The sequence below is a fragment of the Diplotaxodon limnothrissa genome, linkage group LG13 (genome assembly GCF_057381915.1).
Source record: "Diplotaxodon limnothrissa isolate DT_005_m linkage group LG13, D_limnothrissa_male_GT1.1, whole genome shotgun sequence".
Classification (NCBI taxonomy): domain Eukaryota; kingdom Metazoa; phylum Chordata; class Actinopteri; order Cichliformes; family Cichlidae; genus Diplotaxodon; species Diplotaxodon limnothrissa.
Window position 1 is genome coordinate 19,456,239 of NC_140608.1, and position 72,089 is coordinate 19,528,327.

General features: G+C 41.2%; 2 protein-coding genes and 1 pseudogene across 2 annotated transcripts; 1 reads left to right on the forward strand and 2 right to left on the reverse strand.

Moving 5' to 3' along the window:
* Positions 1-1,098: 1,098 nt before the first annotated feature.
* On the reverse strand, positions 1,099-5,958 carry btbd3b (BTB (POZ) domain containing 3b). The gene is made up of 4 exons (XM_085369446.1): positions 5,648-5,958; positions 4,642-4,732; positions 2,804-2,922; positions 1,099-2,131 (listed from the first exon to the last, which is right to left on the reverse strand). Exons 1-4 carry the CDS (start codon positions 5,956-5,958, stop codon positions 1,099-1,101), a joined length of 1,554 nt encoding a protein of 517 aa, XP_085225572.1.
* Positions 5,959-17,142: 11,184 nt separating this feature from the next.
* LOC146620184 (uncharacterized) lies at positions 17,143-18,656 on the forward strand (annotated as a pseudogene).
* A 23,428-nt stretch (positions 18,657-42,084) lies between these two features.
* Positions 42,085-54,438, reverse strand: LOC146620185 (uncharacterized). Its single transcript, XM_085369673.1, has 14 exons — positions 54,415-54,438; positions 54,088-54,217; positions 53,916-53,965; positions 51,743-51,848; positions 51,212-51,370; positions 51,003-51,120; positions 50,837-50,898; positions 50,554-50,679; positions 50,362-50,474; positions 50,105-50,266; positions 49,812-50,008; positions 49,451-49,580; positions 46,457-46,650; positions 42,085-42,319 (listed from the first exon to the last, which is right to left on the reverse strand). The coding sequence occupies exons 1-14, from the start codon at positions 54,436-54,438 to the stop codon at positions 42,085-42,087; spliced, it is 1,806 nt and encodes a 601-aa protein (XP_085225799.1).
* Between the last annotated feature and the right edge of the window lie 17,651 nt (positions 54,439-72,089).

A 72,089-nucleotide genomic window follows, 5' to 3' on the forward strand; every position in this document is an offset into this window, starting at 1 on the left:
AATACTGATACTGTACGATCACATTGGGAGGGAGTGCTCAGCAGTTCAGAGTGCGCAGGGTTTTTAAGGGAAGTAAAAGTCCATAAACGGCTTCTAACACAGAATCAATGTTGATCTTTTTCACTGTAAACAAAACCAAGGCGCCAGAACAATTAGTAGTACACATCAGATGAAATGGAGCCGCTTTGCCCATGCTGTAAGTACTCCAGTGCAGACAGGTTTAGATAGAAAATCAAAGAAATCCCTTGGTCTACCATGTAGTAGTGAGTAGCCAGAAGTCCTAATGTTAACTGTAAAGATAATGGAACCTCAGTGGAGTGGGTGTAGGTGTAGAGCAACATGCTACAGAGGGGTTGTGTGGCTTATATCTAGTGCTCCCTAATCTAAGACCCCTTAAGCCCTCATTAAGTGCCCTGTTACTACAGTCAAAGAATCAATCAAGAGTCAGATTGAAACTTCTCAAATGGTTCGTACATACAACAGGAATCAGTAGTGCGTTTTTTTTTGTTGTTGTTGTTTTTTTTTTGATGGAATCGTGACTTGAAATTTGGTGTTGGTTTTGAATGTCACACAGCCACTTTCACTTCCTTTGTGATGCCGATGATGTCGTGACATGAAATGTTCATCATACAATGTAGAATGTGAAGTATTGCTGCTCTATATGTGCCTTCTATGCAAGCATAGAAATAATAAACATACTGTGGCGTATTCATTATATATGATTTCTTTGTGGGCAGCACTGGCCACAGTTGTGGAATTATATATACATTTCAGAATGTACAATATATTACTATCTACAGGCACATTTAGTGCAAGATGTCTGCTTTTTTGTTGTTTTTTGGGAGGTTAAGACCAGTTCATTGGTGTATTTGTGTAAATCCACATCTTGAAACATATACAATATATGGTCCTACTCAAGTGGACCACTTGCTAAATTCCAAAACACATAAGACCCTTTCACAGGTCTGAGATCTGATTTTTTTTTTCCTGCACAATAGTGACAAAAATAAATAACAGAAGGTGACACTATGCACAAAGTGATACATTTCCATTTTCAAAAGTGCACTGAGAATCAGCCAGAAGGTTAACCAGGTCTCGTCAAGCATAGAAGATAAGTTCTGGGATCTGCCCTCCTTGCACCCCAGTGCCGTTAGTGCTGTCTGACGAGCACTGGAATTGAAATGTTACTTTCCCGCACTGTACTTCTGTCATTCCTTCCTGTCCAAAGTAGCTCAACTCATTCCCGTCGAGGACCACGCTGGCGGTGTAGAAGGTATCTGGCTCAATCTGGACCGGATACTCAAACCACACCGGGAAAGTGTTGCTGGAACCGTCAGAGAAGTATTTGCTGAGGTTTTGTCCAAGCAGTACTCCTTGACGTTTCAGCTCAATCTTGGCGCTGTACTCTGCTGAGCCACAGCTAGATCCATACAGTCCAAACCCAGCAATGAAAACTCTTTTATCCACTGCAAACTGTATACTGTCACAGCGGCCCCGATAGCGCCACTGATTGCTTCGGTAGGCACAGGACTGGAATCTGTGGCAACGCTGGGGGGTGAGGCCCTTCCTAGGCTGACTGACAAACTGCATCTCTGGCTTCTTGGCAGCTGTATACCATAGGAAGATGTCATTGGTCTCATTAAGCGTCAGCACGCCCGACTGGGCTGCTCCATTGGCGAAATCATCCAGAGCCATCGTAGGGATACGTATCAGGTACATGGCCTTGCCCAAAACCTTACGCTTGTTGTCAGTCGATGAGGTGAGCTCTTGTCTCTGACACTCGGCCTCTGCCCAGCTAAGTGCAGCCTCAAATACCACTATCTCTTTAGCGTTGAGTGTTTCCCGCTGTAGGATACTCTCCAGGGTTTGGGCATCAATGTCGCAGAAGCCCTCTGAACGTAACGCCAGCTCGGCCTGGGCATCAATCACTTCCCAGCAGCGCTGCGTCAGCTCTGGCTCCTCGAACAGGCAGCTCTGAGAGAGCAACACGCAGGCGTTCTTGGCACTCAGGCTGGTCTCCAGGAAGTTGACACAGGCACGTGCCAGGTGAGGGACAATGTACTTCTTGGCAGCATAAAGAGTGGCCAACACTGTGTCAGCACTCAGGTCAATTTCATCACAGTAAATGTACCTGTTGACATAAAATAGGAATTTCTCAGCAAACACCGGAGAAATGACAAGAAAACGGCACGGTGTAAATGTGTTTTCTATGATCGTTAATTTAGATGACATGATTCAAACAATAATGCATTTGAGGTTTATTTTTCGTTTCTTATGACTGAAAGTGATTGACATTGAAGTGCTGTAAGCAAAACTTTCCTGTATCTGTTCAAAAATATTTAAGAGAGGAACGAAACGAGATTCTTGCCAGATAAAAAAAAATCGCAGCGCAAACTTATCAAACTGGCCAACATAATAGTATTCCTCCTACGTCTGTGTCTACCACCTATCACAGTTTGCCTGCAAGGACAGAGAAACAAAACTCAGAAATAAAAGTGATGAAAGGAAGGCAACGAGGAGGTAGAAAAAATATCCTGGGATTCAACAGGAAAATTTGAAAGTATAATGAAATGAACAAGTACAACAGACAGATATAGATTCTGTCCCTGAGATATATAAAGAACACTTCATCTCATTTGTCTGTCAAGGCTTACTTAACAGTTTTATCTGAGATTTGCCAGAGAAATAGATACAGATCAGTCTTATCAAATTATTCTTTTTTTTAACCCATGCACCCCTTGTTCAACTAAAGCACTACGAGGTCAACGGGCCCAGTCGAAGGAAGAATTTAGAGAATCCTTACTTCAGCATTGCCAGAAATGCTGCCGGTTCCACATCTGGTATGTGGATTTCATCCTTGTTCTCAGCAAGTTCACCGTAAAACATGGCATGAAACACCGAGCTGCCCACAGCCAACACATACTGTTGAAAGAAGCAAAGAAAACAGAGTGACGGATGGGAAAAACCAAAATGAAAACAGTTTATCTGTGACGTCAGTGTAATTCATGTGACATGTACTAACATCTGGAAAATGGAGGAAGATTATTTGAAGTGGGGAATCTCAGTGCATTCACGTAACAACACAAATCCCTTTGTGCGTTGGCAAAATCGCACCTGTTGATTTTCTCAGCGCTGCTTAGACAATTACTGTGTCCCCTCAGGGCACGGATGCAATTTTCTAATGAAGAAGACTTGTATTTGCTTGTGACGCTACTGAACCGAGTGCAGCAGAAGTTCAATTTCTGAAACTAATGAGTCATCTAAATGTATGATGAAATCACATGCAACTCAATATGACTGTGTGACTAATAGTTTATTAGACAATGCTATGAATTCTGTTATTAAACCTGAGTTTAAGGTCTCTGTGTTCATGCCTGTGTTGTGCATACGTGTGTGTGTGCGCGGCACAAGTGTGTGTAGGTGGATATGTGGGTGGTATAAAGAACACAGAATTTCTCCAAAGTGAACTGCATGCGCACTAGTCGAAAATAAACCTTGCAAATCTAAGGGTTTTTGGAAACAATGCCGTTGTTTTTGTGGCTGTTGTCATACTCTGAAATTCATGCTTATTTTCATTAAGCAAGGTCAGCTGAAAGACAGATGCTCTTTGATGTGCGTTTAGAGACAAGAATCCATACGCTGCATATTGGAATAATATTATTCTCACCTTGCGGCTCTTTATTTTTTTAAAGATATCGACATAAATGACTGTTTCTACTTCCACCCTCCATCCCACTATGATAGAGCTGTTAACAAAAAGCAGATCATGAGGCATATTCAATCTCCTGCCTACTGGACACGATAAAGATTGTTGCACTGAGTGTCATATCTCGTTGCCATAATGCCTCAGCATAAAGCACAGTCGAGTCAGTGTCCTTCCATAACTGCGCTCTAAAGTGTACAAAGTGCATTGCAGCTACCATTCATGGATTACACATTTTGGTCCCATGTAAAGAACATTAAAAATGACCCGTGCAGAGCCATTCGGAGCCTGTTGATGTGGAAATTTGTGCGCTTACAAATTCATGCGACTGTTCTAATCACAATCAAACAGCAGAAATGACTTTTAAATGATTTATGCGCTAATCATAAAAAAATAATGAGGTCAGATGGTGGACTAAACAGTCCAACAGCTGTATTTACACTAGAAATTGCATTGTCGCGTCAAACCTAAAGGATACTCGGTTAAAGACAAAAGTTTGTGCAGGGTGCGAGGCGCACACATGGACGTGCCTCACTCTGCGTCTGATCATTGTTACGGTGTGCTGTTGGGGGTGTTTGATTAAAAGTTGAGTAATTGCAGAGCATTTTCATGAAAAGCTGAGCTAAAGCGGAGACAAAGACGCTCCATCCTGCGCGAAACGACCGCTGAAGAGGATAGCCCTTCCTCCTTCGCTCACTCTGTGCCTCCATCCTTCAGCCTCATTTACATAAATAATTGAGGACTGTCTCGAAAAGACACATGGTGCGGAAGTGATGGTGGAGCACAAAAGGAATCAGTTTCATTATAGCTGGCAAAGAGGAAAGATGTTTTTTTTCAAGCTTCTATGATATGAGCAACAATGGGCCAGCCTGCGTGGCTGCTTGTTTGTTCATTTTCCAGCCTTTTAGTGCAACTTCACTTGATGCTAAAATTCTTACTCTGTGTCCCGGAAGTCGCTGGGTCCTTCCAGGCTGACCCACAACAAAGTGAACATCTGCCATCAGCTCATTGTTGAACATCACAGAATTTCTACAAAGGGAAAGAAAAAAAAAAGGAGGGAGCGGGAGGAGGGTACAAACAGAAAATTAGGTGATTTTAAGGCACATTAAGGATTTTCTTTCTGTTTAATTTAACCTTTTACCAAATAGGGATTGTAGCTTTTAGCAGAAATTAAACCAAATATCATACATCACATTTACTCTGATCTTTCCTGTTATTCTAAACACTCTAAACACAAGTTTTATGAGTGTGCAAAGTGTGCCAGGTGCTTAAATTAAAATTTAAGTCTCGCACAGAGCAATGAAAGCTCATCATTTTTATCCTTATGTTCTTTTATTCATTCTTTCCACATAAAGACAGAGGGAGAAGATGATGAAGTCAGTGGAAAATCCCCACCGTGAAAGAATGGGACCAACAATAAAGCTGCGTTCATATATTATTGAGCAGTGGAACATGTCACAGGGGTGGGTAAACAGCCCCATGATGTTCTGGAGAGACAACAAAGCCGGGTCAGAAAACACACATTTTGTGCTGGACTGCTGGGATCCTTTACTGATAGGCCAAGGCAAATATTTTGCTTTTAGTACAGATCGGCCCTCCGCCTGTTGTGCATTAAAAAAACGCACTCGCTGTGACTGTCCGCCCTCTGTTGTGTCAGAGCGGCAAAGTCTGCAGGAGGCAAAGAGGGTGTAAACAGAGTTCCCCTGTCAGATGGAGGGCAGGGCAGAGATATCACCCACCCCTGCTCAAACCTACATGCACTCACAAACACAGGCACCACCCGTCACGCCTACTACTTTAGTAGAAGTGTTTTGTTGTACATTTTTAATCGTAAGACGGGTGCAATTCAGTAAACCAATTAGACTTTATGGGACATTCTCAAATTTAATCGTCCAATTCATCTTTTTGATCTAAATGTTAATAAAACTTGCAGATTTTCCTTACCTCTCTCTTATAGTGGAGTAGAGTCCCTGCCAGTTACAGTTCTGAATTGTGTTGTTGTTGTTGAGGTTCTGCTGCTGGTACTGTTGCACTGTGGTGGTGGATGCCGGCTTTTTGGTGGGGAAAATATCCGCTGCCATCTTCTTCTTTTTCTTGCTCCTAAGTGTGATTATCTCATAACAGACTGGGGGCAGCTTGGAGCTGCCACTCGCATTCCCTTTCTTGGAGCTTTTACTTGACTTGCTTTTCACTGACTCAGGAAGCATTAAGAAGAAAGTCAGACATTTCATGTTCCTTCCCTTGGCATCGACCATGAGTGTGTTCAACTGCCGAGCAGTGAGTGTGCATGCAGAGAAAACATTCACCGGGAGCAGGCAGGTGCGATGGGGGAGCGAGGACAGCGGAGACTTGAGCTGCACTCAGCAGCGCAGCAGTCAAAGATCCTGTGCGAGGTTTGTATGACCTTTAGGGAACTAATAGAATAACTCCCTTCTCTCCTCTAAAGAGGCAGGTTCACACTGGTGATTGAAAGGCACTTTTCCTGTGTGAAGTTTGATCTGCTGACGGAGAGGCTCTTGTGGGTCCCATCCCTGTTAGTCCAGAGTGATGAGATCAGCTCTCTAAATCACTTCTTTTTCTCTCCTCTGCTCGCCTCTCTCACTCACTGCTTCGCTGAGGGTTGGCCTGACAGCTCCAGATTTAGTATAGCTGCAGTGGTCCTCAACAACGCTGTTTAATCAGTTCCTTTCATTTCGCGCTCTTACTCCTTCTGTGCTTTCCCTCCCCTCTCTGCTCTCTTTTCATGTGTTGATCTACTCGTTTTTCTCCAACACGGCCTCTTTCCCCTTCCTCTCCTCCATGGAGCAAGAGTCCTCTGCAGGATGCTGTAGCCGTGGATGCCGTGTTGCTCCGCTCTGCTCAGCCTCTCATTCTGCTGACTACAGAGGTTGAATGAGAGAGTGCAGAGAGAGAGGAGGAGGAAGAGGAGGCGGAGGAGACCCCCCCACTACCACCACCACTCCCCACCCTCTCTCAGCACAGTACATGGCTCTCTCCGGAGCTCAGCCAATGGCAACACACAGCATTCATGATTGGCTAATGCAGCCTATAGCAGCACATACTTGAATATGCAATAGTGAATGTCAATTAAACTCAATTAAAGTGACAGCCATGCCCCATAAGAATGATATATTTATCTCCGGCTTTACTGTCTGTGGTTCCTTTACATGAAGCAGCAGCATTGAGTCCAGTAAATGGAGACTATGTTATAATGCAAAAGAACAATGTAAAGTTACAGGGGCTTTTTAAGGGCAGGATTTGTCTAATTCTTGAGTGGTCTGACAATCACTCGTTATTTAAATGAGGTTTCCGTACATTTACACAAACAGTTGAATTTGAACTTCATTTTTCACCTGGGCTGCTTTGATGAGACTTCTTACCTCTGCAAAACCTTAGTAGACTTCAATCAGTAAAAGATTTACAGCATGCCCATTCATGCCAAAAACCTAGTTATACTCAGGATATTTTTGTTTGTAGAATTTGATCTTGTAACATGTTACAATGTGTAAATATCCCCAAAGCATTTAATATTTCAGTTTTAATTAATAGCTTTTTTTTCTTTGCTTTTTAGTAAGAACAAAGATCTTTTCTTAGAGCCTTTTTTGTTTTGAAGTACTCAAAAGGCAAATATGTGCTTGCACTTAGGCTTCCTTGTTAGGTCATCTCTTCAGGAGAGTACATGAATCTCTGAACTCTCTACACAGTGTACAACATGATGCATATTTTCCCCTCTGCTCTTTTACGCTAGTTAGACCTGAGCACAGTGGGGATTCTGTTTAAACTGAAGGGAGGATTTAGCCGCTTGGCGGCGGTGGTGGTTTAAAATATTTCGCTGACATTCAGTATTATACAAAAGTCTTAAGCCAACCATCATTTCTTCATGTTTTGCTTCCAAGGAGCCAGACTTTCTTATATTTAAGTGGTTTTGAGCAGTAGTTCTCCAGGCTTTCCGAATGTCTTTCTTATGATTTTCTTTGGATGTTGGTTGGTTGTTCACTTTTTTTCAGTCCACTCCTGGTACTTGACCATTTTCAAAGAAATCTTTCTTTTGTTTGTTTAACCACTTAATACTGACCTATGAATCATTCAAGCATAAAAAAAGCACCTAACTCAAATGATGAACTAGTGCTGTGTCTAAGCAGAACAGACAACTTAGAAAGGATCCTATTCTAAATTGCACCTTTAGGGACTTATTTCCAGCAGCCTGTCACAAAAACACATAACTTCTTCTCATTTCTTTGGTTGAATCCATGAAAAATGCCAAAGACAACACAGTTTAAAAGAAATAAAAGATTGTTTTTGCAACAAAAAAGAGAACTATTAGCAGAAAACTTGGCATATCTTGGCACAGTGTGAAATGTGTTCTTAGAAAATCTGACAAAACTGGACTAGTGGAGAACAAAAGAAGAAATGGTAGTCCTAAAAACAACATCTATAGAGCCTGAAAATCATGTCCTTCCAGTAAAGACCTGACACAGGACATGAGACATCCAATGGAGCATCATCAGAAATTATTTCATTGAAAGGGTAGCTGTCAAGAAGCCATCTTCAAAGAATAGTAAACAGTAGATGAATTAAAATGCATGACTCATATTTTTCCCTGCTTTTTTTGGTTTTGTTTAGTTAATCCTGAGCACAGTAGGGATTCTGTTTAAACGTCTGGGACGATTCAGTAGTTTGCCGGTGGTTTAAATGGCCTTGCAGACATATATTGTGTAGCGATCCGGCGTTTAATTTCCTTTATTTCATAGCATGTTGCTGTTGCCACTCCTGCTACTGTGTACACGTACATTTATAACAGTACTATTTTAGGCAGCGCTATCACAGCTATTAAATGCTGTTCATTGGTGTAAAATAACATATTATATTTGTAAGAGTGAGAATAAAACTGACAAAAAGAACAAGATAAGGTGAATAGATTTAATAGAGAAAGTCTTCCCTGAACCACTGTCACTGTATTGATTTTTCCATAAACCTTAATTAACTGTCTTAGTGTTTGTTGCGCTGAGGAGCATTAGCCCACTAAGTCCCCTCTACAGTGCACCCTGTAGAACACAGAAAATTTGCTATGGTAACATGGAGCCAGCATTACAGGGCAACATACTCTCAAATTGCAGGCCACTAGAGATGTTACCCTGGTAACCACTTCCACAAGCAACAGCAGGACAGAAATGTAACATGCAGACCAACAATAGGGACAGTAAATGAAAAGGTCTAATGTATCTGTGCATCTTTTGATTTAAATATTTCACAGCAATCCAGTGTCACCACTAAACGCTACATTAAAGCTGTGTAGTGTTTTTAGGAGGCAATATGGATAACCGGTGACAGAATACACATGTTAAAACTGACAGTTTTGTGATTTATCTGGCATCGTGGTGAAGCAGCCGTACAGTACACGATAAATAGAGTGTCACTATATATCACCTTAAATGGCTTCCTGCATTCTTTAATTACATTTTCCCTCCATTCATCAGCAGAAAATGTAATCTTGTTATTCACACATTCAGGCTGGGAGTGAGAGGAGGAAATAATGATGGTGTTTGTCACAGCGTCAACATCACCTTTTTGTCTCACACTTTCTAATCACACAGTCAGCCTTTTTCACAGAAAAGGAAAACATTAACGTAGAGCAGCAATCAGCATTGTGGACAAAAATTTATAGCAGTTCTTGAATCACCGACGATTAAATGTTGATGATTTTACTCAAGAATAGGCTGACACTACAAGTCATATTTTAATCTTTAATAATTAAAAATAATTACTGATAGAGCCAGTGCCAAACGTGTTATTCTTGCGTGTTTTTGAGGTAGTAGTATGAAAGCAGTGCACTTAAAGTATTAAATCGTCTTATTTTCTTCATGCAGGTATGCGGTTTAAACATTTCCCTCATATTTTCAAGGCCCCGCGTTGCTCCAACCTCGGGTTTATCAACTTCAAAAGGCGAAGTTAATAAGCAGCAGAAGTCCAGCTGTGCCTTTGTTGATTGCTTCTTGATGACCGTACTCAATGCAACACCTTTATCTTCAAAGTAGGTATACCAGGACACCTTCATCTTCTAAGAAGTAACCGGTGCAGCCGGTGTGCAATGCATACAAGCCAGAAAAGCTGGACAAAGTAGAAACGGATACGGCAGTTGTTAGGAAGATACCTAAGTATTTGAAAGTTGCTCTTTAGCTTATTTAAATTTCCAAAAAGTTTCCTATACAGAACAAATAAACGAGAAGTGATGTGCAGGGCTACATTTTCAGAATGTAGCCAGACAACTGCATGCACTTATGCAAGAGACCAGAGTTGTAAGTTTTCGGTGTTAAAATATTAGTGAACATGAGTGATATTAATGGAGTTTTGTGGGAGGATCTAAGTATAATTTCTTCAAAACTCACTGAGTACTAGGGTCATTAATTATGTTGCGGAAGTGGCTGCTTGCCATTTGTGAGCTGGAGCACAGAGATGCTGTTCCGAGTAGTGGCAAAACTCTTCTGCAGAGAGACATCTGCTGAGAGGCTTGGCTGAGCACAGTGGAGGAAAGAGGAGGCTGCGAAATGAACTGTGATGCACGCCTGGCACACGAATGCAGGGACAGGATCCAACAACTCGTCCAGTGCCTCCCCCCACATTCCCAGTAGCCTTCCCCCTTCTGCTGCCACTGTTAAAGCAGGCAAGGGCACCTGACAGGTGGAATTGGGGGGGGGGGGATGATGGCGTCTGCCCAGAGATGGGGCTTAAGGCTCCTGAAAAATAGAGCTGCTAGTCGGCGGCGTCCAGGAGTGAGCAGGCAGTCAAACACAACACAGTTTGTGTGCGTGTGTGCGTGCAAATTAAAACGCAACGTGATGCGTGTTTATGAAATTAAAACGTGTCATTTATCGATACCCTCTTTCTAATACTGCACTCTCCAGTTTTCCCTGCTTCTTCACATCGAGCATCAGAGGATTAATTTTGCCTGTCATTCCAGATTTAGTCTCTGTTGCATAATCAGCTTGTCAGAATTAGTTTTAACAATGGCACATAAAAGATTTCTTTAGAAAAACCAATCAACGTCGATTATCAAAGGGAATTTTTAACAACGTCCTGTCTAACAAATAGCCTAACACACCAGAGAAGACAACAAGACCATAGATGAGATGATAGCCTCTCCTTTGGCTCACAATCAATATGTCACAGGCAGAAGATGTATGGGGGTAATTTTACTCGCCTAGAAAGCACAGAAATACACAGAAACTGTTGGTGGGCTGGAGGAGCCAAAAGACTCTTGGATCACATGCACAGGAACAGCTGTTTTAGCATGGATACATTCCCCCACACATTTCCACTATCTGTCTTTTTCTATATGTATCTGCCTATCCTTATGCATCTGTCCCGGAGCTATGCGATTGTGTGTCTGTGCATGTCTATTCGTGTTTATGTGCACGCGCTGCTACTGCTGAGTGCGTGGACACAGTAATGACAGTGTAGAGAAGACCTTATAACCCTGGCCCACCACATGCTCACACGCTGACTCCCACACACTTTCCACCATTGCTCACTCATAACCCTCTCGCTGCTGTCACATAAAACCCAGTAGCCATAATTTTCATTGTGATTAAATGTTTTGCATGTGATGTGAGATGGTCTTCGCAGATGTATTACGTATTGTGCCCTTCGGGTAATTTGGCAGTGTAGCTCAATCTCGGCACTTTTTATTTGTTGTCTAGACCATTGACCTTGCAACTTATTGTCGGAAACTGTTACTGGCTTGTGTGTGTAAACCAGCTTATTGGCGCTGCATGTATTAAATTGGTAATTAAGCTGAAAGATCTTGACATTTGTGTTAGCAACTGGGAAACCTTGAAAGACCTTGATAGATGGTGTTTGGTGTGTGCGCGAGCTATGCTGCAGGATGGGTTTTATTACTATCTGATGTTGTATCCACCTGATTTCTCTACTGTTTTACTGTACTTGAAGTTTATTTGAATTAGCTGTTTTTCGTGACTCAGTTTTCACTCATAATAAAAGACATGTACATTTGTTTTTAAAGTTTCAGTTGTGGCCAGAAGTTAAGATAAACTAATCATGGGCATGAATGTCCTAGTAATTTCAATCTTTTAATTATTTCTTTGAACAGGGTGGAAAGATTGTACAGCATAGGTCTTTAATGACAATTTGATGAAGAAATGTGGTTCTCTTTTGGATTTTATCCAACCCACACAAAGTCAAAATATATATACATACAGGATCAAATATATCCATGCACCCCCACTAATATTTGGTCAAATAGGTAGGAAGTTGTGCATCGACTGGACCCTTTTGGTAGCCATAAACAAGCTCCTGGCACAATTCTGGTTGGATATTTTTCTACGCGTCTTTGCAGAATTAGACTGCTTTAGCTATTCCAAAACCAGTTTTGGTGTGTGTTTGGGATCAAACATCCAGTTGTGTCCAAGTTTCAACTATCTGGCTGTTGATCTGATGTGAAATTTAATTATTTGAAGGTAGTCCCCCTTCTTCATTATCCCATCCACTTTGTGCAGTGTACCCTACCACTTCCAGCTAAACAGCCCTAGTGCATGATGCTATATACGCATAATTGACAGCTGATATAGTGTTCTTCGGTTTGAAAGCCTGACTTTTATCAAACATACACTGTAAAAAAGGGCAGTGAAATTGACATAAAAACCATGTAAAACCCCTACAGAAATGTATAGTAAACCCCAAAACACAACTTTCCTGTTTCGATCACAGTGAATTATTGTAAACCTTTAAACAGAATGTTCCTGTTATATTTACAACATGAATGTGTGATTATAATCAAATTTATTGGTTAAAACTACAAATACTGTGAATAAAAACAGTGAAACACCGTAATACTCATAACCAAACAATCATGTTAATTTGACATGCAAATACTGTAAAAATCACAGTTTTAGTCAGTTTTTCTTAAAAACACATGACCTATAAGTCACTTTACAACTGCATGGATGTACTGGGCCTACTTTTAACATGATTCATGAAATGATGCAAAGTCATGGATAGGACTAATAAAAATGTTTTCACAGAAGATGTCATTGTGAACCTGAGAGGTTGCCTCTCCATTTATAGGCTATATAAAAATATACAATTAAAATTGTTTACATCATGTTTTTTTCTTAAATCATTCGGGCTATTTGCAGCCTATTGTAGGGTAACCAATAAGAAATTATTATTTAACGACTAAGTAATGCTTCTGTCATAATGCTTGTATTCTTTATGTTTCTTTTAATTGCAATGTGATACTTAGACTAGAATACTTTTTTGGGTTAGGTCAGCAATGTCTCATTATTACAGGCTAAACAAACTTACAGTGCCTCCCATAGGATCTCTATGGTGCCTCATCTCCACAGAGCTGTAAGCTACTTCAGGCCACTCACGTTGCACTGAGCGCGCCTAATTTTGAATGTGCATCTGAAGCTCGTCTCTGATTGGATAATGACGTGAGGGCGGGAGGAGAAGAGCGCCTAGTTCACGAACTTAGCTAACGAGCCAGCACTAGAGAAGAAAACGTCGAACTTTCAGCAACTACGTTGTTAGGACAAATTGCAAACATACGATTTCAAGTGTTTTTTGAGGATCTGTGTTTGTTCGTCAGAAAGTCTGCACGGTAAGTTCAATATCTTGGCGACGTTTTTTCGAGATAAAAGCACCAGTTGATATTTAGACCAATGCTCATAACCTAGCGCTAGCATGCTAGTTCAGCTGAAAAGCACAGGCAAACTTTTGAAATACTAAAAATGATCATCTGCGTCTTTTGTAAAAAGGTATTGGTCACATTAAGAGGCTATGTAGTACATTGCAGAGTGCATAAGAATGAGCCTTGTTGTATTTTTAAATGTGTTGGCGCCAATTGCAGCCAAACATTCACCACGTACTCTGCTTTCAAGGGGCATTTTTATCGTGTGCACAATGCACCTGCACTTCAAGCTACTCCTAAAGCTCTTGTTGCAGATTTAAAATGTGCGGTTTCATTATGTGCCCGCCATTTTCAAACAGTGAAAGAGCTAGTGTCTCACTTAAACGATCATATTGCAGAGGGCAGGTCTGTGTCATGTCCAGTAAGTGGTTGTAAGCATATGTTTACAAAAAAGTCATCATTTACTTCTCACATGTGTAGGAAGCATAAAGCTTGTTCTCCAGATGGTATTGATGACATGTACAAGGAATCTCGTCCTCAGCCCCCAAATGACAGTACAGAATATTCAGAAAACACACATGAAACCATGGCATCTGCTAGTTCAGCCAGGGATATGCCAGAGAAGGATAGTCATTCTTATCTCAGAAACATGTGTCTCTTTTACCTTAAACTGCAAGGACAGCTGCTAATTCCTGCCTCTACTATACAGAGTATTGCTGAGGAAATGCAGAATGTGCACGAATTGGGTCAAGCCTACACAATTAATAAGGTAAGTTGTTTACTAAAAAATGAAATGAACCTATCAGATGAAGCAGTCACTAAAATCTGTGACTGCATTAAAGAGTCAGATTTGTTCTCTGCTTGCCATCAGGGACAACTAGGAACAACACACACCAGAAATCAAACATTCAAAAAAATGTTTAAATACACAGAACCCAAGAAAGTGCCATTGGGAATGGATGAAAACATGACAGAAAAATGTGCTTACTACATACCAGTTGGAGAAACCCTGAAGAGCTTTTTAGAGTCACAGTTATGGAGGAATACACAGTCACAACAGTTTGGGGGTCCTGATGTAGAAATTTTTAAGGATTTATATGATGGCAAAATTTTCAAATGTCACCAGTTCTTTAATGAAAACCCTGAAAGCCTCAAACTGATTTTGTACCAAGATTCATTTGAGGTAGTGAATCCCCTGGGTTCTGCTAAAAAGACGCACAAACTTCTTGCAGTCTATCTGTCATTAGCAAATTTACCCATTCATTTGCGTTCAAATACAGATAACATGTTTTTAGTCTTGTTGTGTGTTGAGAATGACTTCAAGCGTTTTGGAATAGCCAAAGTTTTCTCAGAGTTGTTGGCAGATCTGAAATCTTTGGAGACAGATGGAATAGATGTAGATGGAGAAACTGTAAAAGGGGGTCTTTACTGTATTGCTGGGGACAACTTGGGTTCTCATTGCATAGGAGGATTTACAGAAAACTTCAGCTGCTCTCAATATTTTTGCAGGTACTGTGAAGTAACACGAAGTGAGTTTTATGCTGATCCGAATGCCTGTGGTCCTCCACGCACTCCAGAGACATATGACGCGGCTGTTGCTGATCTCCAGTCTGAAACTATCCAAGACGTCAGAGGAATAAAGGTAAACTCCATCTTCAATACCCTTCAGTCTTTTCACGTATCCCAGCCTGGTCTCCCACCTTGTCTAGGTCATGACCTCTTTGAAGGAGTTGTGTCATATGATCTAGCACTGTACCTGAAGAACATTATAAAAAATAAAAAATGGTTCACATACTCCCTTTTAAACAGACGCATTAAACAGTTTAAATATAAAGGATCCGAAGTACTTACAAAGCCATGTACTGTCAAACCTGACGGATCCAAATTATCAGGGCAAGCCGTTCAAAACTGGAACCTTTTGAGATTGCTGCCAGTTTTGATTGGTGACAAAGTACAAAACCATGAGGATGAAGTATGGCAGTTAGCTCTCCAGTTGAAAGACATTGTGGATCTTATTTGTGCTCAGAGCATTTCCTTGTCCCAGATAGCATTCGCTGACATTTTGATCCAAGAATATTTGGAGATGAGAGAGATGTTGTTTCCTGGAATTAAACTAAAACCCAAGCACCACTATTTGCGCCATTATTCAGCACTGTTGTTGAAATTTGGTCCATTGATGAGGTTATGGACACTTAGGTTTGAATGTAAACACAGTTACTTCAAAAGATGTGCCAGACACTTGAAAAGCTTCAAAAATATTTGTCAAACTTTGTCAACACGTCATCAGATGTATCAGGCTTATCTTTTAGCAGGGCAAGAATGCCGTGAACTGCTGCAAGTCAAGGAGAGCTGTGCGTTTTATCCCAATCTCTACAGTGACACTATTCAGCATGCGGTCAGGGAGTTAGCTTTTTCAGAAAGCAATACCACAGTTACCACAGACATTCAGTACAAGGGCACTGCATATAAAAAGGGACAGTTTCTTGTGTACAGAAATGACGAGTGTATGGAGTTTGGTGAACTTCTACTCATCTTGATTCAAAATGACACATCTGTGTATGTTCTAATGGATATCCACAAAGGCATCTTCCTCTCAGAATACCATCTGTATTCTGTGACAAAGGACAGTCTTGGGTTACAGTGTATCAACATTAATGACCTGCCTGATTTCTATCCTTTGGTATCATACATTCTTCAAGAATACAGAGTCATTCCACTAAAGCATAGTATTGTGGCAAAATAATGTCCAACTAATAGCTCACTTCTCACTGTAAATAGTTTAACATTAATATAAGTGTCACGTAATCCACACCCTGCTCCATCAAGTGTATGAACTGTATGTGATTTTCTATTTTGTTTGGATGTGGCATTTCTTCTTCAGTGCAAGTATGAGTGACTCAGAGCGAACCTTCCTAGATGTCGCCATCACGGAAGTCCTACCAGAACTTCAAGCTGTGAACAAAAACATCCTGGAGGAGCACTTGCAGTCCATTGGAGTTGAGACAAGTGATGATCTACGCTTCGTAACGGAGGCAGATTTGATGACAGCATTAAGACCTGTACAAGCAAGAAAGCTTCTTTCTGCTTGGAAACAGAAATGTAAGTAAAAACAACAAACAACTATTCAAACTCAAAAGCAGAGATGGTCATGAACAGACATACAGTGTGAATCATAATTGTATTTGTTTTGTAATTTAAAGACCAAACTCCAGAGAACAGCTCGCTATCATCTGTGGAAGCCTCATCAACCCAGTCACTGTCATTGCTCTCACTTTCACCCCAAAGTCTATCGTCGACCTCTTCCAGCAGCCCAGGATGTGACACACAATGGGATGACAACTTTGAAATTCCATGGAGTAAACTTCCTGCAGAAGTGATGCATTTTCTTGAGAGGGGGAAAAGGCCTCGCCCAAAACTGAGGAGGCAAATGGTCCGGATTGTTGTGACTGAGATGATGGAAAAATGCCCTCATGTAGGTAGAAAACATTCAATTGACGTTGCAAGAAAAATGGTGGCAAAATATCCCAATTCTCTGCAAGATTTAATAGAGGGTGAGATTGTTGGCGCAGGCTACCTTTCACTTGTCAAACAGTTGCAGAACAGAATTGAAAATGTAAGGCGCACTTCAACACCCAAAATAAGAAAAAGAAAACATCAGACTGACTCAGACCACACAGACGAGATCCCTTTAGAAGAAAGAGCAGCCATGCAGGATACATACGGGTGCATTAAATGGAATGTAGAATTTCTGCCTCTTGAAGAAACTCCAGAGAGCCAACAGCAAAAGATGGAAAAACTCAAGGTGATGTTCCAGCAAGCTGACACCAATCCAGAAGAGGTAAAAAGTCTAATGAAGTCCACTTACTACACAACGTCTGCATGTCAATCAGGGGAAAAGTATCAAATGCCTTAGGGAGGAGTGGCCGTTTTGGTTTGATGAACTTGGCATGTCTGTCCACTTCAAGGAACTTACTGGGATTGACCTCAAAGAGACATTCACACGTAATTTGGATTTGAAGGGGAAAAGGCTACTGGACTACTTGACCACAGTTGCTGTCAGCAAAAGCAAGGTGTTCCTTCAGACTTATGCAAGGCTTCAGAGGATGCGGGGACCGCAGAGTGGCTGCTCAGATGATGTGAAAGAGATGGTCCTGCTTCTGCTCAGCTACTTTGAAGAGAAGGAGGAGTCCATGCTTCTCTGTGTTGAAGATACATGTCTGGCAGATGAGGTACAACTGGAGCAAGTGCCTCTGACACCCACTATTATCGTGTGTGGTAAGTCTGTTTCATAGCTCTCTTTTTTTTTTTAAGTGCACTTTTTATAGAATGTCATGTGACTGCCGTGTTTATTGATATAACCTGTTAAATAATTTGTTCACAGGACAGTCCTGCTATTCCTCAAGAAGATACATGCTGAGTGTTGATCGGAACCTCGTCAGCACAAACATATCCTCCTTCATTTCTGCACTGTGCCTCATGTTCGGGAGCTACTACAATTTCAACATCCATTATCCATCTGAGCTGGCTTCCACTTTAGAGTTTCTTCAGAGGTGAACAAATATGGCTTTGTTATTTCTCATAACTGAGACTCTGGGATCTGGAGTCTGGCTTTGATGTGGTTCGAGTCCAGGTCTGGCTCTGAGTCTCGGTCGGCTTTGGAGCCGGTTTCAGTTGTTTTTTTTCTGTTTTTTGTTGTTGTTTTTTTTTTTGTTTGTTTGTTTTTTTTAAATACATTAACAGTCTGAATCCGGGTCCAAGCCTGGCCGAGACTCAGGGCTAGACCAAGCGTCAACTGACGTCTGACTACCTATAACCTTTGCTTTGGATTTTAACAATGCTAAAGTGTGACATATCACTGCAGAAGACACTCGTGAAGGGTGCCAATACTTTTGACCATGCATTGTTCACTTCCCCACAGCATTTTGGTTATACTTTGTCTTGAACGTGGTCATGGCCATGACTGTGTATATATATGTATATACTTAATTTTTACTTACTTTGTACGTGTATTTTAACTGATCAATTATAAAAATGCTTAATAAACTTATATGATTGTTATTCTACAGGTGTTTCTTCTCCATAAACCCAGAAAAAGGAACCAAAGTAGAGAACAAAAACTCAAAGCGTCGTCTCAGTGTGAACCCTCGAGTCCTCACCCTGATTCAGGATCTCGCCGACCACGAGTGGCGCTAAGCCTAAATCTTGACTCTCTGTGGACTGTTAGTTTTACTTTGTTAATTTTGTTCCACAATGTGTACTGGAACCTTTTACTGGTCGAATGCATGAAGCCAATTCATGAAGATGTTCTTTCTTTGTAGGAATGTTCTTTATTTACATAAGAAAAGAAAAAAACAACATGCTGCTACTGCAGTGTTTCTAGACCACATGTGTAGGTTTGTTTCACCACGTGGTTTTGCTGATGTTTTCTGACCAGGGCCATGGTTGTGGTGACAGCAGGGTGCGTGTTGCGTTGCACGGTGATTATGATCATTTTTGACACAATATGTGTTTTTTGTTTTAAAGTCTTAACAGGTTAGTTAACTTTTTCTGGTGGAGGGTCTAACAAATGCTTGTTTCATGAACATGGTTCTTGCTTTGCAGGAATGTTCCACAGCTTTTATAGCCTATATTTTGATTGAATTGTGTAGTTGCTGTGTGCCTTGCATATTGTGTTAGTTGGAAAAATGGATCCATTTGCTGTCATTTTGCTAATGTGGCTGCAAAATAAATTTCCCAAAAGTGATATTTTCCTCTCTTGTGTTTTCTCAAGATGTATTTTTGCATGTTTGGGTGTAGGCGTAGCAGTAAGAAATTTGCTGGGTTATGGTTAAAATTTTACATTAAAAAATATAATATTCAGCATAGATTTTATGTATAATTTACAGAGCAGCTCCATTTAATATGCACAGTTTCACTGTAGTTCTACCATTTTAAATTAGTTCTTTGTACGATATTTCCCTGTTAATTTTGCAGTTTATGGATCCACAAAAAGCATTTATTACTTGTGATATATAAATACACTATTTCCTGTATCTTTTACATCTATGTGTGAAATTAACTTCTTTTTCCTGTAGATTTAACAGTTTTAATCTGAGATTCATTCACTGTAAATCAATTTACAAGTTGCATCTGTAAAGCGTTTTTACAGGAAGTCCCTGGTAACCCCAGCTGCCAGGGTTTTCCTGTAAAAACAGCATGTTTTTTTTTTTACAGTGTACTGCTTCGATGTGACCAAATAGCTCAAATTCAAATTTTATTTGTCACACACACACAACCATACACCCATGTCATACACCGTATGACATGGGGGTAAAATGCTTGTAGCTGTACAATGCCCGACCATTAAATGACAGAAAAATCGTTTTACAATATTTACAATTTACAGTTTACTACAAAATTTACAAATTAACTTAGGAATTTACAGTAAAGAATGTGCAAATAGCAGAAGAGATTATAAAGATTATAAATTATAGGAATTATAGGATTATAGGAAATGTGTGGTGATGTGTGTGAGAGTCCAGTCTTATAGTGACGTGTGTGGGAGAGTCCAGTCCTACACCTGGTTCAGGGCCCGAATAGCCTGGGGGAAGAAGCTCCTCCTCATTCTCTCTGTTTTGGCCTTAAGGGAGCAGAAGCGCTTCCCAGACCTCAACAGTGAGAAGAGTCCATTGTTGGGATGGGAGAGGTCCATCATAATCTTCCTAGCTTTGGACTTGCACCGCTTGGTGTAGATGGACAGCAGGTCAGGGAGCTCTGATTGAATGATGCGTTTGGCTGAGCGCACCACTCTTTGCAGATCTCGTCTGTCCTGCTTGGTGCTGTTCCCAAACCAGATGCAGATGTTTGCCGCCAGGACGCTCTCGATGGTGCAGGAGTAGAAGTTCTTGAGCACCTTCAGTGGCAGATGGAAGTCAAATAAGTGACAGGTCTGAACTTGTATTCACATGCAGAATTGTTTAGAAATGACGCCACAAGACGTTCACAACTTATATAAAGCTACAATTCCCCTTTGTGCATCTTCACTGAGTTCAGTCTACCCAATTAGTGCTGTCAAACTAATCTTTTTCAAAGAAAAAGTACCATGATGTTAATAATCTTTGGTCTTGTCAAATTAAAATACATTGTGGAACTTTCAGCTCCACTTATTAAAAGATGATATGTAGATATTTGCACCCGTATCTATACGTTTGACCCTGTGGGGTTGACAGAAAATCCAAAATAAATACAAACGTGTGCAAATCTTGTTTTTTTTAGAGTAATTAATGCTGTACAATAATTCCATCCCAGAGAAAGAACAGTTCAAAGAAACTATTAAAAGCCCCGAATTACCATGAAATTTATGCCTGTGATGAGTGCATGTAAATAATTGTAAATACAGAGGTTAAAGAACAATCTAGCATATTGGATTAATAAGCATATTGGATTCATACATAGAGTTTGTTTGCTTCAGCCCGGTGTTCCTTTCAGCTGATGACATCGAGATATTTACACATTATAAATCAGAAAATAATTACACCCCCCAGTTCGATCCTCACGCTTAACGCGCATCATTTTTTTCCAGCAGTAGCAGCACAGGTCAGCAGTCCACAAAGAAAACAGCATCTACAAAGAAAACAACACACGGAGATTTGTATATTCCTGTACAGGAAGACAGAAGATTTGTATACCCTTTCACAGTTTCACACTTTCTTTAATACACTGTACTTGCAAATGTGAACACATTTGCACTTTCCTTCACACAGTCACAAATTTACACATATTTACAAAACTCTACTCAGGTGCATAGTGAGACACCGATTTAAAACTCTTCACACATACTTTGCAAATATCTTTGTTACAATAATATGTCTGAAATAACTGAGAATGTCAAGTGGTATGTTTTCCACTTCTCACTCGACCCAGTGAGAAGTTGTTTCAGATAGTAATGAATGTGTTAAATTAAAACCTAACGATTCAATTTAACTTAAGACTGCAACGACAGTTAGGGACATCCTGACCAAAATGTCTCATCTGGAACTCGTATTCTGGCTTTCCAGTGCAAGCTTGCAGCTATTGGACACAGAGTAGCAGGTAGGCTGCAAAAACCAGAGGACCGGCTGTTCCACAAGTGACAGCTCATTATAGGAAGAGTTCAGGGGGGTAATGGAAAAGGATTTTTAGTTTCTGATTTCTAAACCTTAAAGTGTTTTTGTTAAAGTGTAGTGGGAGTCAGGATATTACTCATGCTGAAATTTGTCTGGGGAAAAGTTTTTAAAAAGCAGAATGTACCTGAAAGTGCAATCTCAGTCTAGTCGGTGATGCTGCAGTGTGGCGCTTCTGTAAAACCCTCTTTCAGTTGCATTTAGTGCTGGCAGACATTTGGAGCAGTGAAGGCTTTCACTGGTAATTTTCAGCAAGTGTAGTCCTGTGAAGATCTAGATTATTTGTGATTATCACTGCTCATACATCCACACAGGAAGTACAGGATTTCTTTCATTCACTTTCTAATTCTACTATCGTTTACCTAAAATCAATATTTGAATTACAAACACTTTTGGCAGCATTCTGGAGCCTGACTTAAAGGATATGCTTCCTCGATAATTTATGAGAATCATAAAGCAGTACTTTATGAGCTCATATTATTCATTAAAACCACTGTCGTGGAATGTGCTAAATTACATAACCAACATTGATTGTCCTGCAATACTAATCCAGTCCGGACACAGCTTATCTGCCTTGCATAGATCACTGAGGCTGTTAGAAAGCTTTGCAGCAGAAATGCTTAATGTTCTCTCAGCGTGATGTTCCTTAAGATCTCCATGAAGAGATGCTTCTGATGTGTGGGCGCTGAGGCCGCTACAGGAAGCTACCCAGGTCTTCTACACTCAGAGTGATAGCTGCCAGGTCCTTGGATTGATTTTCACTGGCTGAAGTCCAGGCGCTGCCACGGTTTGGAAAGTATCCTTTTCTACCTTGTTTCAGTTTGACCGCAAATATGCAAAGATGGGGAGAGACCCCAACGCGCTGTCTGTTTTCTCTTGGCAAATATCTTTAAAAGATTTATTGTGATTAATTGTTACATGATGCAATCATAATATATTAACAGGAATCTAATCTTTACCCCAACACTGATAGTCACACACAACTTTTAGTTTTTCCCAGCATTAATTTAACACTGAAGTGACAGCTCATGTCACTGGACACCTCTGCAGAGGTTTTGGTAAACCCGGCAGGAGGAAGGATATTGCCCAGAGCAAACAGACCACACTCAGTTTTATATAGACAGCAATGCAGCCTCCAGTCTCTGAAAATATCTCTGTGAGTAGTTCTTGAAGCAGTGTTGACTTTTGATTTTTTTTTTTATTCCTGGCCTGTGATGATCATGATTGTTTGTGGATTTGTTTGTTTATTATTCATGTAATTTTTGATTCGGTGAATTTAAATTATTCACCGCACCTCTGCTTGTCTTTCTGGTGTCTCCCAAATCATGAATCTTTCATTTAGTGTAATATCTGTTATTTTTAAATAGTTAAAATACTTCCTCACTGGTACTAGAAAGCATGCCTCTGTCACCCCCGTTCTTGCTGATTTGCATTGGTTACCCATAAAATATCGTATCGAATTTTAAATATTGTTGCTCCCCTTTAAAATTATAAATAATTTAGCCCCTAGCTATCTTGTCGATCTCCTGTCCATATCTCCCTGGGCGAGCCCTCAGGTCTTCAGCCCAATTACTCTTGGTTGAGCCTAGATCTAGACTTAAATCTAGGGGTGACTGTGCTTTTGCCCTGGTTGCACCTAACCTGTGGAATAACCTTCCCATCACTATCCGTGGTCAGACTCCCTTTTATCTTTTAAATCTCGTTTAAAAACTATCTATGTACTTTATCTTTTAGTTATATCAGTTCTCAGTAACTTTATCCTTATATTCCCTTTACTCCTGTATAATTAGTGCCCTCAAGCTGTTGACATATGTGTTACTTTGTCAATATTCTTTTCTTTAATCATGTCTTAATGTTCCTGTTTCTACTGTAAAGCTGTTTTTTTTAAATGTGCTATATAAGTACAGTTGTATAGTGGGTTTTCACCGTGCGTCATCAAACCGGAAGTCAGCATATTGGAGATACTGGATGTAAACAAAGCGCGCGCACTCAAACAGATTCCAAACGTCGAACAAAAGGAAATGGTGAATTATTGCCGTGTTTTTGGCTGTACCAATCGGTCAGACCGTGAAAAACATTTGCAGTTTTATAGACTGCCAAAAGTTATTACAAATCAGGGAGAACAATGCCGAAAGTTATCAGAGGAAAGGAGGCAGTTATGGTTGGCGAAGCTAAACCAGGATCTACAAGGCAAAATTCGGACAACATCCGAATTTGTTCTGCTCATTTCTCTTCTATAGTTAAGCATACTTAATAAAATATACTCGAATTACACTACTTTTTGATAAGGGATGATATCATACAGTTAAGGTTTGGTTGATTAAAGATGTTATTGCATTACTTACTTTAGCATTCACAACATATCTGTCGCTGATGACTTGATACTGCATATCCCTCACCCATCCATACACCATCTGGTTATAGGCCTCCAAACCTTTATAAGATTTAAGGTCTTCTGCTGTCTTCTGGGCGAGAAAACCAGGTCGTTGACGATATCAGAATACGCAATAGACGGAAGACTCTCCGGGTCGTCATTGATCCAAGATGAAGGAGCCAACTCGTTTGGATCTGCACCACCAATAAACCTTAACTTTTCCAAATATCGTGCCATTTCCTGCGGAACAAGTCCTGCCCTGTATGCCTTTGCATCTATAACGCATTTTGAGGAGCTTTTCTGTGGTTTCGGGCATTGATCCATTGCAGTGTTTACCTCCGAGTGCCTCCAATATGGCCGCGCATGCAGGTTACTGCCCAGAATTGTATTGTATTTGTATTGTATTGTATTGTATTTTCATTTCATCATTTTAAGCTACCAAACAATGTAACCTCATATGCTCATTATCATGCAACTACGGTATCCAAGACTTCTAGTAGGTCAGCATTGGATTTCTAATCCACAACCTCACCTGGACAAACTCCCCTGCACATCACGCAGTTTCTGATTTCACTTAGTGACAGCTTAACTCAAACAGGCCGCAGTTCCGAGCGAACCTCACATCGGCAAATGATTTCACTGATTAGCATAATGTCAACCAGGCAGGAGGTGGTTGTCAAATAAAATCAGCTGCTTAGTGATCTCTCTGACTCATGTGGAACACAGATGCTTATTTCTGCAGTACAGTACCAGACTCTCCGATACCTAAAAATATGGAAAGCAATGTGTTGACGAGGCTGCTACGATGGTGGTGGGAGTCCCATCAGCGCTGAAAAGGCTGAACATATGGCTCATCCTGTGATGTGATTTAGAATGTCTGCAACCCAAGCAGATGCAGGAATCAGAGTATTAACACAAAATGCCCAGCCATCATGCAGATCGTAATGGATCGTCTGCTAATACGTATTTGAACTGCTCATTATTTTAGCACTTCTACTGTGTTAGACGGTGATAAATACGGTATGTGCATTTGCTAATGTAAACAGGCTTCATATGTATTCAAGCTGCACCAAAGGAGCTGAGTGCTGACAAGGCACATACAGGCATGGAGAAAACAAAGAGAGCGCGAGGGGAAGAATAAGGAGACGAAGAGAAGGCTTGTAATGAGGATCCTTTTGCTAAGGAAGAAGGGGGCGTCTCCTGGCTGTCTTAATAAAGCAGGAGGGAGGCAGCAGTGGGACAGTATTAATGATGTGCTCAGCTGTCTAGATCATATCTGTCATGTTCATACAAAAAGAATGAGAGCGAAGGGAGGATGGTGAACATATCCTAAACATGAAAATAGACATTTATGTGTTTTAATATCAGTTCAATGTGATTATTAAACCGTGTGATATATTTTAGGTTGGAGGAAACTTTAAATTGATTTACTTAACAGTAAAATAGTGTAATCGAGTTGTCGTGTGGTCAGATATTTTAGCCTCCTGCGATATGGATGCTGTCAGGTAATCCCGATGTTTTATACTGCAGCATAAAACTCTATGTGTGTGTATATGTTTGTGGTCCACATGGTGCTTATCATACTGGGACCTAAATCTGTTTACACGGTCACATTATGGAGGCTTGTCATCGTTATTGGGACATAAAGTAAGTCCCCGTAACATAAATCATTAAATTTTAAGTTGAAGACAGCAGATATTGCTGGGCAAGAGAAGGTCAGAGAGGAGATTGAGTTTTCTGAGTGAGAACAGTCCCTATAGAAACCAGGAGAAAAGCAGAAAGTGAGATATGGTTGTATGGAGCACATGGGAAAAGCCCTTCAAAGCTGCTTCCTAATCCTCTTCTATCCCAGACCCCCTCCCTTCTCCTTCTCTCAGTTTAATCTCCGACACTGCATTAACATTTAAATTTTTCCACAGCTATTTGAATCTATCCTATGCTGCGACCACCTAGATTTATGCATTTATACTAATTACCTACTGCTGGGGTGGGAGGTGGATGGTTTAACCTTCTCACAGCTAATTTCTCATGATTTCTCCAAAGCCTTGACGCAGCCCGCAGGGGGGGGGAAAATGACCTTTTCTAATTTTATTATCAGCAATATAAACAAAATGACACTAATAAGGATAATGTGATGACACCTTTAAAAACATCTCATTCCATTTCATTTTGGAGCATCAGATGGTAATAATGAAGCTGACCAAATATTTGATTGGCTTTTATTTGCAAAACATGATTTGCATTTTTTTTTTTTAATCTCAGACATATTTTCTGAAACAGGATGGATGGTAGGAAAATATAACCATTACCAAACCAAATGGAATTTCAGATCCGGTGTGCCTGTTGTCAGGACTTCCAAAACACGGTTGATTGCGAGATTTTGTATGACATCTTGGATTAGCTCATTCCTCACTCCTCATAGGTTTTAGTCCATATTGACATGACAGCATCACACAGTTTCTGGAGATTTGTTGGCTGCACGTCCATGAGCTTTGTACCATGGTGCATTATCCTGCTGGAAGCAACCATCAGAGGATGGGTACACTGTGGTCATAAAGGGATGGATAACACAGTGGTGTTTAAACAACGCTCAATTGGTACTAAGGGGTCTAAAGTGTACCAAGAAAATATCCCCCATGTCATTATACCACCAGCAGCGGCCTGATACGAGGCAGGATGGAGCCATGCTTTCATGTTGTTTATGCCAAATGTGAAGAAATCACGATTTATCAGACCAGCCAACGTTTTTCCAGTCTTCTGTTGTCCAATTTTCCAATCCAATCCAATCCAGCTTTATTTATAGACCAATTAAAACAAAACAGCTTACTTGATCAAATTCCAATTAAAAGACAGAATTAAAATAAAAAACACATATTAAACAAACATAAAAAATAAGACAATAAAGTAACAATAAGTTTAAAATAAATACAATTAAAAAGTCTTTAAAAGGTTTTATTAAAAGTAGAAGATTAAAAAGTGTCCAAATATTGACTCAAACTGACTACAAGCTAATTGTCATGGAGAAAATGTGTATTTTTAAATGTGATTTGAAGACCTCAAGTGTTGAAAAGCAAACAAGTCTTTTTAAAGACTTGTTTGCTTCAAGAACAACAATGAAATGGACAGGCAACCATTATGAAGAGCCGAGCACAGTTGTAATGTGCTCATGTTTTGTGAACTGAAGCCTTGGTTTCCTGTTCTTTGCTGACACAAGTGTTCTGCTGCTGTAGCCCATCTGCTTCAAGGTTACATGTGTGGTGTGTTCAGGTTTCCTTCCTATCAGCCCAAAGCAGTATGGCCACTTTCCTCTGACGTCTGACATCAACAAGGCATCCAAACCCAGAGAACTGCTGCTCACTGGATATTTTCTCTTTTCAGACAGTTTTTTATAAACCCCAGAGATGGTTTTGTAGGAAAACCTCAGCAGAGCAGCAGATTCTGACACACTCACACTAACAACAACGGCAAGGTTTACTGCCACTTAATTCACCTTTCTTCCTCATTGTGATGCTCGCTTTGAACTTCAGCAGGTTTTCTTGGCCGTGTCTATGTGTTTAAATACACGAATTACTGCCATGTGATTGGCTAATTAGATATTTCTCCTAAAGAGCAGTTGGCAACTCTTTCAAGTGTGCCTAATGAAGTGGCCAATTAGTGTGCACTGTTTTGAGACATTTGGACAACGTTTGTTTGTTATCTGACCCAACAACACCGGGATCGGTGTCACTGTGGGAAAAGCTGTTAGCAGTTAGCAATCCGCTGGATCTCTAGTGGGAAGGTTTTTAAAGTGTTCAGCAAGTCAGCAGCGACACAAAAGTTCAAACCACAAAAAAATGGTAGATGTTAAAAAACTAGTGAGAGCTCAATGACTTTTCAAGTTGTTTTAGTTTCTCTTGGGTTTGAGAGATGCTCGGGTTAGAGGAGGAGGAAGAGGAGGAAGAGACTGTTGTTTTGGTGCTCTGCCACCAAAAACCTTATCTGCCCTGCTGCGAGGCTGTAGTGGAAATGAATGTCATCAAAGCTCGGCTTGGATAATGGCCACAAAATAGCTATCATATTATGGTTTCAGCTGTGCTAATGAAAAAAATACCCTCTCTGAGGCCTCAAACAAGGCAAGGTGTCAGTTCACGTTCAACACCGCCGAGAGAAAAGGCCGAACATCACTGAACGTTGTCACTGAGTAACACGATATAAGACCGTTTTTGTCTTAATGCGTTAAAGCCTTCAGCATCAACTTGTCATTCTTTTGATTTTTAAAAGGTTGCAAAACAGCAAAAATATAACAAGCATGCATGTGACTGATTTTATTATGACAGTGATGCACACTGTGTGAGAAAAGCAGGTGATGGTCATGATTCTAAATGTTACATTTTGGCCAATATTCCTGTATCACTAGCACAGCACGACAGATATATGGACATACAGTTTGCTGCAGAGTACCTATGCGGTACACTAGGTGTGACACGGCTTGTCGCTGCTCTATTCCACCCCTGAGTGCTGTGAAGCTGATTTATAAGTGGGAGGAGCCCGCGAGCTGCAATCAGCCCGTTTTCATCAGCATTATAGCTGCCTGACAACATCCAGCTGTCCCCGATGTGCCACAGAGGGCTGATGGTGCTCATCGCAGCTCTGCAATATTACCACAGCACTCACTGTGATAAAAATATATAGTCGACACACACGGATACTTTCCTAGAGTCAATCATGCAGACAGACACTTGTAGAATAGCTTTGCTTTGTTTTTGTTGTCTTTTTATTTATTATTTTTCTTCATCTAATAATAAAAATAATAATAATGTCGTTATTATTAATATTTTTATTATTCTACAACTTGTTTCTTAATATGAATCTTAATCTTGCATAGTTTGATTCTTGTGGGTTACACTTGATAGTTGCTAGCAGCTTGTGTCAAGGGACTTGGAACAAGTGAATGAATTTTACAAAATGATGCTGCAATCTACTTCCAGGATGAGAGCACACCTAATCAAAGCCCTGACTCAACAATGCATCAGCGTTAGGCAATCTCTCTCTCTTCCCTTTTTCCTGATGCCGCCTCTCCAGCTGCTCCCACTAACTTGTGATATAATGACATTATACTGTAACCTGATAAATTGTGAACCCAGCTGGCTATATCTGGTTTTGCTTTTACAACAGCTGGGATGCTACATGCACCGGGCGCTGCTGGTGCAAAGCGCAAAAATCAACAGAAAACATCCAAGCACAGCTATAAGTCTTCGTTTGAGCCGAGTTTGAGAATTGACGATGTTGTTAAATCATTAAACAGTGTCGTTTGTTTGGAAAAAACAAAACAGATCGGTCCTGTTTTGTACGTGCTGCTTTCAAAAGTGCAAATTATGGTCCTGAAATTGTTTTTATGTCATTATGTCCACTATGTTTGGGTACAGTTTTGGTTAATTGTCAGGGTGCTAGTGTGAGCATTCATGTTAACACAGACAAAGCTGCACTGTCTGAGGTTGCTGTCAGGAGGTCCAGCCTCTGGTTGCAAAAGGAAGTCTAAAGATTCTACAAATGTACTTGTACTTGTATAGTACTTTTGTACTCTAACTGAGAATTCAAAGTGCTTTTTAATGTTAGTCACATTCACCCAATCACACACATTTATACAAGAGCTTTTTTTCTATGCCTAAGCGCCTTGCCTAACATTCACACACACACTCACGCTCATAATCCAGTGGATGCATCAGGGAAAACTCTGAGTTTAACATCCTAGCCCAAAGATGCGCCTTAGCTTGTAGGCTGGAGGAGCCAAGGTTCGGACCACAGGCCTTCTGACTGGTGCCCTACCTCCTGAGCTACAGCTACCCCTGAAGTCTATGAGAAAACAAACTTCCTCCTTACTTGTTTGAGACCCAAGGGGGAAAAACTGATGATTTTATGGTCTCTGGCTCTGTTTAACAGAGAGAGAGAGTTGGAGTTAAATAGACAGCAAACAGAATGTGCTTGTGGACATGGCTACCTCGAGAGTGACAGTATTCTCAGTCCGGTCCACCCTTTGCTCCTGCGTGTGGTTTAAGAACTGAAACCAAGAGCACAACAGAGAAAATGCCAAAATCAAAGCTTCAAAAGGACAGTACAGAAAGCAGCATCCAGTGTCAGAGCAACTATGTCCATCTTTTGTAAACACTCCCTGTTTTCTTCAGCGCGTTAAAGGAACTAATTCTTACCATAACCTGAACTTTAGAATAGCAGGTTAGCTTGTTACAGTGAATTCACAAAGTATTCCCACTCATGCAGATTTTGTCTACTTTATTATCTTGTGTATGTAATTCTAAAATGAAGACAGTTTTTAAAAATGGTCATTTTCTCCAATCAATATTTTATGTATGTGTTCCAGTAAAGCAAGAGTAGTACGATATGAACAGAGGGTCACAGCAGTCTGATTTTGATTAGACTGATTTGTAAAAGCAGCAGTTACAGCTTTATGTCTTCTTAGATTAGTCTACAGGTGGTTTATTTCATTGCTGATGTGAATGCAAGTGTGGTTACTAACTCAAACTATATAATTTCTTCATGTCAAACAAAATTAATTCATATGAAGGTTATTTAAGACATTGCGTGGAGGACTTCCTGACTTTAATCATTAAACTGTTATTCTTTCAGAAATATGTAGACAAGCTAGATAAATTCTTAATTGCACGATACAATGATGGTATGTAGAATTAATTAGAATAGGGCTTTGTGTGGCCAGGAGGATGGCCACACAAATGCAAAAATGCCTCAACTTAGCCATGGTTAAATTCTGTTTTCTTGGCAAATTAATTTTTAGACAGAGCGTAAAATAAAAAAATATGTTTTCCTCTGCTAGGCTGAACAGACATTTATTGATTTTCTTTCTCTCCATCTAATGCATTCAAGATATAACAGTACCGCTCCGCTCAGCTGAGGAACAGTCTGCTTTTGTTCTATCAAGCATAACTAACAACCGTCATTTGTATCATTGTTGCCGCAGCTGGATGACGGTTGTCTAAAAGAAGCGGCTCTGTCTTTCCTGCACAAAAAATGCAGACTTGTTAATGTGCGCAGCCCTATTACTTAATAGATTACACTTTAAAGCGCGCATACAATCGTGGCTTTATTTGCAGGTAAATGTTGTCATTAGTGATTGCAGCAGACACCGAACTAAACGTGTTTCAAACAGATGCGCCTCTATTGAGATCAAAAGCAACAAACAGAAGTCAGTAATTTGGCACACATTTAATGCAGCGGGCTTTCATAGCAGGAAAATGATAGTAATTGAAATGCGGTGTCACTTGGCAAACTGCTGATGTGAGAAAGGTAATAAATGAAGAATCAAATAGTCCTTAACATCTTCCCCTCATTGTCATTTTATCTCCTGTTATCATCCGAGAGACAGTTACCGCTTTGTTGCTACCCAGAAGGAACCCTGTTTAAAAGTGACGCCGACGTTCCCTTGTTCTCGAGCAGAGGGCTTCAGATCTCGGTCTAATCAGATTTAATGGACGTAAAATGAATCAGTGGAACCACAGTATCAATCTTTCTCTTTCTTTTCATCAATATACCAGAGACTCGTCGCTTTGGCGGTAGGACTTGAGTGCTGGTGAAACATCCAAACCACTAGGTAAACAAACCACTGGTAACAGTGCAGTCCCACTGAAAGAGGACATTTTCTCTAAACTGTTTTGTTTTTTTTAAACTATCACGTTAAGGATGATAATTTGAGCGAGCACACATGTTAGACTCATACAGTGACAGAAGTGATGATTGCTGCTGAAGATACAGACACAGTGACCTTTCTCTATTTTCTTTTTAAGGACATAAGAGTGGAAATGATGGAGCATGCTGTGGGAGAGGAAAAGGCCACATACAGCCTCTGGGCTCCTTCATGCCTCCTAGAAATGGAGCCAGACTGATCAACATAAACAAGGATGAAATTATTTGCGGCTGTCTCACAAAAGTATGTAACTGATCGGGTTACTCGGATGATCACAGCATAGACATTTCACATCTACCTTTTTCATTGCTGTTTGCCTGATGTGGTCCCGTGTTAAATAATGCTCATTGACAACAATGCTGGGTTAGTTTCAGCATTAAGCAGAGATTTCTGTCTGTTCTTCGCTTTCACAGCACACAGTATGAAAAGAGGATTCATTCATTATCACACCACAGACAAATTAACAGGGGTGTTTCTAAATACCCCGGGTTCTCGCAAAGACACCCAGCCCCTCCATGCATTGTTGATGTTGTTTGGGCTCAGTTCGTCTGTGGCAGATTGGCTCACGGGGAAGCTTGCAGACATTTGAATTAAAGCTGCAAAACTATTAAAAATGTATGGCCCTGTATGAATGCATGACCTATATTTTCCATGCAAATAAATAAATAAACAGGGTTTAGAGGGGATGATGCAAATCTTCAGAAGTGGGACACAGGATGAGCTAATGACAACAATAAAGAGTTTGGATTTCACACTGAGAGCATAATGGAGACCAATCCTGTGTTACTCATTCCCTCACCTCCTCTCTTTTGCTTCCCCCATAATCAGGCTATCCCACAATGCACCCTGCAATATCCATCCCAGCGTGGTAGTGTTTGAATTGGCCTCTCATGGTTCAAGTGCATATTGTGACTCACCTCTCTCTGGCTTTCATGCGGTGTGTTTTTTACAGACTTGACATTGACACAAGGTGGTTGTTGGAGTCTTTTTCTTATTGACGGTGATGCGGCCTTTCTCCTTTATTCTGTCCCCAGATCATGTCTGTCTGTCTTCTTTTTTCTGCCTCTCTTCTTCGCTCCTCTCCCCTCGCCCTGTCTGCCTGCCTCTGTTGTCTCGGTAGATTTCTTCTTCACTGCCATTCAGACGATGTCAAGGACCATGGCAGGGAAAATAAAGGCCACTGGTTTCTTGCTTCATGATGGGCTGTCGTCTTGTGACTGAAGCAGCTTCTAAAATTCACTGTAGGGGGAAAAAAAAGGTGGTAAACAAATGCATCAACCATCAGCCAAAGAAAAAAGATCTGCGTGACACTTTCTCTGCTGGGTTTCTCTGCCAGCCCAGGGTTGCAGCAGTGTCTCTCTTCTTAAGCGAAACCAAAAAAAAGCCTTGCAGTTAAGAAGAAGACTAAAAGGCTTTCGAGTCAAGGCATTAACATCAATTTGTCGTTTGCGTACTGTAGATGAAAAGGTCATCTTGTTATCTCTCACATGGTCTTATGTGACATTAGTGTTCAGCCTGAAATCTGTCTATAGACCATTGAACCGGGGACGTTATACTGACTCTGTGACAAGTGAATAACCTTTTACCTTGTGTTTTTGGCAAAGGCCATCCTGTCTCAGAAGCAACTCTGAAGCTAGCACTCCTTCCTCTCAGTAAGTTTGTGCCTGTGTGTATCAACTAATGTGTGTGTGTATGTCTAGGTTTAGGCAAGGCTGTGGGCTGTTTACACGAAGCATAAAAGTATATCCATGCTGAAATGACTAATTGGGAAATACAGTGCACAACCTCATTTGAGGCACCAAGCAACTTCCTTCCTTTGCATGAATAACTGCAGGCTTGTGCCCTAAATACAGTACCTATGTGAAGCTTCCTACACCATGGCAGCCAGTAGAGTATTGCTCTTATGAGCACTGCTAGATGATGAGAATCCCTGCACGACATTGTGCTTTTTAGCCTTCTTGTGTGCATTTTGGCTTTCACTCCGAGGGACTTTTCACCCCGCCTTTTGCACCTCTGCTCTGGCTTAAGCCACAAGACTGGCATCGAAGGGCCAGTAAAGAAGCTTCTTCTAAATAAACCTGACAGCGAAGCCAAGGTGTGGTGACATGCAAATCAATATTTCACAACATCAGCCAACATCAGTGGAGCACGGAGGAGGGGTGACAAGGTGCACCCAATACTGTCAGTGATTTAGACCGCAAGGGAAGTCAAGGGAATCCAGTTAGTGGTTGCATCTTGGTTACAGTTGCACTACACGCAGTAAATATAGTAGGGCAAATCACAAGCCAGCTAGCATGAAGTCATTTCTGGTTCAGCACCCAGTCCACATTCACCACTGCTTTTGCAGCAGTTTAGCTCCCAATTTACCGGAAGATAAGCTGGAAGTTGTTGATCACACTGAAATGACATCTGCGCTTTGTTTATCCACCATACGTGCCATAGCTGTTTGCAGTCTCATAGTGGAAAGAAAGGATCAGCGAAAGCAAAGCAGATGGCTCGCATATGGATGCAATTGCTCCGTCGTTGAATTGTACAATTTAGTTGTACAGATCGGCTAAGCGGCATGTCACAACACAAGCGCTGCTGATGCAGCTTGGCAGCCGTTTGAACGGCAAACATGTCATTCAGTTGTAAATTATGTTTCACGCAAGGTCACCTTGTGTAAAGGTTGGGAAGGAGAAGGAAATGAGCTGAGGGTGTAATTCATCTCTTCACGTCAGAGATATATATATCACAGTTAAACTCCCAGATAGCACCAGCACAAACTCAGCACAGATGTCTATATTTATTAGCCTTTGGAGCCATGCGTCTAAATAGTGTCAATTCAATGTTTATTGCTCTAAATTTCCACTTTAAACTTTTCACTGCAGCGCTATAAAAAGTAGGCAGATTTTAGCGGTGATTGTGTGCTGAAGAAATATCAACGGATGTAAACGTGGCTCTTTACACAAATTTATGTAAATGCAGGGCTGTGCGTCATCCAGGACTTGTAGCTGGTATCCTTTTATTGGCACTGCTAAATCTCCGTCCTTGTGTGACATTCAACTCCAATCCATGCTCCCTCAAGGATACATGTCTTAGCATAATACAGACAGCTTAGGAGTCATTGAGATGTGGCCCATCTACTCCAGTAGAAAGACACTGCCAGGCAAGGGACCCCCCCCCCCAAAAAAAAAAAGAAAAAATGCTCGTTGCCAGCTTCATGCCAACTCTGTGCCTCTCCAGCTTTGGCACTCTTGACCGCTCACTCAATTTCATTCACACCTCCCCTCCCCCACTCGCAAAGGATGTAAAGAGACAGCATACGGTCCACTTTGGCTGTCCTGTCTGGTCACATTACATTCAAATGCTACGCAAGAGGTCACCTTGTATTCTCTAATAGAATTGCCTATATTTTTTTCCCAATAAACCACATGTTTATCGTCAACTAATATCATCCTTGTGCTGAGTACTGTGCCAGATACAGGGAGACGGGCAAGGTCAAATCCCTCTCTACAGTCCCCATCTGGCACTAACCCCAGTGACAAGGGTGTCTGGGAGAGGGAGCGAGTTTCATGCTGGATGCACAATTTGTCCACTGTTTACTCTTCCGTCCATTTGCATCACTGACAGTAGATCTGAGTGACATTAACACGAAGCTACTGTCAGAGTAGTGCCGCTTTCCTCGTACTTGGAGATCATCTCCCAGATTCTGCATATGATGCTTCCATGATGCAACATGCAACTCCACATGTAAGCTAGACGCCTAAACAGCCTCGAGCATCTTAAGAGATCGGTTCTGAGAAATACGATGAGGGGAAAAATTGATTCTCAGCAAAAAAGTGGAGCAGAGTTTAAAGTATGAATTTTACCCAAACAGTGTGGAGCAAAGAGTGGACTATTTCTTTACAAGCTGCAGTGATTATCCCAGAGCCATGCCAAAAGCTAGCACACAACAGGTTCATTGTACAGTTAAATAAAAGAGACACAACTTGTACATTAGTGGGCTTTAGCTTTTAACCTTTGGAGAGAGCTGAGCTGCCTGTTTCCCTGCTGTTTCCCGACCAAGCTTCCTACCTCCTTGCTGTTGCTTCTCATTAGCGGAAAAGACAGAAATAGGAGTCGAATCGATCTTGTCGGTAAGGAGGGGAAATATGTGAAAACTCAAACTGTTAAAGCATTTCTGAAAATCTAAAACCAATTTCAAAAGCAACTGCAGACACATTTTGAACCAAACTGTGAACTGAATATGTGCGTCTCCTCACTTATACAGGAAGGTTATGTTGTGCTTCAGACATGCATCCTGAATAAAGCATCAGAAAAAGTCACTGCAGTATATGTAACTCGTTTAGGCAGATTTTCAGGACACGGCACTGTGAAAAAAGCTGCAGTTTGTCAGGCTTGTTGATTCCAAGAAAATCCATTGATTACAAACAGCTGCCTTACAGCTTTTATGTCACTCCAACATCTTTGTTTTCTTTTTCAAAAGATCAACTTATTAAAGAAAAGAAATGATCTGAGCGTATAGCTGGATGCGCTTATTGTACATTCAGGTGGATTGCTGAGAAGTGCGGTCCTGTGTTATGTATTACATAAGCACAACAGGGTTCCTCAACCCTGCTAGCGAATGAATAGTCACACCTGATGAGGAACAGAATGACCTGATTTCCTGTATCTCCAGAGACATCTGTGCAGATGAAGGAGCACGGTGCATCAGGCCTCCTTTTGCCTTTTTCTCCAACCTGTCATGGCATCAATCCTGCCTTTAGATGTGCTCTCCATAGGGAACTAATCAGAGAAGGTACAGTGGTTTAACCTTCTCTGTCGTTCTATTTCTAAACGTGAACATATCTATCCATCCAGCCTTATATTTTGTCAACCTTTCTCTTCTTCCTCCTCGGAGATTACGTTTTTCTTCCCTCCTTCTTATGCTGACTTTCTTTCTGCCACTCCCTCTCTTTTTATCTCTCCTTGCCCCCCTTCCCCTCCCCTCCCCTCCCATGTTTTGGTAGCGCTGCAGCTCTTGGAGCTCAGGGACTATGATTAGGACAGAAGAGAACTGGCTGTAAGACAGAGACAAACTCAGAACTGGGTCATCATTGTTTCTGTGTGAGGGCCCGCTCTGCAGATGAAAAGCTTGAAGACAAGAGCAGCAAATGACGCTCAATACAGTACCGGGAGCCGCAGACATTTCTGTGCTACAGAAATACCCGCGCAAAGGAATATGAACTACGACGCAGAATTTATGTAATAAGAGTTAAATAAAACATCTTACTGGCCTGCTTTTCTATGTGCGAAACCTCCGAGTTAGTAATCGCCCGGCGGTCTGCTGTAGCCGCGCGACAGAGATGGAGCACAGTCACTGTGCTCGTGAACGAGACAGGGGAAACCTTGGTTGGTTGTCACAGAGTAATAGAATTTTGACACTGATCATCATTTTGCTCCTGCTGTTTTGTGCTCTCTCTGTCTCTCCTTCTTGTCCTCTCTGCAGCCATCTCTCTCTCTGTGTCTTCCACCCCTTTAGCAGACAGTCTGACAGGGTCTGTCCCACTGGCCAACCATTCAGCACTCATCATGCGCATCATTTCCTCTCATCATTCCCCCCGGTGTGCTTCTTCCATCTCTTCTGGCCTGTTCACTCGCCATCAACCACTCCACGTAAACCCTTTTATTTGTTCGTGTGTGTGTGTGTTTGTGCCTCAGTGTGCAGCCCATAAAATCACATTAAATAATATATAGTCAAGCACACTGTTTCATGCAGCTTGCTTCGTCACGCTGTCTAAGTGTGCATTTGTGAAGATAGTGTGTGATGTCAGTTTGAAGGAACTAGCTGGGGTTATATTTCATATATAATGTGTTAAAAGCAACAAGTATGGCACCAAAGACATCTTCTGTTGAAAGTTCACATCTACTGTTTTTAGCCTTTTGAGTTCAGTTGAATTTATTCTGAAACTAGGATGCAAACAGCATGTAGTAACTCTATTTAAAGACTATGTCTCTAAAATCAGTTACTTGAGGACGAAGAACCTTAACCTGATATTCGTATATCAGAATGTCGGTTCTTCAGCTTGATATGTGGTTTTTGTTTTTTTTTTATTCTGGCTTGTGTTAAACCTTTATTGCAAATCCGAATCAGTGGTGCCTTGGCCTACTTTCCAAACCATAGAGGAGCAAATAATCAGCTCGAGCTAAGGATTTGCCTGGCACTCTTTCAAACGTGGATGCTTGTGAAACATCCCTGTTTGCAAGTGTTGGGTTTCACTGAGAGACTTTCAGAGTGTTTGCCATTTCTTGTAGCTAACAGGGAGGATTTTGAGACCTCTACTGCCACCTAGAGTATAATCAGAGGAGGATCACGAGGGACTGAGCTGCGTGGCTAGACAGGATTTGTAATCATCTTTACAACACCAAAGTGAATTGCAATGCAGTACACGAAATCAAGCTCTTACTTGAATTATGCACATCACAAGTCATAACATGGACACCCATCATTTCCCTGTGTCGATCGTTTCAATACTGGATACTCTGTCTTTATTGTAGGATTATTTATGCCAAACACATGACAATTCCTGGTTTGGTTTTTTTGTGGATTTGTTCTTTCACTGCCTCTCCTTTCCTTCCTCGATGAGCCTACTCACAGCATAGAAGTAATGCCAGAACGGTTCCCACTGCCAGAAATTGCCCGGAGGTTTATAAATGAACTATTTGTTGTTCAGAGTGTGGGAAGATATTTCTTTTTATTATACAAGTAAACCCAACAGCAGCGACTAAAAGAAGAGAGGAAACCACGGATCATCAGAGGCTTAAAACCCTTTTTATGTATTATCCACCTCGTTTTTTTCATATGATTTCCTTCCCCCCTTTATAGTCTGTGCTACAATTCTTCTACACAATTCAAAATATCCCTGCCACTCATCCCACAATGATTTTTCTTATCACCAGCTTCATCTCCTTTTAATTAAACCTTTCACTGGACGGAGACACGGACCATTATGTTCTCTATATTTCAGAGAATAGATGGGAAAATGACTTAACACCTTATGCTGACCTTTCTCAATCACTGCCCGCTGGCAAAGCTACACAAAGCGATTTCCCCAACATATTTATCTCATCCAAAACACACCTTAGACTTAATCCTAATGGCCTTTTCATTACCCTTTTAATTAAGCTGCACTGTGAGTGTTAAATGTCTCTCGGGAGCTTATGTCATATCTAACCTATACACGGTCATTTGGGGTAGTTAAGCCAACATTAAGCACAAAGTATAGCCATCAATTACTCATGTTGTTCTTTATCATGCTTGTGTTGCACAGTAAATAAGCTGAGACGAGCTCTCATTTACATAGCAGCCGTGCTCGTGTTGCAGGCATAGGGGAAAACGAATAAATGCAGGGTTTCAATATATTCAGTGATCTCACTGCAAATGCTGATTGTTTGAGTTCTTGGATGAGTGAGAAATTGTTGATAGAGTAAACAGGGGTTTATTTATATTTTTAAGAAGCGATGCATGCAGGGTTTTTCAGACGAAGCTGAAATTAGCCAGAATTCAGAAATATGATAATAAATGTTTGACTTAATTGTTTTTTATATGTATATTAGATATGCAAAAATCATGAGGCCACTGAAGTTATTAAAGTCTGTGTAATATCAGCGTTATGAGCCGTTGTGCAGAAGTTGCAGTCGATTTGTTTTGAGCTCAGCACCTGGACAAGGAAGACGTGCATCTATTTTGCGCATTATTCAAATAAATCTATCAGAAGATTACATTACTGATTACTGTTCAAAATGTGTTTTTCCCAACCTCGAGAATTCATCCACACGAGGAGGATAATTGTTATACATTCCCTGTTCTGTATGAATAATGGGATCTAATCAGAATCACTTCATAATCAAGCCCAAGAGGCATTTTCTCATGCGCACCAACAAGACAATTGTGGGAGCATCACTGATGTTTGTGGGATTCCCAGTAGATGGCAGTATTTCCTCACATCCTCCTTGTGGTAATGAACGCAGGGGAGAATAAACCAGAGACAAAGGTCAAATAATATAAAATAGTGGTCACCAGGAGACCGGGGACTTTCTCAAGTGCCTAGTGGAGCTACTTAGTGTGAGATCTGCCGGAGGAAAAGGCAGAGGTCCCATTTCCACCTCAGCAAAATGAAATCAAAAGCCCCTGGGATTTGAGGCTGACCTTCCTAGCTCCCACTGCACTTGAGTGATTACTGAAATATAAGAGACGGGATGGTGCAGAGCTGAATTGTCACATAATCCTTAACCGCAAAGCTACATAATCGCCCGAATATGAATTGTTTTACATGAATTAACAATTATTGTGTACTGTAATTAACATTTGCAGTGAACTGTAATTTGGAGTCTTTGGAGCGGATACAAACACAACACACAAGAGCATTATTATTACAAAGAAAACAAGGAGGCCGAGTTGTTTCTGCGTTAGGAAACAATGCTCTGTACTGTAAAGTGTAATATGAGGCTAAATGCCAAACTTGTTTGTTTAACGTTTCAGTGAAAAGGAATTCCTTTGGTTCGCTTCAGACCTGCATGCATTTTATTGGGTTGTGTGGGATTTGGGCAGGAAACCAGAGCTAATGCCCCCTCTCCCACTTCAAACGGATGCCAGGCACCCTTAAATGTCATGAGGTGGTTAGAGAGTTGACGGAGGTGGGAGGGAGCGGAGATTGAGGAGTGGGAAGCTCGGGCTCGCTGGGTGGAAGAGAGAAATCCAGCCACAGCGGGCTCTTCTCTGAGCTTATCAGCATGTGCTGGATGTAGCTTTATCGAGGCTGCTAAGGCAAACCAGATGCAGCGTAAGCTGCTCTGTGCCACTATGTGTCAGGTACAGCCTGGGTCAACCTGAGGCGCCTCAGCAGAATAGGAAGAGGCCAGTATACATTTCAAACTCACTGCAGATGTTCCCGACTAGTGTACAGTAGAATGTAAGCTCCCGCAGCTCATCTTTTTGACTTTGAAGACTTTAGCAGGTCTCATGTTGTCACTTCAGTTACTCACCCAGATGGATTTCTCCTAATTTTTTTTTTTTTGTCAGATTGACAGCCTGCAGTAGTTTATAGCCGGGGTATCAAAGCCTGCGAGTGTGTGTTCTCGGGTGTGTTGGTCACTGGGAATCCCATGTTCTCTTTCCAGCAGTAGTGTTTATAGGATTTTGCCTCATTTTCTCCAGTGTTAATTTATTTCCATGAAGGCAGCCATGACACATTCTCTCCTCTGCCTTCTGTCTCTGTGTGGCTTAACTTTACTGAGCTATGAATTTCTCTCCTCGTCTCTCTACCCCGAATGGAAGAATAGGCTAGACTGACTTCAGTTGCTGCTACATGGTTATTTTGACAGCGAGCGTGATCATGATTTTTAATTCCTCTCCCACTCTTCCTCCCTTTCTCAGTTCTTTCAGTCTCCCACAGCCTTGCTATGAAGCTATAAGTGTCCACACCCTGCTATTGCATTGTTTTGTGGCTTTGGATAACTTCTCATTGTATTGTTATCCTTTTGGTTCATATGTGTCAGTGGGTAGATGAACATGTTGTGGCGCGGTTGACTTCAATTTCCCATGCCTGTGACTAAGCATTTCAAATCTCCAGCTTGCCAGTATCACGCTCCTCCCTCGCTGCGGGTCTGTTTGGCAACGAGAAAATACCATCTCTCTCATCATCTGGATTATATGGAGCTCATTTGGCTTTGATTGCAAAACCATTAAGGCACAAATGTGTCGGTGACTGACCTGTGACCTTTCTCATCAACTGACAAGCCAAACTGGTCTCATCACTCTTCCTCTCAGGCTCTTTGGACCCTTGGGGTCTGGGTCAGGGTTTGGTAGTGTTTTTGCTGTCTTTCTGTCAGACTTGCATGATCCACTGCCACTTTACGAGGGAGAACGAGGCTGAGAAATGAGGCATTTCCGGGCTCAAGGGTTTATTCCTACAGCACAGTGGATTACATTACAAGTTAGAAAGGGGATGGGGGGTGTGACTCATCTTTTTAAGAAATATTTTGCTCCGAACGCTGACCAGACGATCTAAGAGACAAACCTGTGCAGGCAGGATGCTTTTGGATGTGCCTGTAAATTAGATCACTTTTGTAAGACTATTTCCAGCCTTACATGTGTTTTTAAAAAGTTGAAGCATGCACAGTAATCAGTCTTACATTGTGACACCCTCAGTAACTACTCTGGTGGATGTTAAAAGAAATGCTTATCACATATCTAGTGGAGTGAAACTGTCAGACTCTGTGCTTCTTCGTTTTAGTTGAAAACAAAAGAGGATATAAAACAGGGAAATGTAGTCTTTTCTTGTCTTGCTTTTTTTTTTTAATAGCTGTTCCTCCAGGCATACATTGAAATGCATTTCATGCTAATAAATACCAAAAACAAGCTGGTGCACACATGGTGAAAAACAGGCGTATTGCTATTTGATATTCTGAACTAAAAGGCAGCTGTCAACAACTTATGATGAATAGTGTCATCAGTACAGTAAAAACAACAAAAGACGACATGGCATCTCACATTACTGGACATCATATGGCTATCACCCTGCGCTGAGGATGGGTTTCTGTGCTGCCCACGTCTCCCCCTGGGCAGCATGTTTGCTCCAGATCACAGCTGACCATGTGCTGCAGGGACGGAGGGGAGGGGAGGGCAGGCGGAGGCTGACGAAGGACCACGACTTGAATGCTGGGGCCCTGCCGCAGGAGGTCGGTCAGCTCTCCGTGTGTTGAGTTGACCACCGACACACTGTTCACCTCCACCAATCTGATAGCAAAACACACACATGCAAAGATAATGTGTTAGATCTTTATTTCAAGTTATGTATGGAGAAAAAATACATCTTTGCAGGTAAATGTAAGACCTCGGCTTATGTAACACACAAAAAATGCTCTTCAAATCACAGAGCATTAAAACTGAAAAAGCTACACATTTACACAGAGCTCGTTAAAAGCCCTCTATTAGTTTTTCTTTATAGACACCCAGGTTAAACTTAGAGCAGCTCCTTGTATTTTTTCATTAGCTGTGTAAAGAGCATTGGCACGAATGCTGCGATAAAGGAACACAAACAGCGAGCCTGAAAGACTCTTTTCAGCTACTGTGATTCTGTCACACAGACTTCTTTTTCCCCTGCAGTATTGTTTTAAATGATGGGCAGTGTCTCTAAGCACAGTTCGTACTCGCTGTAATTCTATAATTTCTTAATTGCATGAAGTTCTTTTATCTGTTCCCTCTCACTCTCTTCTGCATCCAAGTATTGCGTTATGTTGCTTGTTTTCTGATGGGTTGCCATCGCTACCACGCGCAGAGACAGAGTGAATGAAAGAATGGGTGAAATGAGTAAGATGCTGAGCTCCGCTCTCACTAACTACACTGTAAACCCGAATGTTCAAAGTAATTAAACAGATTAAGTAGTGTATACTCAAAGTCTTTAAAAAGTTCTGTTAACTTAAATATGTCAAGTTCGTATAACATGTTCTTCTTTTTGAGTAAATGAAACTAATAATATTTGATTGAATTTAACTATTTCTATATTAAGTAAGCATCACTTAAAATAATAACTTAAGCACAACGTAACACAGTTAAGTTAGGACATATAAGAATGGTAAAGTCCTGTTATTTTTGTTGTTTCAAGTAGGTAGGATTTAATAATAAACTTAATTTATGTAGCACATGCTAAAATACAATAAAATCTCAAAGTGTTTCACCAAATAAGTAAAATCAAATTGTCTTAAATGCATTAGTGGAAGACAAAATGTATTTATTTTAATATTCATTGTTTTATCACTGTGTCCTACATATATATTTTTAATTTTTTCCGTAAGTGTTGAGCAGCTGCAGGAATCAATTTTTATTCCGAGTTAATCTCTGATTCACCCTCCGAAGCGGAAGGCGGCGCTAATGAGCATTAATACGAAACACAGAAGAAGTAAAGGTATATGGGCGGGAACAGCACCAAAGAGGCAACACGGACGACTGGAGAAAGTTGGACCTAACGGCAGCAACTAGCATCACTGGACTTACAGTAAGTTTTCAATGTTGATATTAGTTTATTGTTAAAATACGAATATTTAGTTGTATTTTGGGTGCGTGTCGAAAAGAATAGCAGAAATGTCGGTCCGTGTTTTTTATGTGCTTTGCTGCTCTCCCCGAAGGAAACTTTGCGCTTGCAGAGCTAGCATTAAGTTGTTGTAATGAGGGTCGCAGGCTGTTTAAAAAGTTAGATACTACTTGCTCTAGAGGTGGCGCCCGGTCGTCTAGTATGAAACAAAGTATTTTAATCTCTCTAAATTTTTAAACCCCCTCTCATGACTCAGAATAGTTGGGTCCAAACAAGCCCGTTGTCCCTGCAGTTACACAACGGAGATGCCTGTCTGAAGTGAGAGTGCTTTCAAGCAGTTTTCTTGTTAGAAACGCTATATTTTAAACTATATGTGCAGGGTTAGGGTTGTGAAGGAGCTCTTGGACCTCTGGCCTGCTCTAAAAATGGAGTCTGAGGTAATATGGATCAGCTCTGTTTAAAATGAAAATTGTAATTCTTACTCATGTGGCAGCTTTTTGCTGCTTTATAAAGATGTGCGAGATTCTTCAAATTGAACTGTATTGTCCTTCTGCTGTAGTTGTATGCAGAGTTTCAGCGGATTACAAATCAGAACCTGCCCAATACATTCTACGCTGAACTTGACCGCCATCTTCCTCGACTGATGACCTTATTCAGCCAGGGCATCAAAAACTGGGAAGACAGCAGATGCCCTGGTTGAAATTCTAAGAATTCACAATGAACAGGTAATAATAGATTGTTACACATTTCATAGGTTGAACCAGTGGAACATTGGACAGGTTCAATGATTTAAATGAGCTTTTTGAATTTTGCTATTACTCCACTTTGTGTTTGCTATTTGTCTGACTGTATTAAAGATGTGAACAGGTTATTTGTGGACATATGTTCTGATTTGACTGTTGTTTTTGTTGTTGTTCAGTAAACTCACCAGTATATAAAATTCTGTTTTTATCTGGAAATAGGAAATCCATGATATCCACACCAAGTGCACTACCGTTCTCCACGCCCTTCCTGTCTATCTGCATGAGGATGTCTCTGGATTTTTCAGAACCTGCACTGTGAGTGTCCTTAAGTATCTAACAGATACTACTGTGTATATAAACAGTGCATCAAAGTACAAACATGTATTTTGATGCACTGTTTGGACTTACCTTTGTTTAGTCTACCCATAAGGTTTCCATGTATGGTCTTTTCTGTCTCCTCACTACGAATGAACTGAATTGGTGTTTTGTTGAAAGTGATAAGATGTTTAGTAAAACATTTTCCTGTGTATTTCCTTTAGCTTAGTTTCAGTCTATCTCACACCACTTGATTCTCTGGTGAATTAGCTGATTTATGTGTGCAGAACATGGATCTTCTGTTTTTCACCTCTTACAGTGAGACTCAGGTCTCCCTTGTAAAAGAGGTATTGGATCTCAGTGGGAGTTGGTAAAATGAGAAATTATATGTCATCTGTTGTATTTCTTGGGTTAGATTGTGATTAGTATCTCTTTTTCATTAATTCAGGACGAATCTGATGAGTTGGAGCTTGATGGTGTTGAAGTGGCCCTCTTCACTGTCATCAGTGACCATGACACAACAAGTCCAGTTCACTACCAACCTGTGAAAATCTCTGTCATCATTGTAAGTGATGCCGTGTTCAGTCTCCCCAGATTTGGTGAAGCCTTCCTAGTAATGTTTGGACTGATCTATGCACTTCACCTCAGCTACCCCAAAGCCCTGACCAACACTTTAGAATTTACTCAAAAGATTTTATTTGGTCTAGAAAGTGGTAAACTGTCACCCAGGTTACAGACCCTCAAGAATGACTTGGTTATGTAGGAACTCATCTGAAAGAAGGATGCAGGGTGAAGCATTATAAAAGGCTAGTTCAAAGTTCTCTCCTTTCATCTAAATAATGCCTCAAAACATTATTAGATTACTCTACAGGTGTTCAGCCAATAGGTCCAAACTATACAACGTGCCTTTGTTCTCATTAACATAATGCAAAGCAACACTAATGTTTTGTATGTTTTAATGTTTTTCGTAATACTATTTCCAAAACATTGTGGGCTGCGCAAGATGACCTAAATTTCACTGTTTGATACTGGTTAATGTAAAACAAATAGCATTGTAATTCACTCAAATTGCTGCCTTGTTGTCTTATTCAGATATTAGCCAGAGAGCCAAAAGCACATTTTGATATTATTAATTATTATTTTTCATTACTCTGACAGTTTTCCTGACTAAACAATTTTTGGTCTACTTATTTTAATTTATAAATGTTTTTGTTAATTATTTTTAATTTATGTAATTTTTTTTTAAAATGTATTTAATTTCAACATAGTGCTAAAAGGGAGCAGGCAAGATACTGTTCAATGGCAGATGTTTATGACTTTTGCATATTAAGTTACCGATACTCAGTGTAATTGAGGCAATCAATTGCCTCAAAAATTTTAAGTTTTGGGTCACATGTTTTTAAGTATCAAGTAGTCAACATATTTGACTAACGTGTACTTAAAATAATGACAACACAAACTAATAAACATTTGAGTTTTGTTAACATAAAAATGTTGTAGTTGTGTACTTATTTTTTATAAGTTCTGTGAACTTATTTCTTTGAATTTGTAAACTTGAAACTTTAAGTCATATTAACTGCAAATATTTGAGTTGACCGTTCTCAAAAGATACAAGTACCATGTAATCCAAACTTTTATGTTCTGGAAAAATTTGGCTTTTGAGTTGATCAACTCAAAAAAATTGAGGCAATCGATTGCCTCAATTTTTTTGAGTTCTGGTAACTTATTCGGGTTTACAGTGTAGCGTGCATTTATGAATACGTTTTTTGTTTTTGTTTGAGTCACCTGTCATCCACACAGAGCTGTGAGTTGTCCACCTCGACCACCACAAGTCCGCTGCCTTCCCCATAGCGACAGGAGAAGCCGTAACGGCCATCAGGGTTCTGGTTCTCCTGTACGACCAGCAGCATGGCCGGACGCTGCGGTGACACCAGCTGGCTCAAGCTACCAATGGGTGAAGTCTTCTTTCGAGCCTTTTCCTGAAAGCAGAAAAAGAGCGTATTCCTTAAAGCAAGCAATCAGAGACAGCTTAGAGACAGATGGTTGAGATTTGAAGGCATTTGCAGTGGAGTGATACAAATTTATTGCAAAATCTGCAGCGTCCCATGTCTCACTTACAGTAAATAGATACACAAACCCTGAGTAGTGAAGTCTCAGCCACAGCTGATTTTCAGGAAAGTTCGGAGAAGATTAATACCACTCAGTAATACTCATTTACAGACGGCCTCCGGCTTCATCATAGATTTTTACAAAATAATGAGAGACCATTCTCAGTATAGGGTTCAGGTTTCCTCTTCTTCCTCTGTGTAGGTTGCCAGCTATACAAGGACTGACTTCCAAACCAGCTTCTGTGCCAGTGAAACATGAAGCTAACTCAGTTACCATTTTCTTAAGATAAACTTTTAACTTCATTATTTTTGTTTCTTAGAAAACAAACTAAAAAGATTACAGATATCATGCGTGGAAATCTACGAAAGATAAAGGCCCAGGCTGCGTCAAAGCCAGGAGACCACCAAGATGTAATGATTAGCTTGGGAAGCGATCGCACCACAAGTAGCTTGCAGGGATCCGAAATAACTTGTGAGTCCGACCGCTGAATTCCAATGTTCACTTATCCAGCCTCTTGGCATACTCCCCTCCCCCCCTGCATAGCGTGTGAATGCCTCGGAGCAATGGATGCCGCTTTTTCGGGGTCAGGGGTCAAAGCTAAGGCTTCTCTTTTCTTCAGACAAGTGGGCCAGACAGGATATATCCACGGAAACGCAGCCGAAGCCCCTCGAGGAACAGACTCTAATGCCCAGCGTTTTCCCTCTCGGCTTGCTCCGTTTTGGACGCACGCCAAGAACCCGAGGAATTTTCTCTTCATATTCTTCTTGTTTACCTACAAAAGCTGATCAAATCCCAGCCTACCTGAGCCAGACATGGAGCACATCTCCTCCCCCACCAGACACATGAGCAGACCAAAAGCAGGCAATTAAAACACAAACAGAAAGATCACAAAGGTCATTCAGGTGGGAATCACTCACATGTCTGCTCGGCGACAAGAAATATTGCCGTATATTGCACAAATGCGACCGTTTAAAACATCATCTGTGAAAGAGTTTTGTTTCAGAGTGAGAAAAGATTCTCTGACAGGCTAAATAACATAGACGCTAAGTGGTAGGGATTATATTTCATTTGAAATGATGGGTGTTAGTAGATCTACATTCAGTCCTGTCACTGTGAATGCAGATGCCCTGGCTGTGCACAGAGCAGAGGTCTTATGGGAAAGAAAATGAGGGATAGAGAATTGGGAGACACTGTGACCACACTGATAAACCGCAGCTTGTACGATGACTTTGTCTACATAAAAAGTGGAAACACACTCTCCGTTTCCTAAACTCGTGCATGTCACTGCAAAAAAATAGAAATAAAAGGTGGGAGATTCTTCTCAAAACGTGACCCACGCTCAAAGCGCGACTCAAGCCTGGGTGAAACATAATTCTCCCAACTTCCCCACTTTAATAATCTCTCTGAAGTTTTTGAGTCGTCCAAGCTAAACTGCTTATTTAAAGTCATTTCCTCCATTTGTTGTCGTTCCCCTCCTCCCTTCGCTCCGCGCCTCTGTTTCTCTTTCGCCTTCCCCTTCGGCTGCTTTATTGATGCTCTCCAGTTGCAATAGATCCGGGAGATTAGACTGCCGATGATGAAATATTTCCTTATTGTCTGTAATGTGGGGCAGTCTACAAGACCAAACACAAGGCGGTCTGTTCCTTATTTGAACAGCAGCTCTATCAGTTCCCAGGCTGCTCCTCAGCTCTGACCTGTGTGTTAACTCTGATTAGGTCATATGATAAACATTAGCACTGCTGCTTTTCCCACAAACTCACCACCTAAAAAAGCGTTGCCTTGGGGTGGCAACGTGACACGGGGCACCTTTCAAAGCCGAAGCCGCGCGTGTCCTTTCATGGCACCTCGTTAGGGCTTCTCCAGCAGGATAAAAGGGCCACATTAAAAAAAAAAAGTGGGCACCTCGGGGGATAGATGGAGATACTTTTACACACGCTGGCCCGTTTCGCCACTGCTCTCTCCAAGTGGCTTTTGTCACACGCATTCCATTGTTGGTATGGTCACAGGCTCTCGAATGTCAGCGCTAAACATCATTTCTCAGGGGAAAAAAAAGTGCATGTTCGTACAATGGATTTCACTCTGCATTGTGTACTCATTCTCACAGCGGGGATAAGTGCGCAGCTTAATGAAACAGAGCAGACACTGTGTGTCACTCAGAGGACCAAAGTTAAGAGTCTCAGATATTGGCCTTCCACTTCAAGAGGCCAAGACCACCCCTCCCAGTGTTGTCTAATTCAGTCACCAGTCGGATCAAATGTGTGAACGTCACTTGTTCTGCAGGTAAATTTATCCTCTAAGTCTGGCTTCGATTTTTAGGGCAAAGGTCAGGAACACGAGTTGCTCTGATATGGTTAGGGACAGCATGCGCAATGGCATGAAATTCCGAAAGCTCCAAATTTGACCTTTTTTTCTCCAGTAGCATTTTATTATCCCATACCACGCATGCCTTTCTCAATATTTAGAGTTGTTTTGGTGCAAACATCAGCTTCTCATTGTTTATTTTTAGCAGTCAAAACATTCTCTGACTCAGACCATAGAGCTTTCCCACATATTGGTGTAACTGCAGTTCACATGCTGTTGATTAAAGTCCTGCAGGCCTTCGCTGTGCCAGTTAAACTCTACAGCAGCACTAAAAATAAATCGATGAAAGGTTCGTTTTATCAGCAGTACCTTAACGTGGCTTTCTTGCAAAGCGCTGTGGAGCTGAGCCGCCTGTCGATTGAGATGCACGATGCAGATTTCCTCCTTAAACACGTGGCAATTCAGTTTCATCTTTTCCAAGAGATGAACCTCCAACTGCCTGAAAAGCAAAGGAACCACATTTCGTGGAAGTTCAAGCTCACATACACAGAAACAAATGTGGTTCAGGTAAATGTCATTTACTACAGTCTCAACAGATCATTAACTACTACAACAGGTGCTTGTATTTCTAAATTGTACTTTGTCTCTGGAAGGTGAAAAAAGCTTCTTCTTTTTTTTAAGTATTTGTGTCGTTAAATAAGTTGCTAATTAAAGGTGATGGTCCTCCTACTTCTGCTTGTCAGCTGTGAAGTCGGTAATGTTGTCTCTGAGGGTCTGCAGGTTCTGCCTTTTGTCTTGCAGTCTTCTGTTAACCAGCTCCAGTCTCTGCTTCAGCTCAGCAGAGCCAAGTGCATCGACATTCGTGTCTCCATCCATGCTCTTCAACTCTGAGCAAAAAGCTACCAGGCCATGATGGAGCTCTTGGACCTTTTGGGGACGTAAAGATCAACCAGATCACGATGTTTAATATTAATTTAGTACAATAATTTTAGTGTTACGCATTTTTTAAACACAGATATGGACCTGACGGATGACATTTTGTAGTGAGGCCACTTGTTGGTTTAATTCCCTGATCCGCTCTTCTTTAGCCAGCTGTTTGCCTCGGATGTCATTGTTAATGTTGTGATTTTCATCAGGGCTGTTCTCCTCTGGACTGTCTTGGGATGCAGAAGCAGTCGGTTTATCCTACAATTGAAAAAAAAAAAAATCATACAGAAAGCTTTGTTTTGGTGTTTTTGAGTTTTATGCTGGACTGTTTATTATGATTGTTTTTAATCTACCCTTTTAACCAAGTGCAGTTCCAGCTGACTGCTCGCTGCTGCTGCTGCAGATGATGATGATGATGGAAGTAGAGTCCCAATCTGTTGATCTGGTGAGAGCTCCTCCGACGAACCTTCACATTAAATCATATATTTAACACGTTTACTGCGTAAACAGTATGGCTTAGTGTTTTTGAATAACGCTCAGTGAACCTTGCTTGTCTTTTAGTGTGAAGAGACTCTTGTCTTCTGTCATTCCCAGCATCTTGATGCACGAGTCCATAATCTTTCCCACTGTTGTTTCCTTCGGGGTTCTGAGATGAACTATTCGCTCTGACGCTGAAACACAAAAGTAAATCACAGGTAAAGATGACTCCTGTTTCATCCTCAGTGTCTGTTGCCTATGCAAACATAATTGAATATTTAACATTCACATCCATTCATTGCAAAGAGTGCAGACACTGAAGATCTTAGCAAACTGAGCTTTAGTACTCACCGTTGATAGTAATCTCTATTAGTTGAGCACTCCTCTGCCCTGCGTTGTTTAGGCTGTTGTTTCTGTAGCAGAATTAGATTACCAGGTTAAAACGATGAATTGTTTTTGTGTTTGTTTTGCTACTTTTTTTAAATTTCTGGAATTCACATTACATGAGTGGCTTCACCTCAGCTTGAAGGAACGCCGATTTGTATTCAAACAGCTCACATGGGGAGAAGACTTGGACTTAGTCATTGACACCAGCGTTGCAGTGAATGTCTCCACATCACCAGGCCCCAATGATTCTGTTTAAAAAGGAAAACATCAATAAATTACATTGTTACATTGTTCATTGCATGAATTATTATTTGACATAGTTTGACATAGTAACTATACCGAGCAATGAGTCGATTCTCTGAGTCACCGTGCTGGGAGGGTGAAGCTCATTATAAATGGCCGACAGCAACTTCTCCCTGTCCTCCACTGTGCTAATGTGGAGGGTGTCCAGAGTGTTCACATCTACAGACGCCATGTCTGCACCACACAGATTTGCCTCTGCAACAAGCATTTATTCATGTATCAGCTGATTTTAACAGCCATCAATAAACTGTAAACGGCAACAATCAAGACCTGAAAATCAGGTATTGTTAAGACATGTAATATTCAAAATGCAATCAAAACACATGCATCATATTTTAGAGGGCAGATACTATGGATAGTAGGCTGTTTGATTTAATCGACAGGACTTTCTTGAAGACGTTCCTCTTTTTATGCATTAGACACTGACATGTTTCAGTTTTAAGAGGTTTAATACTCTTATATCCTCATCTATTTTTCCATCTCAATTTAATAGCATTCATTAATTACAGTTTATTCCATCTACACTAAAAAGAAACCAATATGCATTGTCAGTAGACGGTGTTTTACCTTTGATGAGAGGGATACACTTTTGTAGTCCAGTACTGGTAAACCACTGGCACACCTCTTCAGTGTTCAGATCCCTGAAAGATTTGGCCACTTGCCTCTCTACATCCTGGGGAGAAGGAGAGGCTAGACAGCTGCTAACTTGTACCAGATTATACAAAGGCGTGGAGCAAGTGTGTGAAAACACACCACACAAGTATATACACTCAAAAAAAATGACTCTTTGCCCTCATAAACAGGAAGCAGTAATTTTAAGTAAAGTGCAACTGAAGTACATCAAAGCAAAGGTTTATTTATTCAAATGGTTAAATATTAAGAAAAAAAACCCATGCTTGATTCCATTACATTTAACGATTTACACTGTACCTATGTAACAAATTCCATGGGAAATTTACGTGTAATCAAATTACTTAAAGTCAGCATTTTGGACATTCATATTTTTTGAGTGTATAGCATTACACCATACACACAAGCATCTATAAACCATTGGTTATGAGTTTTGGCATACAGCTGTGTACTAAAAAATGTGTATATCTCTGTGTATTTCAACTAGAATGGTGAATTATCCAAAATGAAATCATATTTTTGTATTATTTCATATTAAATCTCCCTGATATAAGTCTTGCACAAATCTGCTTTCCAGCAAGTTGCAAAAATTTTGTAATAATTTTCACACACTTCTCTTTAGCAACTCCTTGCTGTAGGAGTTTTATTATTTTACCTTCTTCTTTGGAAAAATAGTTTTTCCCAAAAAATGTTGACTGTTGGGGTGTGTACTTGGGTGTGTACTGAAAGCATAACTTTCGGCTTTATTTTGATATTATCTGACTAAAGCATGCGCTGCCCACACATATGGGCTTCTTGCTATGCTGCAAGTTCACATAAACAGCCATTACTGTGTGAAATAATTTTGCAAGGATGGCTGCGTTATTGGTAGTATGACTCCTCTGATATCATCTAAGTGCTGCTGCAGCTGTGTTTTGGCTCATTCGTTTTCGCTTCAGTCAGTTCTTTGCCATGAGGAGCCATGATGCATCAGGCACAGCTCAGGCCAAAACTTAACACTCTACAATACTTTTACATTCTTTTGTAATCTTGTTCGTGCAGTTACCACTTCTACTGAATTGCAGTCGTACCGATCTTATCTGTTTGTTGTTGTTCTTGTTGTTGTTTTTTATTTGCACAGATCAGATCACTTTATTTTAACTTCCTAAAACGATCTGATTACTGTTTGAGTAGTTGTTCTGTACTGTTTTGGGGATTTTGGGGGGTCTTTTTTCAGTCCAAACAGTAGTAGCGGTTGGAAAATCCTGAGAGCAGGAAATGACGCACAAAGACGATTGTGACTCAAACATCTGGATGCAAAAAAAACAACAAAAAACCCCAACAACAAGTCAGTAGGTGGTAAAACATCAAGACATAACAATGAAATTCCAGACGTGTATTCATCTGAATCACAGCTTTAATGGAAATTAGTATGACTACGTTGGATATAAGGGTTTGGACATATTACACCAAAAAGACACATTTGTGTGTTTAACTGTAAACATGTTTTTTGTCAAAGACAATGAAATGTTTAGTTAAGTGGGGACCCTAAACACAGGGTTTTGTGCAATTGTTCCCTTAGTCAGATTTTTTGTCTTTTTTTTGTTTTGTTTATGACATTCCTGGAAGAAAAACCTACAATGTCCCCTTCAAGGAAAGCTTTACAGAGTAACTATGATTAAATATATGAAGTCTGCCTCTTCTGTGGGATTTCCCCATTATGTTGCATGACACAGCAAAAACAACATATTAAACCATGCAAATAATCCATAGCATCAGCACTTTTATGGCGCTCCAGCGTGAGATGTGGCTGCTTAAGATACAAGTTGCACAATTGCTTAAATGACTGTTAATGCCTGGAGATAGCAAATACCGGACGTGAGTGATTGGCCTTGAAAAAAAATTGTGCTTTCTTGTGTTTCGGCTAACACGTAGATTGCTAAGGATACAAGCAATCTTGCTTGGCAAATCCTGGACACAAAGACTAAAATCCTGAGACTATTTGTTGAGTCATTGCTTTGACAGATCAAGGGAGCTGGGAAATATAAACAGAGTATATTCTATAATTGCAGCAGCTCTGGGCTGTGTGCTGATGCCACCCTGAAGGCTCGGCTTTGATGATTTACAGTACCTTCTCGGAAAAGTTTCCATTCTGATCCTTAGAATGAGGCATATAGGATGCTGTGCAAAATACACAAAGAAAAACAGATGAGCTTCTTGTAAGGTTGTGTTTCTAATTAGTTGGAATAGTAGTATTATGTAGTAACAAAGCTTGCTTGGCCATATTATATTACCAGAATCACCGACAGTTATTCGTCGCTGTCTTGGCGACCCCTCCTCTTCATGGCGTCGATCTGTGGTCTGAGTTAAACCGTGGAAAGTGGCACTCCTAGTCAGCCTGTCCTCGAGACTGCACGAACGAGTTATCGGCCTCTGTCAAGGAAAAAGCAGATTCACTTTACAGACAGTCTGTAATTTTGACTTCATACAGAGCATCTCTTGAGCAAAGGTCAGATATCTTAAAGTAGATGCTCTGTATATTACCTGAGTCTCGTTAAGCAAAGATGGAGACTATAGACTACAGAGTATGAAGCAATCATGAAAAAAAAAACTTTGGTTGATAGCCTTACCTTTTGGTGAGCAAATGTAGCCATCATGGTGGTGTGAGGAAGCGGGCAAAGTTCATGCTTGAGAATATCTGAGAAACTTGAGTCTCTGTTGGTCAGGTCATCTGCAAAGAAAAAGTCAGTCAATAAATGCAAAATTCATTATTAGAGCTGTGTTTTTGTTTTGTTTTTAAAAAGAAGAGGAAGAAGCAATTCAATCAAGTCCTTTTTCTTCCTTTTAAGCAAGTGTGTCCTTTTTCTGGCGCCCAGGTCACCAGGTTTACTTGCAGTGCTGATACTGGACGCAGCTAGATGGAGTTGCTGGGCAACACAGTAAAGTCTGTCTGGTTGATGACATGTTTCTCTGACAGCCCACGTTCTTTCCCACAGAAAGCGCATATTCTTCTATTTTCCAAATGTCACTTGGTCAGCGAGCAGATATGTTTATTATCTGCTATCATAACAAGCAAGATGAATGAGGCTGAGAATATGACATCAAAGCCTGGCTTTTTCAGGCAGCACAAGGCAGTGATGTGATTGTGACTACTCTGACTTAACTATATGTTTTGAGACTAAAGTGTCAGGACCCCTCTGAGAACTCAAAAACAGTAGTCTGTTCAAATAGATTACAACAACACAAAAATCTTTAACGCGTGTTTTTCATTTCAGGGGCCTGTCTCTGAAAGGCTGGTTTGACATGGATTGGGGTTCAGATGGAGTCAGAATCAGATAAGACAGCGTAATTGGTTTATGCGTGTCAGCAGTGGAATCTTGTCTGAGAGCTGGAGAGACAGTGAAGTGCATAGAGGGGGGGCAGCGAGCTGGCACTCTCTTCATCACCTGGCTGCTCTTGAGTCACTCTGGGAAGGATCAAAAGTCTAGTCTGCTGCAAAGCAGATTCAGAACACTCAGTGCAAAACACAACCGCCTTGACTTGAACAGCCACCTAAGGAAAGTGATGAATCTTGGCTTAATGCGAAGACATGTAGGAGCACCATCCTCTAGCCGACCTCAGACATGACAGTGTGTCTTTGAAGTGCTGAGAAAATCGCTTCCAGTCTGAATCCATGACTTCTTTTCACCATGAATGGCAGAATGGGCACAAGATGGAGATGTGTCTGAGAATGGTAATGGAGGGTAGCTGTACCCCTCAATGCCAACCAAAACAAAGGACAGGGAATTTGGTGCAGGCTGAGGGACCCGGCCTGATGTTGCCTTAAAAGGGTGAAAACTCCAACAATGGAACGATGAACTTCATTCCTAGTCTGAATCGGCTCCATCGGGACACGTCAAAACGCAAATAAGATGTCTTACCCTTGACTGGTTGGCACAGACAAACACATTGCATCCTTGCACCCACACCTGCAGACACACTAAACGCTCCAAGTTTGTGCGTGACAGAGTTTGGCAACTGTTTAAACACACACACACAGGGTCAGTGACAAAGCAAAGCTTGAGATTCAGAACTTTTCAGCACATTTATGTAATGGATAGGCAAAAGCGATGCTTATCGTTTCCAGTGTTATTGTCCAGCTCTGGTTTGAAAAGAGAGTCATCTCTTTGAGAGAGGGAGGAGAGCATGCTGAGTCACAGGAACCCAAAACCTGGGAACGGCTTGACCAGTTACACACTGGGAATACACACACAATGGCAAAAAAGAGATTCCAACAAAGGGAAACTTCTGCAACTCCCCAAGGAGGCTTTCGAGGTACTGTAACCGTGTCAAATAATGCCTGCAATTTTAATGTGAACAGGGAGCTAAGATCAAAACCACGAGGCAGCACAGGAGCTTTAATGGTTGGATGAAGAGAATCATCATCTGGTGTCATTTACCTCACACCTAAGTTTTTTTTCCTAAAGCTTACAAAAAAGGTTTAAACACAACCACTTGCAAGTTCATGTCATCAAAACTCACCCAAGTTGTGCTCAGTAAATGGTAACAGATTTATTCCAGTGTTGAAGCTCCCTGTGATAGAGAAGGAAACAACAACTTAAATCTGCTTGAAATAAAACACGATAAAGGAAACACATACTTTTCTTTTGTTCTTTCTTTCTCTTTTGCCTCATTGCCAACTTTATATTTAGCTGTGCTCTATTTAGCTGTGTCAGCTCGTTACGTTGCAGGATGGAGCGGATGCAGAGCACGAGGCCGCTGATGCAACTCTGACATTTATTATTTGCATCTGTGCCTTTCCTTCTGTGATGCATCAAATGTGTTTTATGAGATCAGTCTGCAGTGCATTGAAAGTCTTACCTGGACAGAGTTTAATGCAAAAACACGAGATATTTTGACTTTGGAGTATGCAACATGGAAACAGGACTGCTTTGGAGTTTTTGAAGGGACACTATTCAAAGCTAAGCTAGGTGGTCTCAGTGTTTTGGCCAGGCTGGGCTGTGCTACCTCACCACTGAAAACCAAAAAAAAAAGAAATCCTTTGATATTTATCTTCTCATCCAACTAGCTCCTGGCAGAAAAGGACTAACTGTAGTGTACATTTAAATAAAACTGTTAGACTCACTTTTTTCCTGAAGCTCAGGGAGAGGAGCCACCTGGAAGGTGGTTCGGAAGAGCTCACCCTTAGTTTTCTCTTTATTTTTAATTGACACAGCCTCTCTTTGTTCTCCAAGCTCATCCCTAAGGCCCCTCTCAGGTTCGACTTCACTATTGGCCGTACTCTCAGCCAGTACACATACTTTTTTTGGCTGCTCAGTCTCCACACTCTTTGTTTTATCCTCGTCCTGGTCACAAGCAGCAACGCTTCCGTCAATGCCAGTTGTGTGTGTCACACTTTCCTCTGAATTCATTTCAAAGAATTTATCAATCTCTGCAAAGTCAGAGGGCGTAGGTGGAATCAGATTGATGACAGGTGGTGTCAAAAAGTTTTCAGGATCCAACTTGCTTCCAGACAACACTTCATCCTCTTGCTCATCATCTTCTCCATTGCTAGAAGTGACTGCTGCTTCAGCCTGGGGCTGTACAGAGAGTGAAGACAGAGGCTTCAGCCTTTTCTTTTTCAGAGCTCTTGAGCAGGCATACACAGAGCTTGCTGAGCGAGACATGCTGTTCCTCGGGGTCAGAGAGTCCTCATCAAACAGGCTGAAGTTAGTGTTAACTATTCCCAGATCCTCCACTGTAATCTGGATAGTCTCCTTCTCACCTGATCCCCGTTGATCCGAGTGTGCATGCAGAGGGGCCCCATTAATCTTTTTCTCCTGCTTCCTCAGAGGATCCTTTTCACCACGCAAACACGAGCAACAGAACAGCCTGCCCGAAAAACATTGAGGGCTCTTTCTCCACGGGCACCTCCGAGCTCGTTGTTTTACTGCATTTGCTTTTGCCATGCCTGTGACTGGCTGCTGATTATACTACTAAGCACACTTATTTCACAATAACCAGCTCAGCTTCTGTGGACTGAAATAAGACAAGAAACCGTCCCGTCCTTTGGCATAAAATGCTGCTGTGTGATAAAAGCCATAGTGCCTGCACTCAGCACAAACACCCGGCTACAACATATGTTGCTTAGCCACCAATTCATGCTCCTCAGCTTAGGTGAACACTTGAAATGAATGCTTGCCTTAATCAGCATGCTTTGATATGATAAGCAGTTCAGATACACTCTTGTTTCAGAGGACCTCGGTATTACAGCGGTGCTCGTCACAGCCTCGTAACCTCCAGTGGTGCCTGGCACCGTGATCTTGATACCTGATACATCAGATCGGATCTTGGGGCAGTTTTGTCATGTTTAGAGCAGTATATAGGGGTGTTAGTGAAACATATCAAAGTAATATCCACATTGGCCATGACCCAAGGTGATGAGATGATAACTTTTTTTTAATGGTTTAGTATGTCTTTAAATATGTTGTAAATGTATGTGTACATATATGCATGTATATATATATATATGTATATGTGTGTGTGTGTGTCTAGTGCAGATTGTTATATTAATATGAGGCAGTGTTCAGTTTCTCTGGAGGTCATCAGTCAGCGTGTTTGGACACAGGTGAGAATATGGGCTTGCGGATGCTTGGCTCATACAACCCGTATGGCATCAGATGACATTTCCTTCATTCCACAGGCCCAGTCCTGTTCTCTGCTACTTGATAAATCATCCAGCATCAGCTTAAAACCATTTTACCACACCACCCACATCGAAGGCTTGTATGAAAAGATGATATGCGTGCTTTTTTTCTCACGCCCATACAGTGACGGTAGAGTGATGGGAATAATTACTCCTCCCTGAGTACCCACCTCTCACCTTTCCTGGAGCGAAAGGAAGCCACTGCTGTTTGTTTCTTTGACGCTGTTTCTGTTTGCGTCTCACCTTTCAAGTTTCAAGGTGTTTATTCACCTACAATTAATGAAATCCCAGTTTAATATTCTTTTTTTTTTTATCTGTGATAAAATTAATTGTGTCGACCATATTCAAATAACAGGTTCAACCCAGTAAAGCTCCAATAAAACTGGATTTTTGCTTTTGGTAATATTCCAGAAATTATTATTTTTTTAACATAAATAACAGAAGTTTGAAATGATTTCAGTGTGAAGCCAGTTGACTATTGATAGGCTTAGCGCCAAGTTGAAGACTCTTTGTTGCTTTCTGGTGCTTTTATATTGCATCACTCAAAGACCTGCATGGTAGTTTCTACTGGAAGAAAGGTAATCTAAAATAAGCACCCTGACTTTTGCTTTTAGCTGCAGATGAGAACGTATATGGTTAGTTTTCCTCAGACATGAATATGACAGCAAAGCTATACAGCACAGAACCAAGCTGAGAGCTACTGGCTCTATAGACATTAGACAAAATGACATACTTTCCACTGTTTTGGGGGTTAAAGATTTACGAGAAAATAATCTAAAATCAATATAAAATGGCACAAGTTGGTGTGCATCATCAGAAATATGCAGTGCTTTTATGAGGGGAACTAGAAAATAGGGTCTCTGACATAATCACTATCAATACTTCAAGCCCAACAAAGGGGGGCAGTGGAGAGCAGATGCACAACGCTGACAGGACAGAAAACAGAGCCCACCACTTCTTAAAAAGGACCTCCACTGGCATTCACAAGTCTGGATAAAGTTAAACCACACAAGTGCTTTTCATTCGCAGCCTAGTGCGGCTGGCTTTTATGATATCTTGATCTGGTATTTGCAAGAATATCAAGTTTTGTCATAATCCTTTTTACATGTTGTTTGAATATACCTAAGCAGTAGGGGAACGAAAAGATATATGTAGGATTAATGTTCCATCTCCTTTATATGGGTTGTGTTTGAAATTAGCTGAAAATCTGCGACCTTACTGGCAGATTTATGAAAAATGAGTTCCTTATGATGAATGCTGAGAGACAGTGTAAGTGACAGAGCAGACAAAGATGAATGCTTTACAGCTGCTACAGCCTGGGGCAAAAAAGTGGGAGAGATGACTGAGACAAATATGGAAACCCAACAGTCTGCACTCCCTGAGTGATGATATAAATTCCGAGCTACTCTAATTATTTGTCTTTAACTTTGCCTCTTGGGTTTGTTTGACGTTTTCCTTACATTCATAAAGTTACATCACTTAGTCCTCATCGCTCTCTGTGAGTTAGCCTACATGTCCAGACATAGGTCTGTGAGCATCTGAGCATGCTCTGAGTGTTTTTTACTGGCCTCGCAACCAGAGAGTGGTAAACTCTGGGCATCCCCGAGACAACCGTGAAGCCAACATCAACACTAGCCCGCAGCACTGGGAGGGCGCCTCTCTAAAACGCCCTCACCTCTTGCTCGGCTGCGTTTCTGTGAAACATGTTGAACATTTCCTGTGACAGTCATGTTTCCATACACGTAGGCCCTGTGTCCATACTGTGAACATGACCCTGTTTGGTCATACAGAGCACTCACACGCACAAAAAAAGGAAAGTGAAAGAGTATTTTTCGTGACTCTTTTTCAAAGAAAAGGAGAACGGTTCAACCGGTCCATAATTGCATTTACTAAACAAAACGGCAGTGTGAGTCACTTTCCAGGGGCAAAGAATGTCACATCTTCCTGTAAAATCAGGATGAACGGAGTGAGTTATTTCATCAGAATAACATCCACTGAGCTGTCTTTATATTGTGAAGGATGCTGAGTGGCCACACAGAGGCCAAACAATGTGGCGGCATTCGGGAACCATCGATGTTGGGGGAGGTCTACAAAAATAATCCTATTCATTCAAGGATGTTGAGTTCCTAAATCAACACATTGCAAACTCTGAGCCTTTTCGCCATCGTGTTTCTCTTCAGCAGATGCATCCATTTTGCTTACGTAAACCATCCTGTTTGTGCTCGCCACCACCAAACCTCTTGGAAGTCATACAGAGTGAGCCAAATATTTGCAGTTTCCCCTGTGGCTGATACCTAATAGCATGAGAAAAGAAGTTCAGACGGGGGAAGAAAAGGGCAGTGACCTTGAGAACTTCTGGGCTGAACTTTCCCCTCCATTCCCCCCTCCTCGCCAACCAGCGCTCCTCTCTCTAATCAATTACCGTTGGCAGTCAGGAGACCACCAGTGATTAGCAACAGCAAGGCAGACGGGGTTTGGCGGGGTGGGGGGAGTGGATTGCGGGATGTGTGAGGCTGGGAGGGGGGAAGAGAAAAAACTTCCTCCGAGCAGCTTTGATCAAAATGCTGCCTCAAATAAAGCGTAATGCATACCCCCTGGTTTAAATGATGCTTGAAGAGCTTTATTTATCCACGAGAATGAAAGATGACATCCTTTTGTGTCCCGTGTCTCAGTCAGTTGCACGTGAGCAGACGGTTGTAGATCCCCGATATTGTTTGCACTCCCATCCACTCAGCTGAGACTGACAGACCCAAGACAACAACAGAGAAACACCACATGTAAACACATATCTTTTTCTTTTCAGTTGTTCAGGTCTTTGAAGCAGGAGGGAAATAATTTACAAGCTCCTTTTTTTTATGAGAATCTGCGCCGTTCCCACGCCCAGTGTGGCAGGAAAGCTTAACAAAATCATTTGTCTTAGATTGGCTGATTGGCTGTCTGGAATCTGAGTGTGTCTTTGACGGTGATTGAAGTTTAATTTGATGAGAGGAACTCTCCCACCATACCCACCCACAACTGCCCTCCTCACACTTTTACTCATTTGCTCTCGATTTCTCACTTTAATCCTGCCGTGTCTCCCCTGTGCATTTATAGGTTTATCCATTTTTATAGGGCGAAGGTAAGGCTGAAGGAGAAAAACTGGCTCACACGGCTGTAAACTGCAAAAATGTTTGTGTCATTAATCTAAAACAGTGAGAGAGCGTTTATGTGTCAGGAGTAGGGGTGGATGAGAGATATAAACAGAGAAAGATTAAATAGGGAAAGATAAGAAAGGAAAAAAAAGGGATAAAAGATAGAAGACGTGAGCAGGAGAATCGGGGTTGTAACTCAGCAGATTGCAGCGGTCTCACACAAACCTGCTTTACACAATGTGGCTTCCTCTGGAGCTCTCTGCGGCCAACCTCTTTCTCCAACTCTCCCTGCACACAATTAATGGCATTATGAGCAGTACTGGAAAGCTCAGCTAAACAGTTGTGTCTCTGATTTTCCCATGGGAACACCATTTTGTGTTGAAGCCAAGCTCTCTGAAGCAATACAGTTATCTCTTTTCACTGATGTGGTCCGGCGGGAGCTACGCTGTCGAGATAGCGCGGAGGAAATAAAGCAAGAAATAAAATTAAGCTTTATCTGTAAGTTCAGATTGAGATACATCACCGGGGCAGTGCAGTCTGGACTCTGACTGGCAGTTCTGGAATCTGGTCCTTTTCATTGTATGCTGTGCTGACTTTGTCTCTGTCATGAGATGTTTTTCACAGCCGGACAAGTACGGTCACTGTGATGTCCCCAGCCAGAGCATCTGAGCCTCATCAGGCAGGCATTTCAAAGCTGCTGTCATGGGTATTTAGAAAGGGGCAGGCTGAGGACAAAGGCCCACTATTGGCAACTTGTCCATTTGTTCTCCCTTTGAGGTTTCCTAACGACGTCTCTGCCCTCATAGAAATCACTGCAAATTAATTTTAACACTCAGTGAAAAGACAGATTAGTGCCGAGATGGTGGCACAAAGGGTGTTAAAGACGACGAGGGGCGTGCTGGACCACAGGCCAGGCGAGGGACATGTTACCCACAGCTGCCAGCGTTGACCTATTTTCACCAAACCAGCTTAAAGATTTTTAGCATCCTCTATTGTGCAAAGACCTTGCAAAGCACACGCTGAAGTCTTATCTGCACGACCCCCTTCGGGCACCGTGCCCTTCGATGGCTCTCGTAAAGCCACTGATGGGGGTTTTAATTAAGTGTGGCAGGTGATTAGATGGTCCATATTTATCTGGAAGGCGAGGGGCAGATGTTGCAAGAGACGACCACGGGGTGAAATAGCTTCATAAAGAATACAAACAAGAGCCCGAACTATTGTGGTGGAGACTTTAGTCACAGACACGACCCTCGCTCTTAAACCAAGAGAGAGAAGTGATTTCAGATTCAATTATCTTCTTTGCAGGAGGAAATGGTGAGCAGATGGCAACAATAGTCACGGGCCTCAGCCCGATCAGCGCTGTTCGTGGACGTCTTTTCTTTGCAACAAATTTACCGTGGCCTCATGAGGTTTTCATTGAAGTGTTAGCACTAGGAGGTGAAGCTTGCCAACAGGTCAATGGCATTATAGATATGACAGAGGTCCGAAGCTTCAGAATAATTTTAAATAACCCTTTCAGACACCGTGTGCGTTTTCTATGAAAGATTGGCTTTGTCTGTTCGCGTTTTGTTAGCCTGATTTTTTTTTTTTCGGAGGGGGGGACAAATTGTCAGCATGTGGTCGAGTGAGAAAAGTTATCCTTCTTAATGCTATGAGTCATCGAAAATAATATAAATTCTAGTTAGCCAAGGATTTGTTATTGGTTTTGACTGAGTTGACAAATTTATAGTTTATATAGTTCATGGGAGAAAGTTCTGAACAAAAAGGCTTGAAGGCAAGTCTGAATTTGTCTGCTGACTTAAGCTATCGGAGCAGATTAAGAAAGATATTTGAATGCTGATCAAGTTTTTTTCCACACAGATAAATTTCCTCCTTTTAAGGACACATAAATCAGATCTTTTTCTTTCTTTTTTTTTCGAAAGGCACTGACCCCTCTGAGAGAGCTACAGGCGAAACTTCTAATTAAATTCATGTCATGGATGAATGAGACGGGAATGTGTTTACTTTTTGGAAATAGCCGTGAATAAAACAAATGGGACCAGAGAGAAATCCTGCAACTTTTAAAGACTAACAAAGAGAAGAAAGATTCAGTGAGCTCTAACAGACAAGTTATGTGAAAGGCCGTAAAGTGCGTTACAAGTGTGTATACACCACACTATTATACTGTGTGTAGTCGTACTGTATACTGTAGAAGTATATCTGTCTTTGGTTTGTCTTAACAAGGGCTGAAATATAAACAGCAGCCAGTTTTCAGTGTAATTCTTATTGTGTATTATTATAATTGTTATTGTCTACATGTTTTCATTTTTTTGCCGTATGTCCATAGATAGTTCCAGTTAATGAAAAAAGCTCCATTACTTGCAAGTCTCTGCTCCGTTTCATCTTGCATAGGTGTCTGGGAGGGTGTGGTTCACATCAGTACAAGAGAACAGTAATTTGAGTTTAAGGTCAAAATTGAACTATAGGCGGATTTTTCTATATGTATGTTTTGCTCGGAGCAAATCTAAAAATAAATGCAGCCTGTCATGGAAGACTTTTGAGCTTGTTTATCCACTTTACTGTGCCAACCTGTCTGATTAGTACAGCATGTCCTATGCTACAAAGAATCAATAAAGCATGTGCTGTTACATCTGATATGTTATTTTCCCTTCTCTGGCACATTTCCCTTCAGGACTTGTAGTCCGTTCGTCATGTTTTTAACTTGTTTTTTTATTGCGTGTGTGCATGTGGGTGCATATTTAGCTGGATATATCTCAGGCTGAGGAGAAGCCCACTGAACACTGGAAAACAAACAAAAGACTGCACAAAATCTTTGTCCAAGATGTTAAGGAAGCAAAGGGAAGGGCACTTGAACACTTTTTTTTCTATGTCAGTCTAACAAAAAAGCTACAAAAGCGCCACAAAGGCCGCCTTTGAGAGCACAATATTAGAATTAATGACTTTAGCAAAACCCTGGAAACACAATGAGATCAAATGTACTGTGTACGTATAAATCACCTATGGCAGGCATCCCGTGTTCACGCACATTTGCCAACATTTGAGGAAGCAGGGCTGTGATCGTTTTAGTCTTCATGGACTGAAGTGACGACAGAAACCTGAACCTTCGGCTGAATTAAAGAGGAGGCAGCACAATAGTTGCTCATTTCCTGCTTCCTGCTTTTCAAATGACCACAAGCGCACTCAACTTGTTGCGGCGATCAGAATTTACATGACACAAGGCAGCTTTTTTTCTTCAGAACTCGCAGCGTCCTATTATCAAAAATGTTATTTATGTCATCCTTGCACAGGAAATGACATGTTGGAAAATTACATGTGTGGTGGTTTATCTGCTATAAAAAAACTGTTTAGAGGGGGAAAAAAACTATCATTTGTCTCAGATATCATCAAGATGCATACGTTTGTCATTTCCACTACATCTACCGTGTCCATTGTTCAGTCACCTGGCATGCTCTGGAAACTTGGATCAATTTGGTGTCAGTGCTCTACGCTGCCACTCGTATAAGCTCCTCGGGTGTGAGAGGGGAGTATTTGTGTTCTTTTCCTCCTGTGCTGAAGGTCCTCTCAGGAGGCCATTAATGCTGAATGTCTAGTCATGCTAGACAGCAGCAGGCTGTTTTAGTACTCGGGTTGCTGAAGGTTGCTCTTTCACCTTGACCCCAGTGAAACAGGAGACCATGAATGCTGCCTTCCTCTGTTTCTTCAGATAGCAATATCAGGGGTTTTTTTTACGTGCTATATTCTTTACATTTTCGAGTGTATGTTGTTCTGCGGCTCCTTTTCTGTCTTTTTCTCTCTAGGTCCCCTTGTTGTTACTGAATGGAATAAAGGATTAAGCCTCTGGCCTCTTATATTCCACTGTTTGTTGTTTCAGCAATATTGCTGCTGGGAACATGCGCTTATTGCCTCCGACCTTTTTTTCTATGACAAGCAGAACACATTTCTAGCTATACAGCAACTAGTTTGTCACCAGACTTGCGGTAGAGCTTTAAGAGAAATGCTGACATCAGCAGTGTGAAACAGGGTCTTGACAGCCAGGCTCAACGTCTCCCTAAGGCTGTTGGAGCACAGGAAGCTAAAATCCATACAACTTTAGCAAATAGCAGACCGCTGTGGCTCTGAAATAGACAGCAGATCAGATTGAGGGTCAGCTGGTAGGTCAAAAGAATGGAACAGGCCCATGGTGTCAGTCTGATTAGGACTTATATTCTTTCACAAAACCACATCCACGGCTCCGCCTCGCCTCATTCCGGGGCCTGGGTCGAATGCCGGGGAATCTGATGGCAGACAGGAAGTCCTTATTGTACTAGCGCAGAGATCCCGGAGCCAGACAGCATACAGGAGCGATGTCATCGATGGCCAGGCCCGGCATATCTTTGTGCTTGCTCACCGCGTAACAAAGACGTAAATAAACACTGTTACCCCCACTGGTCTTCAACTGTCATTTCAATTAGGCAGAGTCGTCATCGAAAGCTGCGGCCTCTGTTTTTCGCAGCCACGCCATTACCTCTGACCCCTGCGGCTCGTGCCCGAGGTGATTTTCTTTATTAGTCCATGGGGTCAGTATTTAGCCCCGTAGCCATCAGTAGCTGGCTGAAATCTGCAGAGTCAACACTCTGCCTTCCTGGCTCTTAGTTGCATTAGCACACTGAAGCCCCACAGCCCTTCCACTCCCACTCCGCAAACATCCTCCCTAAGGCCAGATAACATCTCTGTCCTGTCCATTCACGAGCCAGCCAAAAGCCTGCGCTCTGAACCCGGGGAGCTGCACATGTCGATGTAGGGAGGCTTTCTAGGAAGCCTTTTCAATTAAAACGTGTGAGGCTACACAACAGTTTTACAAGCAGTAAACAGTTTAGAGTTGTTGTCAAGATAAGAAAACTCTGACAGCTTGTAATGGCTAAAACTCGCTGCATGATTAAACTCGTTTGGTGTTCGGGGGTTGCTAATTAATCACTTACCTTGAATGTTTGTATAAATCCAAATACAGCGTAATAAAACTTTATTGATGTAAAAATGGCAAAAGCAGGCACAGAGGCTATAATCTAGGTCATATTATACTGGCTGTCAGGAGGGTTTTTTTTTCCCGAAACCCTCAGTGCAACCCAAACTGAAGCGAATAAGTTAACAAAGCTGTGACCAAATGCTACATTTTCCAGGAAGCCAAGCCTTTGGGATTGAAACAGTAAATGTTTTGTTACTAACAATAAATCATGACATTGTTTAATTAGCATCCTTCAAATTCTCATTCATTGTGGTGTGCCTCTGAGATGTTTCCTTCTTTGGCTTTTATTTGCATATTTCTCAAGATATTCCACCCATCAATTTTGCCACTGAGAGAGAGAGGGAGAAAGAGAGATAGACGCAAATGGCAATTATGGAGGAGGGAAAATCTGGTGAGGAATAAAATGGGCCGTTGTGATAATCCTCTAAAAGGGATTTACAATCCCTACGAGATAAAGAAACAGTCATTTTGCTTATCTATTGGGGGGGGGGGGTTTCCGCGTTGCACATTTTTCGTACTTGAACAAAAGTGTTCAAAAGTGTTCATCAATTACAACTTCTAATGCGTATAAAACTCTGAAGCTGCCATTTAAACATTGGTATCAAACTGTCCTCTATTCTGGCAGACACAGCCTACAACAATGATGAACTCCCTTTTCTGCCCACTCTGTTCTAACCCCGAGGTTCACCTGAACCTAATCTCTCAGGGAATCTTAGCTATACAAAACTCTGTCAACCCGAGTAAGACGATGCCTTGTTAGCGGTGGTCCCTAAAGAGCATCAGAGACAATGGATCAAATACAAACCAAAATACAAAGAGGCTTTGAAGTATTGTTGTTAGTCTCTATTGCTCATGCCCACCATGACCCTCTGCTCCACCTCTCCTTGCTCGGTAGCCAACCCAGTGAAAGTGCCTCATTCTAAAGGAGGAGGGGATCTCTGATTTGCCTATCTCATTTACCTGTGACCTAGATAACAGTGTCTACTCAATGAATGCATGTTAGTTTAACAGCCTTCGCTCTGGCTTGCTAATGTTTTAAAACTCTGATAAAAGTTCTGTTTCCTGGAATTCCCCTGCATCCATCTGACTGAAGAGTCATAAAACAAATGCAGTTTGGAAACCATGGGCGTGTAGGTAGATCACATTCACTTCCGAGCAAAGAGTACGATTTTGAAAAAAATAGAGATATTACATGCAGTGGGATTACATGCAATCCATATGATTACCTTTTACAATGTAAAGAAAATCCCACGCTTTTGTCATCCTTTAGTCGAGTTTATTTATTTTATTTTTTTGCATAGTTCTGCTCTCTTTTGTTCTTGCCTTTACTCACCCATTAAAAACATGAGCCATGAAACATTAGACGATTAGTCATCCACAAACCCCTAAGATACAAGTGTACTCGGGAGAAAAGGCTTTGCAAATTCAAAAGATTTCAGCATTTAACTGTAACAGCCTCATAACTTAAAAAAAAAAAAAGTCATAAAGATTTCATTAAGGATATTCAGAAAGGAGCCGTGCACTGATAAATGTCAAAAAGCAACTTGGAAAACGAGGCGTTCATTTGTGTGTAGATATTGCAGAGCGCTGCCAGCTTTCACGGGTAACACAATAAAACAGTCGAGCGGTGCTACAGAAACCTTTCATGTTTCCAAATGTTTGAAAAATGGGACTTTCTTTTGCAGGAGGAATCCCAGGGAATCTGATCCTTGGATATCAATCTCTGTCTGCATGATAAAGACACTGATGACAGAGGAGTTGATCACTAGCCTAGGGTGGGGTCCATGCATATTTGTCTGCAGTTCTACAGTAAATGCTGCTGTCTCCACCCAAACTCAAACCACTCCACAGACTTGTCTCCCTTCCCGAGCTGTCTGCAGACATCAAGTCTAACACATTGTTCACAGCGCATTTACCTTCGTTCCATCAAACATTTCCATGAGACAGGACCACGTGGAGCCTTGGCTAATGAGAAAACAACATGTATGTAATCAGCTCGAGAGAACGGTGGGGGGAGTTCTGCAAACCTCAGTAAAGCTATCGCTGGCAGGGGTTGCTTATGATATGGGCCCATCAGTTTCTGCCAGCTGGCACCGAGGCCCTGGCAAAACCGTCCCTGGTGGTTAATGGATCATAAAGGTTTGCTGGGAGCCGCTTCACAGCTCGAGTTGATTTAGTAATGTAACACAAACCCATTAGTACTGCCTTTTTCTGCAAGCGAGCATGGCGTTTAGACTCCACACAGCAAAACACAGACTTCTAGCTCTTGTAAATCATCATGGCTGGGCAACTCTCACCAAAAAAAGCTGTAACACATTTCATCAGAAGAAGTGATAGAGCTTATCACATAATAACTGTAAAATTATTGGCACGCCTAAGGCAATTAATCTTAACTGCTCCATGTTAAACTGTAGGAGCAATTTCCTAACCATTCAGTCCACAAAAACAACCCAGTAAATTCAAAATTAAGCCAGCATTAGTAGCCTTTTAGAAGGAGAAGCGCTCCTTCTGAACACTCTACACAAGCCCTGAGTCAAGAAACGAAAGACGAGTGCATTAAAATGAAACGGAAGGTTCACTCTTACCTTAATATGAACAAAAACAGCTATTCCACGAGTGTGAAGTTCAGCTGTGGAACACGAGGAATATGTTATTGGATGCTTACTTTCTCTGTTTGAAGACAAGAGACACACTGGAGATGGTGTGTTTGCACGAGGACAACCCTGGCCGGCTGACAGAGGGGATTAAACAGTATTAAGAGTGTCCAGATGCATTTGTTCAAACTAATACGCTGACATACTGACACACTGCACTGGAGAATAAACAATGAACAAAACCATTTCTATTGTTTCAGTACTCAAAACCAGGGCCCATCCTTTCACTGCCCCGTGTCAACATTGCACATTGGATCTTGAATCCAGATTCAAGAGGATGTTGGCTACTGTAGCTTGAAACCTTGGTTTTCTACATGCGCCTTGTATCCTTCATTTGTCTGTAGCACCGTTTTTTGTTTTTTTGTTTTAAAGCTGATTATAGTCGGCCAGATGGGCCCCAATGCCCACACCCAGTCTGTCAGTGTTACAGCTCCTCCCCCCCAGTGAATTATGCACATCTGGATGAGCGGATGAAAAATAGAAACAAACTGGGTCATGTCTGTATTTGAAGATAATAGATTTTGTGTTTGTTTTTCAGATTCCTTCATCATAACTGCTGCTGCGCCATTATTAAAGTGTTGCTATAATGCAACATTCCCACACAAGGACACCCACAAGATTATTTCATTTCTTTTATGGCCTGTTTAAATACAGTTCTTCTATATAATGTAAATTTCCTCCGGGGTCACTGAAGAAAGGCAGGGAGTTTATGAATGTACTTAGAAAGCCTAGAAATTCCCCCAGCTGCAGCTCAGAGGCTAGCCCTGCTCCCTGGATAGTCTCCCCTGGAAGTCTCCTGTGACCCTTCAGACTTTCCATAAATCTGCTGAGTGATTGCGGTGGTCAATTAACACTATGAATTGCTCCCAGTGGAGAGAACGGTCACATCCGTAACAGCAAGAAACCAAAGCCGCGCGGGTTCACTCTGAGTTCTGCGCTAATAACACACTGGACCTGGTACAATGAAAAATGGGTTGAAGACCCAAAACTATAATAGCAGCTATTGTACTGGTGGTAACACAGTCACTCAAGTGCAATATTCAGGAAGGCCATTTCATTACATCCAATAGAGCCTCAATCATGTGTAAAATTTGCAGTTTGAATGGGCTTGCTATCATATCAATCATCAGTGGCTGCAGCGAAGGCTAATGGAGGCTTTTTCTTCCTGCTTACGCTTTGTGTATTTTGTTCCCATTTGTGGTATCAGAGACTGGACCAATTTAGACTTATTTTAATCAAGACTAAACTCTCAGTCATTACTGGTGTGCTGAAACAGGTTGTTTGCATCAGTATGTTTCCTTTTTAGAGGAAAAAGAATTTTCTCTGTTGGAGCAAAGACATTCGTCATAATAGAGTATCTGTTTAATGTCAAATACAGCAGTTTACCTGCAAATGATTTGTTTGCTTATTTTTCAGTTGTGACTTTGAACAGAAACAATGACAGACCTTTTAAACATTTCTTTATTTTAGGATTTTGGAATATATTTTTAACAGAAAGCTTCTGTTAGCAATGGCAGTTTCATATTGGCTAGTCCCCAACCTTTTAGTTAAGTGGTTAAATGTTTTTTGGTTATCCTTTGGCCTTTATTTTTATGCCATCATAATAAAATTATTTGTTAGGCATTTCTGTACTAATTGTCTTTCCAGACAAGGGCGAGCAATTAATCCAAAGCACACAGAATTGACAAGCTGGGATTGCTGTGGTGGGCCACATGAAAAAGCTACTACAAAGAGTAGATTATGCTTTAATTAAATTAGATTCAGTTTCTTTTTGTTTATATGGCACCAATTCATAACAACAGTTGTGCCTCGAGGTACTTTATATTGTAAGGTAAACCCTACAATATTAGAAACCCTAACAATTCCCTTTTAACAGGAAGCAACCTCTGCCATCATCCCTATTTAGCAGCTATTTAGCTTACACAGGACCACCTGGTGCATAATACAATACAAAAATACCAGTTTCAGTTCTGGGATCATTTCAGTCATTTTGTACTGCAACCACTTCAGAAGTCAGATATTTTTCCCTGCCAGATTTAGACAGCCATCAGTTGTAACACCTGCCAGTTTAGTCCTATTTCTGCCTCAAAGTATGCACTTACATCCACGAACAAGTCATTTCCCATCTTAGTCCCTTTCATTGCTGCCAGCTCCTCAATAATCTCAAATTCTTTTGCTATCTCACGTTCAAAAATTAGCTACTGGCCTGAGACGCGAACATCATAATCCAGAGCCAAGGAGGAAAAAGTTCAAATTTATTGTCAGATTATTTGCAGTGTCATTGATCAGTCTTGTTATGATTCGTTAGGAGAGTGGCCCATTTTCTTTTTCTTTTTTTTTAAGGAAATATATCAGGGTGGCATTCTTTGGGAATTCATAAAGCTATTCTTGATTGATCCATGGATGTGTGAAGCTTCATTTAAAAAAAAAAAAAAAAGCTTTACAAGCTTTAAAGCTTTTATTGCAAAGGTTCAGATATCCGTTCCAGCTCTGCATCAGTCAAGTTCTTGCATTTCCCTGCATCTTTTATGCCTAATGGCGATTCATACTGTAATCCTTCTAAACAGCAATCTGCTCTCCACAAACTAAGCACGTGGTCTTACCTCGGACTTCAGTCAATAAATACTTAGAAGTCCATGCCATGTCCAAAATATATGTCCATCTCTTTTGTTCAGTGCAGGCAACTTCACATTTCTCATAAATGTCTGTAAAACACATTTACAGTAAAACAGCATTCTCTCGCACACATGTATGTACATACAGTTTAAAAATATAGCAGTAGCCTTTAATGCCCAGGTTGTACAGCACCATAAAATTCCCGGGTCAGGCCTAC

Bases quoted from the DNA above. Each gene is read 5' to 3' on its own strand.
- btbd3b (XM_085369446.1), bottom strand. From the start codon at position 5,958: ATGGTCGATGCCAAGGGAAGGAACATGAAATGTCTGACTTTCTTCTTA. The intron at 4,733-5,647 runs GTAAGGAAAATC...TTCCCTTTGTAG, and splicing joins TACTCCACTATAAGAGAGAG to AAATTCTGTGATGTTCAACA. The intron at 2,132-2,803 runs GTAAGGATTCTC...TTATGTCAACAG, and splicing joins GCATTTCTGGCAATGCTGAA to GTACATTTACTGTGATGAAA.
- LOC146620185 (XM_085369673.1), bottom strand. From the start codon at position 54,438: ATGGCTACATTTGCTCACCAAAAG. The intron at 50,267-50,361 runs GTAGATTAAAAA...TTTCAATTGTAG, and splicing joins AACTGCACTTGGTTAAAAGG to GATAAACCGACTGCTTCTGC. The intron at 46,651-49,450 runs GTACTGCTGATA...TTCTGCTTTCAG, and splicing joins TGCAAGAAAGCCACGTTAAG to GAAAAGGCTCGAAAGAAGAC.